The sequence below is a fragment of the Carica papaya genome, chromosome 5, assembly GCF_054855325.1.
Source record: "Carica papaya isolate Zhongbai chromosome 5, ASM5485532v1, whole genome shotgun sequence".
Taxonomy (NCBI): Eukaryota; Viridiplantae; Streptophyta; class Magnoliopsida; order Brassicales; family Caricaceae; genus Carica; species Carica papaya.
The window spans coordinates 18,250,972-18,323,060 of record NC_142313.1 but is presented as its reverse complement, the minus strand read 5'-3'; the positions used below and the strand labels follow the sequence as shown (position 1 = coordinate 18,323,060).

General features: G+C 35.7%; 1 protein-coding gene across 1 annotated transcript; it reads right to left on the bottom strand.

Moving 5' to 3' along the window:
* Positions 1-63,076: 63,076 nt before the first annotated feature.
* On the bottom strand, positions 63,077-64,173 carry LOC148253811 (uncharacterized). The gene is made up of 3 exons (XM_088220503.1): positions 64,097-64,173; positions 63,582-63,930; positions 63,077-63,244 (listed from the first exon to the last, which is right to left on the bottom strand). Exons 1-3 carry the CDS (start codon positions 64,171-64,173, stop codon positions 63,077-63,079), a joined length of 594 nt encoding a protein of 197 aa, XP_088076629.1.
* Between the last annotated feature and the right edge of the window lie 7,916 nt (positions 64,174-72,089).

Sequence of the window (72,089 nt, the reverse complement as noted above, 5' to 3'; positions counted from 1 at the left end):
TTAAATCTAGAAAACAAAAAATGAAACTAAAAGAAAACATGATAAAATAAAATCAAACTCTGAATTGTGTCTTTGTCTTGAGCTTGATCTCATCTCTAATGGAGTTTTGAGTCTTCAATGAAGAAGAAGAAGAACTCTCTAACTTAGAACAATCTCTAAAAAAAAAAATGCCACCCCCTAGAATACTAATAATATATCCTATATATCCTAGGGTAAGTAACAAAATACCTGAAATACAAATTCTAAGTGAAATAGGAAAGAAAACAAGGCATCCTAAGCAATTTCGGAAAAATAAAAATTATACTTTTTCTGTGCAGGACCATGTGCATGACCATGCACCTATTCATGTAGATTGCTACCTTTAAAATTCTCTGTGGAGACTCCAAGACTGATGTGCATCACCACTTGCATGAGCATGCATATGCCAGTGTAGGTTTCTGCCTTTTCGTGCCTTCATTCAAAGCTTTCCAAATTATTCCAAAATACCTAAATTTCATAAAATAAACGAAAATGAATAAATAAACTAAAATCAAATGTAAAACTAATGAAAATTACTCAAAATAAAAACTAAAGCAAAAACAATTCTAATTGTGTGTAAAATACACAATTATCAAACCACCCCACACTTAAGTCTTTGCTCGTCCTCAAGTAAGGTTAAAATTAGACTAAAGTGAAGAACTATCTCAACACAATAATTAAACTCCTAAATTCAATAACATAGGTTATATACTCAATAGTCACTAAAATTCTATAAGAACTCGATTAAATGAAAGCTAGAGGATGAAAAGATTATATTAACATAGAAGAAAAGCCTCATTCATCCATAAGCATATAAAAATTGCAGATCATTAACAATCATGCCCTCTGACCTCCAAAATTGACTCATTTTCTTTATTTTTATGTCATTGTTTATTTATCTTTTTAACACCTTATTGGCTTGCCGAGAGTGTCATTCGACCTTTTGAAATGAGGGCAGACATTTGTGATGCTGACATCCAGTTTCTTAGTTAGTTACAACTCTAGATAGCTATTAGCTTTGCTCATAACCCCATTTTATTTTTCGAGCTAAATTAGTCCACTAAGATGTAAACCCTCCCTACCAAAGGCAGATGCGTTTTGAGGGCTCAAACTTGAGACCTATGGTTAAGCTAGCATAATGCCAAACCGCTAAGATACGCCATTTGGTGGTATAAAATTGAGTGAATATCAGAGTAAAGTTTTTATGGTGCTTCTTTTTTTATTTCTTTTTTTCTTTTTGAGAAAATAGTGACAATTAAGAAAGTATAAGGAGCAAAAAATTTAGTAAAAAATAAAACTAATACTACTCACAGCCTTCACAAGGTTAATCTCTATATCAATATAATACAAGAAATTCTAAAAGTTTCAGAAAGTTTAAGTCACTTGGAATAAAGATGAAATTTGTGGAATGCACTAGACCCACAAGATTGAAATAAAGGATTTTAACTATCACATCAAAATTCTCCAATACTTAAGTTTAACAATTCAACAACAAGCTCGAGCTTGACAAGAAAAGTGCAAAGTATGCATGAATTCACAAAATTTTCAATTACCACACCTCGCACTTTTAGAATAAGTGTTGTCCTCAATGCTAAAAAAATTATCAAAGGAAATAATAAAAATTAAAGCATAAAAGTATAGAATACTCCCCTGAAAATATTTGTGTGGACAAACTGTTTGCAATCACTTCTAGTGTGATGGGAAAAAATGTTCTTGGTTGTCTTCTTCAACGTAATCATCCATTTTTTGCTCAATTCTATCCAAGCAATCAACCTGGCTATGGAGGATATCTCAAAGCTCTTCAAACTTGGCAACTTAAAACAGATGGAAAACGCAACATATAACTTCTTATCAGGAAAAAGTTTAGAAACCTCCTTTTTTGTAGGTGAGGAATTCTCTAGTCTCGTTAAATGGTTAGCCACTAGATTCTCTGCCCCTTTCTTATCTCTAATCTCCACATCAAACTCTTGTAGTAGTAACACAACGAATCAATCTCAATTTGGAGTCCTTTTTAGCAAAACAATTCCTCAAAGCTGCATGGTTAGTGAAAACAATTGTTTTTGAACTATTAAATATGATCTACATTTCTCAAATACAAAAACAATTGCTAGGAGTTCCTTTTCAATTGTGTAGAATTGAGTTATGGGCCTGTGAGAGTATGACTAGCATAATAAATGGTTTTAATAACTTTCTCTCTTTTTCACCCAAGGCCAACTCCTACTACATACTTATTAGCATCACATATAAGGTCGAAATGCTTACTCCAATCCGGTGTTATAATCACAAGGGCTGTCATTAGCTTTCCCTTCAATATGTTAAAGGCCAGCAAACAATCATTACCAAAGTTAAATTTAGCATCCTTCATAAGTAAATTACTTAAATATTTTGTTATTTTAGAAAAATCCTCGATAAATATTCTATGAAAACCTGCATGGCTTAAGAAACTCCGAACAACTCGGGCATATGTTGGTGGTGGCAACTTTGCTATCTCCACTTTTGCTTTATCTACCTCAATTCCTCTTTTAGAAATTTTATGTCCAAGAACTATTCCTTCTATCACCAAGAAGTGGCATTTCTCCCAATTCAGCAACAAGTTTGTCTCCTCACATCTATGTAAAACTAACTCTAAATTATGTAAACAAGAGTAAAATGTTAGTCTATAGAGAGTGAAATCATCCATATCTCCATAAATTTTTCAATCATATCATGAAAAATAGATATCATACACCATTAAAATGTAGCAGGTGGATTGCACAACCCAAAAGGCATACACCTATAAGCAAAAGTTATCAAAAGGAATAAATTTACAAATTTGCAAGGAATAAATTTATAGATTTGCAGCAAGATTTATAGCCAATTACTTTCCAAATTTGTAGCATGTCTCCTAATATTTAGAGATTCTAATTGTATATTTATAATTAAGTTTTCCTTTATTTGCTAGGTTACCGTAATTAGACAAGTTTTTTGTATATATATATATAGCCTTGTACTCTTCGAAGCATATATGGGAAAACCATTACAACTCTTCAAAGTTTATTAGGGTATCAGAGCCGATCCTTTGAGCCTTGCTATCGTAATACACTTTTGATAATTCTTTTGAGAATTTTCTTTTTATCCTTTAGAGGATATGGTGTAGTCTTGAACTTGTTTCTTTTCTTCTCAATTTGTGTTCGATTGAAATTTGGACAATAAGTTCGAATCCATATCTAATCAAATTTAAAGGGAAAAATTATGCTATTTGGGTATTTCACTGTCAGATTTTTTTTGAAGGAAAGAGAACTCTCTACTATTCTTGATGGATCTCAAAGGAAAATTGGTGATGAAGCAGCAAATAATCTATGAAGAACCAAGAATGCTCAAATTGTTACCTGGATATTGAAATCAATTTAACCTAATATTGCATTGAGCCTCAAATCTTTCAAAACTACAGTAGAAATGTGAAAACATCTTTAAAGAATCTGTCTCAAGTTAATCAATCAACACTTTTGAACTTAAATATGAGATTGCAAACATCAACCAAGAGGGAAAAGATATTCGTAGTTTTTATGTTGATATATTGAAATTATGGATTGAATAGGATATTGCGACATCCCAAATGCTAATTAAGGCATAATGGTGTCAAATACAAAAATAGATTACGAGTGCATGATAAATAAATATATACAGCGGAGCAAATTATTACAGATCGTTTACTAAAATATATAAGTTCCAATTACACATATATAACTACGGCCAGAAGTGATAGCAAAATACAAAATATCAAAATACAAAAACGACCATTTCTTTCACTATGTGAATGGACTAATTAGATTGTGGGACAAGTCATGCACTCAAGGTTTGTGGATCAAGGGGATCCTCATAGACTTCAAGGGGTAGGTCAGCAATCGATTCCTCACTATCTTCCTCATTTAGGGGGAGGGGGCATGGAAATGGTGAGTTCTATATACTCAGTAAGAAAAATAGTATTTAAATAACATCGTAAGATTTTAAAAGTGAATAATTATATAATCAACACTTACCATCAGGGGTCACGTCAGGATTCTTTCTTACTTTATAAATACAATTTATTTATTAAAGAAAATATTAAATTCATCATGTCATAGTCACATCAATTAATCAATCATACTGATAATAGAGAAGATCAAATAAATTATGAAATATTCAGATTTTTGTGTCATGCTTCGCGAAGTCATTCCGACTTCCATCTACTGAGGGCAGATACGGATTTTCGACTACCCATATAAAATGACCAGATAAGATATATAACAACAATTTGCTCACAGCGCATTTTTGACTTACCAAACTATGGCACGATATATGACCATGGTCATGCCAACCACAGTGGTCCTATTAGATATTTTATAGTCACTGCAGTACTTAGCCAAAGGTGACCCCTAATAAATAATTTACATCATCACTCTCGTCAAAGGATACGCCGTCATCCACAGGGAGCGGTCCTCTCACATCTTTCCAGATTAGATGGGGGAGAGAGAAACAAAAATCCCTTAGAGATAAAAAGCCTAACGAGATACTTAATGCATTATGCATGTTAATACATATACATGTTTTTCATACCATTTCACGCTCATTCTCTTTTTCATATTCCAAAAATTATCACCAAAATCATGTCATTTAAATCACATGCAAATCACCAAATACCTATATAATCTTATAACTTGCTTTATCAAGTAAAATTTACTTCATTTGAACAATTAAACATAAAACATACAAATCATAAATTTCAAACTTCATAGTTTTAATTTCTAGAAATGCTCCTTAAGATGTCTAAGAAACTACTAAATTCTTTATTGAAACTTTGAAGTTTTTCTACACCTTTGTTCTTCTTCTCCTTTCCTTATCTCTTTAGATCACTCCCTATCTCTCTAAGCTCTTGGAGAATAAAAGAATGAAATGGAAGTGATGAGAAAAATGGAAGAGAGGGGTCCCTATTTATAGAAATTGGGGATCATCAAATTTGTGTTAAGTGGTGAAATCTGGTGAGGAGAGAAAAATTTTAGTGGGAAAAAAGTGATGTGACGTGACACGATGGCGGCACAAAAAATAGAAGAACCTCTTAACCAATGGCGGCATGCCACCCAAGATAGCAGCGACACACTATCCAAGGCGACACACGATGCTGTGGTGACATATTGCCCGAGTTAGCAGCGCATTTCCCTAAGTCGACCCTATGCTGCAGCCCTAGCCTACAGGCCCGCTGGTCTATCTTGCCGCATGCAAGGCCTACAGCACATAGGGTGTTGCGTATAGGCTCATGCGCGTAGGCCTTCCACGCGAACGGTGCACATGTAGGGCGCACGACACCACGCCACTCTGCGCGCGCATCCCATCACATGCGGCTTGTGCGCGTGTGGTGTGTGGTGCTCGCACGGGCATTTTCCCACGAAATTCCACACCTTTTCTTTGTCTTTTCTCCTAAAAATTATTTTTAAATAAAAATAACAAAAATAATAAAATAAAATTGATAAGAATAACAAAATCATAAAATATGATTTTTTTCAAAATAAAATTAAAACTATGAATTTAAATTTACAAAATATGGTATAGAAATTGCGAGGTAATTTAAAGAGTTCAAGCGGTCTTAGGTCCCAAATAAATAGGGGTTTCCAAATACAAATTTAGCGCAAAGGTTAGCGGGGTGTTATAGATGAAATATTATTTCATGGTAGCATATGAGGAGATTAAGAAAGAAAGAGATAGGGGAAGAGTGATACAATTTCTCATAAAGCTTTGACCAGAATTTGAAAATGTAAGGGCCACGCTAATTAATCGAGGAAATCTAATAATGCAGTCTATTATTGGAGATCTGATTTGTGAAGAAACTAGACTAAATACACAGACACAATTGGACACAAAATCCGATATAGTTGATGCAACCTTGAGCACTTTAAGTGGTAAAGTTTAGCCAAAATAAAAGCATAGAGGCATAGAAGATATGTGGCGCAGACATTGCAATGAACTTGGACATGTTTAGTCACATTATAAGAAGTAAAATTTATGTAACTATTGCAAGAAGCCAGGACACATAATTCTAGATTGCAGAATTTTAAAAAATAAACAGAGCCAATTTGCTTTTATCGCTATAAAGTCTGATCAATAACAAGAAAATTCTAATGAGACCCTCCTTACTCCTTAAGTAATCTGAAAGATGATTTAAGAAACAGTGTAGTTAACTCTTCCAAGTGTAATCTCTTCTGCTTTTTTAGTTTCTTGGTTATCAGGTAAAGGAATTAAATATGCTCATTGGTATCTTGACTCTGCTGCCTTTAATCATATGATTGGCTGAAAATACCTGTTTTCTAAAATCAAACCTTATTATTTAAATCAGTCAATTACAACAACTAATGGAAGAAAATTACCAACTAAAGTAGTTACTACTGCATGCTTAATTAATACATACAAACAATCCTTGTATCTACTTGATACATTTTTGTACCATGTCTAGTTGTCGACTGAGTTTCTGTTGGATAATTAATTGACAAGAATTGTTTAGTTAAATTTTTTTCTCTTTGTTATGATGTGCAGGACTTTCAAACCAGCCAAATGATCATGAAGGGGCATAAAAGTGGATGTTTATTTCATCTTAACTTGGATCACATAAAGCAATCCACACTGTCTCTTTCTGTTATAGCATCACCATCCTCATTTGTTTCATGTGCCAATAATAAATGGAGTCTATGTCACCATCATCTTGGTCATCCATATACTAGTAAGAAAACTGAATTTTTAGTCCGTTTTAGTTAAAAATTGTCAAAGTTGTACTCTTGGTAAATTAGCTAATTACTTTTCGCTTATAATAAAACACCTGTTGATGCACCTTTCCATTTAGCTCATTGTGATTTATGGGGTCCCTCATCCGTTTTCTCTAGACTTGGCTGTCGATATTTTGCTTTATTTATCGATCAATTTACACGATTCACTTAGGTACAATTTTTAAGAGTTAAATCTAAATTAGCAAACATAACAAAGACTTTTATCACTAGATTGAGACATAATTTGGTAAACAATCAAAACTTTTCATTCAGATTCTGGTGTAGAATTTTGTGCATATGATCTTATCAAATTTTTTAAGAAAAAAGAATCTTAGCTTAACAATCTTGTTCCAGTACACCAGAACAAAATAGGGTAATAGAGTGAAAAACCCATCATGTTTTAGAAATTGTTAGAACTATTTTACTAGAATCTTTTGTTTTTCCAAAGTTTTGGGTAGAGACAGTCTGTATAGCTGTCTACCTTATTAATTAACAAACTATTTTTATTTTTGATAATCAATTGCCATATTCTTATCTTTATAAAAAATCACTAGACTACTTGTATCTTTGAGTTTTTGGTTATGTTTGCTTTATATTATTACCTCCACATGAGCGAGCTAAGTTATTTGCAAAAGCTACCAAACGTGTTTTTGTCGATTATAGTTATAAACAAAAAGGCTATGTTTACTATGATCCCTACCATCAACATATGCGTGTGTCTCATCATGTCAATATTTTTAAAAATATATATTATTTTGTGTCATATTCTAGTCTAACAGATTCAGGTTCTTTCAAATCATTTTTATATGATTTTTCTAATCCTCAGACCAAGGATAATGAAGCAAGATCTACAATGTCACTTAATGATTCTAATTTTGAAGGTCTTTCCTCCATAATTGTCTTTGATGAACCAACACCAAGTCTACGATCTTTGAAAAGATCCACCCGTGTCAACTTTGGTAAGCCACCTATTTGATGTACCTTATTTACTAATCTCAATTTTAACAAGATTCTTCTACTTTTAACCAGGCAACAGAACAAGCATGTTGGAGAAAAGTAATGGAAGAAGAACTTGAGGCATTGGAGGAAAATCATACTTTGGATTTAGTTCCTTGACCACCTGATACATTGGTAATAGGGAGTAAATGGGTTTATACCATTAAGGTCAAACCTGATGGTACTTTAGATCGATATAAAACTCGTTTGGTTGCACAAGGATATAAGCAATAATATGGGATTGACTATGAAGAAACATTTACTCCAATGGCTAAGATGACAACTATTCACACTCTATTTGCTGTAGCATTATGTAAGAAATGGATACTACATTAATTAGATGTGAAAAATATTTTTCTTCATGGAACTTTGAAAGAAACAATTTATATGGAGTGCCCTTCTAGTTATTCTCATACAGATCCTAATATGGTTTGTTTAATCTGTAAATCTCTTTATAGCTTTAAACAGGCTCCTATAGCATGGTTTGAAGAATTTTAGTCGACTGTTTGTTCAGTTGGATTTCAACAAAGCTCTAATGATCACTCCCTCTTTATTCGACATTCTGATGCTGGTATGGATGTGTTGGTTCTTTATGTGGATAATATGGTTATTACTGGTAGTGATCAATAAGGCATTGAAGAGTTTAAGAAATTTCTCAATGATTCTTTTCACATGAAAGATCTTGGCAATCTCACTTATTTTCTTGGGTTATAAGTTTTATATTCCTCTAATGGCATACTTCTCACCCAATGCAAGTACATCAAAGATTTATTTAAACTGGCCAGTCTTATTGATAATAAAATTTGTGCCACTCTAATGGAACAACATTTGAAACTAAAATGAGATGATGGTGCACTTATCTCAGATCCCACTGTGTACCGATATTTAGTAGGTAGTCTAATTTATTTGACTATTACACGTCTTGATATCTCGTTTGCTATCCAAGTTGTGAGCCAATTTGTTTCTCAACCTAGACAATATCATCTTTCAGCTCTATTGTTTTCTTTATTATTTGAAAGGTACTTGTGATCGTGGGCTATATTTTTCATCTGATACATCACTTGCTCTCACTGCTTATGCAGATGTAGATTAGGCTGGGTTTGTTGATACTCGTCATTCTACTACAAGATGGTATCTTTTCTTGGGTGATTCTCCTATCTCTTGGAAGTTTAAAAAGTAAGATCAGGTCTCAAAATTTCCATAGAGGCTGAATCAGTCCATGTCATCTGCAAGTTCTGAAACTGTATGGCTCCAACACTTTCTCAAAGAGCTTGATGTTAATTGTCCTCAACTTATCACACTCTTTAGAGACAACACTGGTGCAATTAGCATTGTCACTAATCTTGTGCATCATGAATGGATGAAACATATCGAAGTAGACTGCCATTACATCTGCGAACTTATTCATAATAAAATTCTTCATCTTATTCACATCTCCTCTCATGATCAAATTGTTGGTCTATTTATAAAAGCCATGCCTTTTGCACGACATGCATATCTTGTGAGTAAATGGATGCTGGTTGACCAACAACATCAATTTGAGGGGGAATATCAAGAGGAATAAATTTATAGATTTACAAGAAATAAGTTTACATATTTACAACCAGATTTATAGTCAATCACTTCCCAGATTTGTAGTCCTAATATTTAGAGATTGTAATTGTATATTTGTAATTAAGTTTTCCTTTATTCGCTAGGTTATTATATTAAACAAATTTCTTTGTGTATATATATATATATATATAGCCTTGTACTCTTTGAAGCATATATAGAAAAACCATTACAATTCTTCAAAGTTTATTAAAAGTACCATAAGGACAAGTAAATGTTATTTTCTCTTGATCTTATGGGGCAATAAGAATTTGAAAAGACCCAAAATAACCATCTAAAAAGTAATAAAACTTATTATTTGCTATCCTTTCTAGCATTTGATCCATAAATGGTAAAGGAAAGTGGTTTTTTCTAGTGACTGAATTTAATTTTCTATAATCTATACACACTCGCCACCCTGTTATTATCTTAGTAGGGATTAATTTATTATTCTCATTCTTAACTTCGATCTTACCTCCCTTCTTAGGAACTACTTGAATAAGATTAGCCCAAGAACGATCAAAGATAGGATAGATAATCCCTACATCTAGTAACTTTACCACTTCTTTTTTCACTACCTCTTGCATGGCTGGATTTGAACGCCTTTCTAGTTGAATAGTTGGCGTGAAGTCATTCTCTATGAGGATCTTATGCATGAAAATGGTTGGGCTTATTCCTTTAGTATTAGAGGTCGACCACTCAATTGTTTTCTTGTGCCTCCTCAAGATTTCAACCAACATTTTTCCTCTAACTCTGTCAAAGAACTAGATGTTAGACTCCTTCTCAGGAAACACATATTTTAAATGATCAGGTAAAGGCTTAAGCTCCATTTTTGTTGTCTCCACATGTGACTCTCCTTTGCTCTTAGTACAATGTTTGATAGAGATTCACTTTCCAACTCTATCACTTCCTTTATTAAATCAGGATCCTCCTCTTTAGTTGTGTTTGATAGCCTGAGACATCTCTCTAAATTATCCTCCATTAGAATGGCTTGTTGTTGTTCATCTACACACTTATAAATAATATTAATTGCACAAAACATATCATCCAAAATAATAGAAGGATTTTTCATTGCCTTCTTGATATCAAAGACTATCTCTTCCTCATTGAACTGAGGGTTAATTTACCATTCTTTAAATCTATTAATGTTCTAGCTGTGGCTATTAACAAAGTTATCTTGTTCAAGCACATTATTAACAGCAAAGGTATTACCTGCTTGGCACTCTTGATTTGAGTGCCCTTCGCTACAAGAATCATAAACAACTATAGCTGATTTTTACAATTGTAAACCTTGTAGATTCTTATTCAATGCTTCTATTTGATTTATTAATGCTGTAAAAACATCTATATTGTAAATTTCATCTGCTTTCTTTGAAGATTGTCTTTCAGTAGGCCATTCCCTTGAGTTGGCAGCCACCTCCTCTATCAATTCATAAGATTCTTTAGGTGACTTCATATATAGTGAACCTCCACATGAAGTGTCTATCATGCTTCTAACTTGGTTATTAATTCCATTGTAAAAAGTCTGTACTTTTTGCCAATTAAAGAATTGCTCTTGAGGGCATCTTCTTAGCATATCCTTATATCTCTCCCATTCCTCATATAGGGTCTCTGAATCTCCCTGCAAAAATTTATCAACCTCATTAATTAACTGTGCAATTTTGTGTCAATGCATTCCAAGTAGCTATAGAGTTCAATGGTAGTGATTGCAACCAATGTTGTGCTTTATCCCTTAATGAGAAAGGAAAAAGTCTAAGCCTCTTTGCGTCATCAAAAACTCTATTGTACTTGAAAGTATCACAAATTTGGAGGAAATTAGCTATTTGTTAGTATGGATCTTCACTAGACAATCCTCCAAATTGACAAGTTTATTGGATCAGCTGTAGTACTGCTGGCTTGATCTCAAAGTTGTTAGTTTGAACAACAGGTCTCAAAATGCTCGAATTTATGCCTTTCAATGATGGCATGGCATAGTCTCTCATGGTGCGAATAGGTTGAGCACCTCTAGCACCATTATTTTTCTTGCCTCCTTTAAGAAGATTATTTTGATTCTCTGCCATGTTGAGTTGACAGTTTGCTCTTCTTCATGAATGAAAAGTTCATTCAGGTTCCAAATCAAATTCTGCTAGTGGCTCCTCAAAATTTCTGCTCATACACTAGCAAAACCTGAAACAGAAAAGAAATAAATTAAAAATTAAAAATCTAAAATTAATAGCTAATAAAAATATAATAATTTTAAAATAAATCTGTGGTCCTCGGCAATAGCGCAAAAAACATGATGCATCTTAGACACCACTAGCAAGTACACTAGTCGTATTAGTAATACAGATATGTGAATCCGAATATCGTCCTATGAAAATTAAATTTTATAAATTAGTTATTATATTAAAAATTGATATTTAAAAAATAATGAGCGAATGAAAGTAAATTAAAGTATATATAAAACTAAATAAAATCACATAAATTTAAACAACCACAATAAATTGAAGATAAATCAATTAATAAAATAACGTTAGAGTCCACAATTCCCCTAAACTTGCCTAGATATCAATATTGATAATAAAATATGAGTTAAGATTGGCAGGTTAATTCTAAAGCCTGGATAACCTTATTTAAGGACATATCCTTTCATATTTAAATAAAACTCTTATTCAGACACTTTAATAAAAATCTGCATATAATCAAACCCAATTATCCGATCTTATTTAGGAACACGAATAAAAGTCAATTTTAGATTATCTATTCGAATAAATCTTTTATTAAACCTGTTATACAAAACACTAATAATCATGTACTGAAATCCCATTGATTGAAAACCCTAACTTCTCTATTCGACACATGATTAAGGAATTCAATCAATAAAATCTCAATACAAGCATTAAACTAACACAAATATCATTAATCAAAGTTAATACCTATCATAGTTTAGGGTTCAAGTTTTCCCTAACAAAACAAATCTACTCCATAATTAAATCTAGAAAGCAAAAATCGAAACTAAAAGAAAACATGATAAAATAAAATCAAACTCTGAATTGTATCTTTGTCTTGAGCTTGATCTTCTATCCAATGGAGTTTTGAGTCTTCAAGGAAGAAGAAGAAGAACTCTCTAACTTAGAATAATCTCTCAAAAAAAATGTGCCACCCCCTAGAATACTAATAATATGTCCTATAGATCCTATGATAAATAACAAAATACCCGCAATATAAATCCTAAGTGACATAGGAAAGAAAACAAGGCATCCCAAGCAATTTAGGAAAAATAAAAATTCTATTTTTTCTGCACATGACCTTCTGCATGACCATGCACCTGCTCATGCGGATTTGTTGCCCTCAAAATTCTGTGGAGAGACTCCAGGACTGATGTTCATCACCACCTGCATGAGCATGCATCTGCTAGTGCAGGTTCTGCTCTTTTATGTCTTCATTCAAAACTTTCCAAATTCTTCCAAAATCACCTAAAATTCATAAAATAAAATAAAATTAAATGAAATACTAATGAAAAATTACTCAAAACTAACAAAAACTAAAGTAAAAACAATCCTGATTGTGTATAAAATACATAATTATCAACACTCCTAGAATTTAGTTTAAGTTAGATTAAAAGCTAGAAAGACCAAATTCTAACCAATAAACTCAACCACGCAGTCCATTTAAGTTAGATTATATATCCCCTTAGTATGAAACTAATTTACCACTAGCATCAAGACAACCTAAACAATTATGGATTCAGGAATCTTGAATGGTAAAATGTTATCATGCTCTGTGCACAACGTGTTCTATTGAACAGATAATAAATAACAATGTTTGTATGCGTAGCAGGATACACAAATACTAAAGTTAAATAAGAATAAAAGCAAAACAATTCGATCTCACAATCCTAAAACTGAAGTTTTAATTATATCTTCAACTAGAAAGTAGTGTTTAGCTACTCACGTTGAGCATGATACAAAAAAAAAGTGTTTTCAAAGCAACTCAGAGAAAAACATAAAAAGAATGGTGGAGGAAGACAAAATATGCTGCCCTCCTTATTGTGTGTCGTGGCTCTTTTTTTCCATTTCTATTTAAAGAGTGGGATTTTTATGTGGTTAGGGTTTTTCCTCATTTGATCTCAACTTTTTTCTATGTTTAAAAGACTCTTTTTTATTTGTTTTCCTATTTTCTCTCATTTCTTTTCGTTTTGACAGATTTTGGAAAATTTGTATCTAATCTCGCGCTTAGGATGTAAGCCTTACCCAAGGCTTTCTTATGCACGATTTGATGTCAGCTGCTGCTTCTGGATGCAAGCCTTGCCCAAGCTTAGTCACGTATATGTTGCTGCCTCTGTACAAAACCAGTTCTACTACATTTTTTTTTTAATTTTGAATCTCTAGGACTGCATCAAAATTAACAAAATCACCTAAATTAGGCATTAAGTGATTCAAATATGCATTTAATCTAAACAATAAAAGTAATGTTTATGCACACTATCATGACCCAACACAGGATCCAGAACCAAGTTTGGATACAATTCAGAACCAGTATAAGACTCTAGAAAAAATTTTGAAATGCCAAAAATGTATTTTGTAGATTAGCTAGTATGTAGAGCAGTTGTATTAGTTGATCTTAGGGCATCAGTATACTTTCGTATTTTATAAGGGGTGTATTAAATTCTACATTTTATTTTATTTTATTAATCTGAGTGCTTAATTTATAGTTTTGGGATTGACATCTTTGCTTCATGGGCATCCAAACGCCATAGGTGGTATCAAAGCCCAAAATCCTAGGAACAACCCTTATACTGAGGCTTCGGGTTTGGAATAGTGTAATTAGGAGAGAACTATCCTCATCTAGGTTAAAGATCTAAGTAAAATCCTTCAAAGATATTTTCCATCTCTTAGGAAACATTAACCTTCCTAATGATCCATATACCTACTAAAGAGTTTCATTTTTCCTACAAGTAGGCAATCATGACACATAGGAGACCTCTAATAGATAAGCTTGAGGCTTTTGATGCCCTAACTAGAGCTGAGTTTATTGAATTTCGAACCATTTAAGGCTTAATAATAGTTGTTGGCCAACATGCTAACTGTGCTCACACCAAGGATCGTACTCGTCCTATGAAGACCAAGTGAACCGGACTCATGTTATAGCTAAAAATATCTCAAAGTTTTGGAGTTTGAATATTCCCATCTTTGTTGGAGGAGCTGATCCAATGATTACAGAAGATTGGGTCATGTAGATCGAGAAGATCTTCATAGTTCTCGATCTCACATCTGAACAGAAGGTATCTATAGCTGCATTCATGTTCAATTCATGTTCACTGGTGAGGCAGAACACTGATGGTAGCTTAAAAAAGAGACTCTACTTATTCCTACTACTTGGGAGCAATTCCTTAAAGCCTTCAACATAAATTTCTTTCCAAAATTTATCAGGCAAAAGAAAGAGGCAGAGTTCCTAAATCTCTGCCAGGTGGCATGTCTGTGAGCAGCTACGACACCAAGTTTGTCTAGCTATTCTATTTTGCACCAAAATCTATGGCAGATGAAGGCAAGAAGGCCCGAAAATTTCTAAAAGGCCTGAGAGCTAACATTTATGATGGAGTAGCTACAACCAGACTCACTATCTACCCTCTTTCCCCCCAAAACTAACATTTTTACCAGAATTTCCAAACTTGGCAAAATTTCCTTATTTTCCCATTCTTCAAGTCTCTTATTAATTTTTCTTAATACAGAATTTACCAATATCCTTAATTGATTTCCAATTTCCTTAAAATTCATTTCAAATTCTCCTTAGGTTTTTCTTTTGTTCAAAGTACATATTTTATTGCCCCATTTTCCTTTTTAAATTTCTAATTCCCCTTAGGTTTTCCCTTTGTTCAAAATTCATATTTTATTGCCCATTTTTCTTTTTAATTTCCAACTTCTCTTACATTTTTCTTTTGTTCAAAATTCATATCTTATTGCCCATTTTTCTTTTAAGTTTCCAATTTCTTCTTTTTACCAATTTTTATTTTTGAAATCTTAATTTGAAATTTCAAAATTCATTTCTTCGGCATTTTGGGCAATCTGCCCTTAAACATGTGGTAGGGGGATAAAATCTCGTAAGGCTGTACCCGTAGCACAAGGTGCCTTGGCCCATGGCACTCTTGGTGTGTGTATGCCTAGTAGTCCCCTATGCCTCGCATGGCTTGTTGTGCGTAGCAGCTTATCAGCGGGGCACATTCCACGACGCTGTGGGTACTTGGGTGTACATCTCTATACACATGCGTGCACATCACTCGACGCAAGTAGTGCTTTGTGTAGGTCCTCTCAGTGTAGTAGGGGCTTAGTAAGAAATCTTTGTTTGTGTATAGCATGTTGTGCGTACGCAACGAGTTAGGGGACATGTCCCCGTGCTTTTAAGCACCTAGGCAGTGTTCTGCGCACACCATTGCACACGGTCGCCCGTGTCTGCGCCTATAGCTGGTATATTGGTGCCTAGGTAATGTAGACAAGCATTGGGCCTCTATTTACCGATCGATTTCTATTTTTCCTTTCGTTTTAACATCTAAAATCAATTTATGAACATCATACATACATTTAGCAATCATTTCCATCTAAAATCATGAATGGAGACATGTTAGATCAATAAAATCGTGCTTGCAACACACACACACACACTCTCTCTCTACATTAGTTAAAACAGTAAATAAACATGTATTTTTCAAAGATTTAATCACCCTACATGCATCTATAAATCTGAATGCTTGTAAAAACTAATTACCACCAATATTACCTCAAAGGAGAAGGTCTAAATGGTCCAAATGTACGAGTAAATTGACCTAAAAAACATAAAGAATAACTAGCAAATGCTTGAACAATCTAGTTCGGCTCGATTTTTGTTGCAGAAGAAGCTTCAATCAAAGCTAGAGGAAGGATTTCTGAGAAGAGAAGGGACCGTATTCTCCTTCAGACAACACACTCGCACATGTACACACTATGTTTTCTGCACTCTTCTTCTCTTGGCTTTCACTCTCTTTCTCTCACTAGATTCTCTCTCTCTGAGGTTTTCTACTCTCTCAAAAATTGAAGAACTATAGGAGAAAATAAAAAAGAAGCAACATTTTATACCTCTCGATCACTGCATCATTGGCCCTCGGATTACATGCAATGCATCCGGACCATTGGAGGCTTCAAGTGGCTGACAGAACTGAAGAGGAAGATTGATAGTGCCTAAAAACGACATCATTATCACCCACTTTTTGAGTTGTTAAACTTGATGGTATGCTATCTAATCTGAAATATTTTCTATGTTTTGTTCCAGGACATGATATAAGGACCAAACGAGAAAAAAATAGCATAAAAAAAAAGAAGAGTTTGTAAAAATAGTCATCAGCCCATAAACAAGTCTTCGGCAAAGCTTGGGTCTAGCAGACAGACAACTTAGCCTTGGGCAATGCTAAAAGTCGTTCACAATAATAGATTGAAATTTACACGTGCTCTTTTTAGATCTTAAAAAAGATATCATTCTAGCCAAGATCTGAAGCCAAAAATCATGGGAAAAGTCAAGGAAAAGGATCCTAATCAATGAAAGAAAAAAACCTTAGCCCCTCTTCTATAAAATGGGCGGTTGCCAATCAGCTTCATCATCATTCTTCTTCCCGATGCTGCAAAGAGATTTAGCTATAGATTCCACATTCTCTTTTCATTTTTTTGGTAGATTCCACACTGTCTTTTCAACTTTTTCCTTCTCTTTGATCATTAAAGAATTATTTTGTATTGAAATCCATCATGAGTGGCTAGGTTATTTCTTTTTTTCTAGTTTAGATTTGGTGAACTCCAGTGATGTATTTGTGAGATCGAATTGATTTAATATATGTTTTATATAAACTTTGGTATTTATTATTTTTCTGCACGTATACATATTTGCAGTTTTCAACTTATTTGAACAGGGCTCGTTGAACATTAAAGAGGTAGGAAGCAACTAGTCGAACCCCCTCAAATTCGAAATTATTTGAGTGGTTCCCGTACCTAGTAGTGATTAGTATAGTACTAAGGAGGTAAATAATTTGGTTGAAGAGTTCACGTGGATGAATCCAATAACTTGAATCAGAATTTTCTAGTTCTCAAATACGTTGACAAGTTAAATCCTGTGGACATTCCTAGGACTATTTGGTAGTAAAAAACCAATTAATTAATATTTCTTGGTTGGTAAAGAAATAAAGAAGGATTGATTGTCGGAACATTTTCAAAAATTATAACTATTTTACTATAGTTTAAATAAAATAAATTCTTGCATCTACAATGAATTACATTACTAGAGCTAGTTATTTCGTCGACTAAAAATTCTTTTTATAATTGATTTAGTTTCTAATTTGCAGCCAAAAGTTCGTTTAACATTTTTCTACATATTGTTTGTTTTATATTTTGCATATTGGATTCCACAAAACCCCCTTTGTTTACTTTTTCACTCATCGGTCAAGGAAAAAAATTAGTTTCCAATTCTCTATGGATTCGATCCAACTTACCATTATTACAATCTTATTTTATTGGTTAAATAGGAATTTATTTTTGGTTGATTTGACACTCATCAAGTTTTAGCACTATTGTAGGGGAATTGAGATTTGCTGATTTTTTTTTCTTTTTATGACCAGATTAGATCGTGGGGAACCTATTCTTTACGAGCTAGAAATTGAAAAAACTGCCAAGAGCGTGAGGAAACAAACAAAGTTGAAGAGGAAAACGTGTCAACAGAATATAGTTTTTGTAGAAAAGAACACAACCACTAAAACAGAAGTAGAAATAGAGCAGATTGCTAAGGAACACACTTTGAGGGAGCTGGCAGCACCGCCTATCGACCAACAACTCCTTTGCATCATTCGTCAAGTCTTGAAAGCTATATTTGAGCTAAAATCTTGGTTGATTCATTTATTGGCCAAGTTTCAAAGATTGGAAAATGAAGACCTGCACAAGCATCTCAAAGAATTCCATATTGTGTGCTCAAGCATGAAGCCACAAAGAGTCTCTAAAGAACAAATAAAACGGTGAGTGTCCCCCTTTTTTTTAGATGATGTAGCTAAAAATTGATTGTTTTATTTAACTCTTGGTTTGATTAATACTTGGTATGATATGGTAAAAATGTTTATAGACAGATTTTTTTCTGCCTTTAGAGCTGCTGGAATAAGGAGGGAAATATGTGAAATCAAACAAAGAGATTCAGAAAATCTCCATGGTTATTGGGAAAGATTTAAGTGGTTATGCGCAAGTTGCTCACAACATGATATCGTAGAGCAATCTCTTATTCACTATCTTTATAAAGGACTACTGCCCACAGAAAGAAGAATGTTAGATGCAGCAAGTGGTGGTGCCATAGTGAACAAAACAACTCGAAAAACTAGAAAATTAATAACAATCATGACTGCCACTTCACAGCAGTTCAAAAACATACGAGACACCCCAATAAGGGTGAATGAGGTAAGTATTTCTTCCCTTGAATCTCAAATTTTACAACTAATTACTTTGATATAAAACAGGTTAAAGTTTGTGGAATTTATGCACAATTTGGACATCCTACAGACATGTTTCTACACTTCAAGAAAATGACCAACAACATGTCTATGCCCTAGGAGAATTTACTGGTCAAACACAAAGGAGATATTACTAGTTTTCTAACACTTATAACCTAGGATGGAGGGATTATCCTAAATTTGGCTATAGAGTAAGACAACAAAATTTCCAATAAAATCAGTCAAGACCACCTCCACAACAACAGTTAGCACCTCCAAAACAAGGTACGTCTCTTGAAGAAATTATTAAATCACTTGTTACTAACAATCAACAATTTCAACAGGAAACAAGAGCAAGCATTTAAAATTTAAATACCCAAGTGAGCCAATTATCAACATCTATGAGTACACTGGAAACCCAAGGCAAATTACCTTCTCAAACTGAGATCAATCTAAGGCAAAATATAAGTGTTATCACATTGAGAAGTGGTAACGAGCTACTGGAAAATTCCAGCCTTGGGGCAAGGCTTATAGAAAAGCACAAAACCAAAAGTCACAGTTGATGGTGAGACACACAAAATGCACCCAGATTTTGACTAGCTAGCACCATTTAAAATCACTCCACTATTTCTACAAAGATTTGCACGACTAAGGAAGGAAAAAGAAAATGATGAGATTTTAGACACTTTTTGCAAAGTCGAGGTAAACATTCTTTTACTCAATGTAATTAAGTAGGTACCTCGATATGCCAAGTTTTTAAAGGATTTATGCACCAACAAGAAAAGGCTGAGCTGCAATGAAACGGTAAGTGTGGGAGAAAAATATTTCAGCTACAATTTGGAGGAAACTATCCCGAAAATGCAAGGACCAAGATATGTTTGCTATTTCTTATAAAATAGGCACTTTAGGCATAAAAAAAACATGTGTGTTTAGGAGCATCAATACATGTTATGCCATTGTCTACTTACTCAAAATTGAATATTGGTCCATTAAAAGAAGTGGGTGTTATAATTCAACTAGCCAATAGATCAGTTGTTTATCCTAAAGGAGTTCTAGAAGATGTGCGTGTCAAAGTTGATAATCTCATTTTTCTTGTTGATTTTTATATATTAGATATGGAAGATGATAAATTATATAACCCTCTGATATTTTGCTCGAAAGACCTTTTCTTAGCACAACCAAGATGAAGCTAGATGTGCAGGATGGTATACTCACTATGGAATTTGATGGAAAAATTATAAAATTTAATGTTTATTATGATATGAAGTATCCTAGTGATGTGTTTTGTGTGTATGGTGTTGATACTGTAGATCCTTTAAGTCAAAAATATTTTGATTGAAGCCATGATGATAAGCTGAACATTGTGCTTTCTAATAATTTTGATGTGGAGAACTTAAAAATGTTAGAAGAATATATTTTTGCTAAAGAGAATGCACAAGAAATGGTGTTCAAATTGGAGGCACTTAAACCCTAAAGGGGTAATGCATCATGTATGTGACTTTCCTATTTCTGACATAAAATGTCTACTTTCTGTTTTGCAGGCACCAAACCTGGAGCTCAAACTACCGTATGAACATTTGAAATATGTGTTCTTGGAAGGATAGGAGACCCTTTCAGTGATAAGTTCTAATGAGCTAAGCAGGCTATAAGAAGACAAACTGATTTGAGTGCTTAAAAATTAACAATTTCTTGCCTAGGATATTAAACAAGGGCGTTTAATGGGCGGCAACCCATCCATTTTTCTTCATTCTTTTTCAGTTTTATTATTTGCATTAGTGATTTCAATTTATTTAAAATATTTTTCTCATAGTTAACATGATTTCTATGGTAATTAGAGTGTAGGGATAGGGAAATTAGGTGTTAGAGTCGAAAAAAGCCTAACTTTGGAACAACCGAATAAGCCTTGCTCAAGGCTTGTGTCAGGCCCATAAGACATGATCGTGTGCCTGGAGACATGATCGTGTGACATGCCTTGTCGATAAGGCATGATTGTGTGGTATTATCAAAGCATTTCTATGAGGAAAACACAGTCGTGTGCATGGCCGACATGGTCGTGTGTCAATTTACACATAAGCCTTGCCCAAAGCTTGTGCCAGACCTTTAAGGCACAACTATGTATTACCACTAAAGCATTTCTATGAGGGAAACACGATCGTGTGCCTACCCAATGTTGTGTTTACAACAAGGAAATCAACGAAATCCCAAGAAAAACATGGTGATGTGCATGCCCGACAAGGCCATGCGTCATTCCCTACATAAGCCTTTCCCAATGCTTATATCACCTGGCAACACATTTGGTGGTTCTTAAAATGTGATATTTTCCAATGCACCCCACCTCCATGTCTAAGTAATCAGGGGAATTAATCTGCAACTTCATTTTTAATTTTTATTATTTATATTACATTGGGGACAATGTGTAGTTTAAGTGTGGGGTAGAGGCATTCTGTATTCTACATCTCAGGTAACTTGTTTTTTTAGCATCTTATTTTAGGTATTTAGGCCTTACCTAATTTTTGCCACACCACTCATACGCCTCCAACAATGTTTTTACTCCAATCTTCACAACTTAAATAAAATATTTCAAAAATTGAATTGCATTTATCACCATCTCCTAGGAACTGTAGCTTGTTTTTCATGTTTTCAAACTTGGAATAGTTATATTTGATTGTGTATTTTAAGCATGACTTGTGTAGGGATTGCTTATTGAAAATAATTTAATTTTCTTTCATTTTTGAGTGAATGTCAATACTTAGAAAGAACCCTACTACAACTTGTCCAGATTTGTATGCCTAGAATTCTATAGTTCATGTCTAGGATTAAAACATGCAAAAAAAAACTAAAGTTTGGATGAATAGAACAAGTTGGCTAGCTTGTTATGGGTGAGATGGAGCGTAAAACGCACTCACTACCAAAAATATGTTTAGGATGAAAGTGTGAGATTGACCATAAAATGTGCTCACAATACTTAAAATTGATACTAAGTGAGTAACTAGGAGCATTCATTACAAATGTTTGTCCTCTCGTCAAAAGGTTAGTGACATTTTAAGCAAAAAGATTAGCCACTAATAGATTTTCTGTTTTTAGCATGGACCAATTGCATGAAATCTTCATTTTTGGATATGTTTGGTGGATGTTTTATTAGATATTGGTTGTTCCTCTCAATGAAACTTTTTTTGTGATAAAATTTATAATTTTCTCTTATGTCGTGTTTGGATATAAGCTAAATTAGGTTATTCATTGGTGTGGTTCCCTGAAACTCATCCTATAAACTACTAGTTGATGGTTATTTTTACAACTCGATAATTGAGATGTAAGAAGCAAATTGTGATGGATTGATTGGGAATAGATGGGTTGAAAGTGAATGATTGAGAGTTAGAGACTTATATTATGAGGTGCTTGAGGGTAAACACAAGATAAGTGTGGGGGAGTTTGATAATGCCTAAAAACGACATCATTATCACTCATTTTTGGGTCGTTAAACTTGATGGTATGCCATCTAATCTAAGCTATTTATTATGTTTTATTGCAGGACCTATATATGAACCAAACAAAGAAAAACAACGTGAAAAAAGGAAGAGTTCATAAAAAGAGTCATCAGCTCAGAAATAAGCCTTTGGTAAAGCTTGGGTCTAACAGACAGACAACTTAGTCTTGGGCAAGGCTAAGAGTCACGCACAGTAGTAGATTCAAATTAAAATGTGCATTTTTTAGATTTGAAAAAAGATATCATTCCAGCCAAGATTTGGAGTTAAAAATCAAGGAAAAAATATTTTAGAAAGCTTTGGATAAGCCAAAAATTAAGGAAAATGATCTTAATCAACAAAAGAAAAAAAAACCTTGCCCCTCTTCTATAAAGAGGGCGGCTGCCAAACAGGTTTATCATCATTCTTCTTCCCGATGCTACACAAAGCTTTAGCAGTAAAATCCACACTCTATTTTCATTTTATTTTTCTCTTTGATCATTAAAAAACTCTTTTGTATTAAAATCCACCATGAATTGCTAGTTTATTTCCTTTTCCTATTTGAGATTTGGTGAACTTCAATAATGTATTTGTGAGATCGAATTGATTTAATTCATTATTTTATTTAAACCTTGGTATTTATTTATTTTTATGTACTTATAATATTTGCGGTCTTCAACTCATTTGAACAATGCCCATTGAATGTTAGAAAGATAGCAAACAGCTAGTCGAGCCCCTCAAATATATAATTATTTGAGTAGTTTCGATACCTAGTAAAGATCAGTATCACACTGAGAAGGTAAGTACTTTGGTTTACTGGCTCAGGCAGATGAATCCAGCAACTTGAATCAGGTTCTTCTAGTTTTCAAGGCTATTGACAAGTTAAATCCGATTAACATTACCGGGACTGTTTAGCAGCAAAGAACCAACTAATGAATGTTTCTTGGTTGTTTTAAAAATAAGGAGGGATTAGTTGTCGAAATATTTTTGAAAACTATAACTGGTTTGCTATAATTTAAAAAAAAAAATCCTTGCATCTATGATCAATTACGTTACTGGAGCTATCTATTTCGTTAGCTAGGAATTCTCTTTATAATTGCTTTAGTTTCTAACTTGCAGCTAAAAGTTGTTTAATATTTTTCTGCATATTGTTTATTTTATATTTTGCATATTGGATTCTACAAAACCCCCCTTGTTTACTTTTTCACTCATCGATTAATGAAGAAAATTAGTTTCTAATTCCATGTGGATTGGATCTTACTTACTATTACTACAATCTTGTTTTATTGGTTAAATAAGAATCTATTTTTGGTGGATTCGACACCTATCAAACACTGGCTGGCTGACACCTAGCAATAAAAGAAAAGAGCATGCTTACAGGGCTTTGGGTGCCAGTATAAGTGGTGTTTCGTTGGTGAAAAGTTTGTGACAAACGACCTATATGCCCAGGAGGATGCCTGTGAGTAAAAATCCTACGCGGTCGAGGAGCCCATGACTGGGGGTGGGGGGTGGAAATCATGTCCCACGTGCAAGCCTTTTCTGAGGATGGGCATGTGTGGAAATTATTCCCATACACAAGCCTTTCCTGCGGGGTGGGGGCAAGAGAAGAACCCCTGTGTATGTGTGTGTATTTGTTTTATGATTTTTCTTTGAAAATTTGAATTTTAAAATACATATCTGAATGCAAATTACAAGAAAACACTTTCCTAAAATACTTGATACATTATATAATAGAATTCAATTTTATAGAAGGTTCGAATATTACAATCTCCCCTCATTACAAAAATTTGTCCCCATATTTGAAAAGAGCTATCTAAACAAACCTGAGTACAAGTTTCTAATATCACTCTCAATTTCCCAAGTCTCCTCTTAAGGAGAGTGATGCTCAAAAATACCTTGACCATGGGAATCCTTCTGGAGCAGAGTACCCTATTCAAGCAATCGAGGATGCAAATTGAATACTCCTCATAGGTCAAATCAGGTCGCAATATAAGGGACTCGTAGGATATGACATGTGAGAAATCAAGGTAGTACTTCCTTAACATGGAAACATGGAAGACATCATGGGTGCCAGAAAATTGAGCTAGAAGGGTAGGCGATAGGCCACAGTTCCAACCTGTTCCAAAATCTGGAAAGATTCAATGAACTTGGGGCTCAGTTTTCCTTGTCTCCTAAATCTCAAAACTCCCTTGATTGGAGAAACTTTGAGAAACACATGATCACCTATAGTGAACTTAAGATCTCTCCTCCTATTATTAGCATAACTTTTTTATTGGCTCTGAGAAGTGAAAATGTTCCATCAAATGACAGAAATCTTAGTAATAATCTACTAAGCTAGATCGGGTCTGTAACATCCTAGATATCTGGTGGGGTAAAAAAGATCTTAATAATAGAAATAGATACGAGGGCAAGTAATAAAATATATCTACAACGGAAATAAAATCCCTAACAACAAAATCAAAGGTTCATTTTACACCTGAGGCAAAGAAGCTGGCTACCAAAATATGAATATACAAAAGTCACTTCAATCATCACAAATGGTTTCATTAAAGTGAAGACAAAATAAAGCAGACGTAATCATCCTAAGGATCCATGAAGGGATCGAAACAAGCTTCAAGTGGTAGCTCAGCAAGCGAATAATCACTTCTATCATTTAAAGGAGGGCATGAATTGGGGTGAGTTCCATATAACTCAGTAAGAAAAATAGTATTTATACTACACAACTAAGGTTTATAAAAGTGATTAACTTTTAAATAAAATCGTTACTCTCCAAATAGATAACTTACCTTAGAAGTTCGTCACAGGGTGACCTCATTTCAAATGTTTAGAAAAGACCTTTATTTTTCTTAAGAAAATTATATGAATATTATTAACATACCAAATAGTAAAGGTAGAGGAAGTATAGTTAAATCATAATCAGGCATTGCAATAAAAACTAGTTGAGCTAACTAAGAACACAACAAGATCGTGATAAAATAGAAGAAACATAATACAAAATCACTATAAAGTAATGACAACTATCCTATTTATGTTTGTGTTTTATTTAAGTCTTTTATAGACCTCTGCACGAAGCCGTTCTAACATATATCTGCTGAGGATAAAGGGGATTCCCAACTACCACTGTGAATGACCAATCAGTTCCATTTTCATATTAGGTGTAATCTATGACCATGGTCGTACTTTGCTACTGTGGCCCTATATATCACATCGCGAATCCACTCTCGTCAGAAGTAACGCCAATCTCATTTGTAAGGAGAAGTTCACCAGCATTTGGGATTCAGAGTAGAAAGAGACAGAAACCTTTAAGAGATAATATTTAAATAGATTTTCATTCTTCTCTTTCTTATTTTGTGTTTATTTATAACAGTCACGTGTTTAAAACCTGATGGGAGATCTAATAACATATCCAGCCCAAGGCCCATTTTACCTAGACTTGACCTTCGGGTCATCCTCATGAGCTTGGCCCCTTAGAATGACCTTCTTCACTATTATAAAAAGTAAGGCAAAGGGCCAAACCCGCATGCATTTCGAGTCATCATATTTTGTTTCCATCATGCTTAGCATTCCACATTTTTATATTCAAATAAAGCAATAATCATTCACAACAAAAATTCATGCATCAAAATCATTCAGCTTTCCGATTTAACTTTTCTAGAAAAACTCACATAAAAATGTAAGAGAAAATATCACAAGGATCCCTTACCAAAATATTAGTTTGATTTGTCTTTGGGAAATCCTACTCCTTTTTCTTCTTTCATGCTTTTTTCTCTCTCTAAATTTTTTAGAAAATGGAAGAAAAGAGAAAAATGAAAGTGGGGAGAAATGGGGAGAAAAGAGCTCTTTAAATAGATTGGAAGGAGCATTGGATGCTTGCCACATGGCAATCATCCATAGGGGACACATGGCGAGGGTGGGTGGCTGGTGGCAAGTCAAGCGAGGTGATAAGCTGTGTGGTAGATGGCTGACCACAACATGAACATGTGGCAAAGGGTTTTTCGTGCGCTGATGGCGCACAGGACATGCACACACAACATGAAGGTGGGCACTAGTGTTCACTCTAGCATGCAGTACACGGGCACAATGCCTCGCATGCATACACGTAGGCGCACGGGCATGTAGACTGCAGGCTTATGGGCATGCTGCCGTGCGGGCTCGCGGGCATGCAAGCGTATGGGCAGAAGGTTCACGAGCTTCTTTCCAACGGGCTTGGGGGATTTTCCCCCCGTTTTCTACTTTTCGATTTTTCTTCTGATTTTTCTCTTTCTTTTTTCTTGAAAATACTTTTTTTTTTAAAAATTTTGAAATAAATAAAAATAAATAAAATAAAGATAATATAAAATAATAAAAACTAGTGTAAAGCAAAAATACCAAAAAGTCTAAATACGGACAAAAATTTAAATGGCCATGAGACCCAAAATAATAGAGTTTTCACACCACATTTAAGCACAAAGGTTTTTGAGGTGTTACAGGGACCCTAATGCTGTCTGGTCCTAACTTTGTTCCAACAGGAATGAGAACAATAGGGTCCGGTATACAACTCCTCATAGGGTGTCATCCTTATGTTGGAGTGGTAACTGTTGTTATAAACAAACTCCGCCAAAGATAGGTGTTTGTCCCAACTACCTCCGAAATCCATCAGACAAGCTGTAAGCATGTCCTCCTAAGTCTAGATTGTTATCTCAAATTGTCTATCGGTCTATGGGTGAAAGGCAGTACTGAAAGAAAGACAGGAGCCTAAAGTGTCCTAAATATTGGACTAGAATCTGGAGGTGAATCGAGGATCACGGTCTGTAACACCCCGAAAACTTCTGTGTTTAATTTGTAACATAAACCTCTATTTATTTGGGCCCTAAAGTAGCTTAAACTCTTTAATATTTCATAATTTAATTTGTTATATAAATATTGCATTTCATATTTTATTTAATTAAATAATTCTTAAAATTTATTATTTATTTTATCGTAAGAAAAATTATATTATATTTGTTATTTAAAATAAATTTTAGGAAAAATGGAGAAAATGTGAAAAATCTTGCAAGAACGCCCCCAAGCAAAATCCTCCCCGCACGACCAACGCATGACGTGCACACTATGCACATGTCCCGTCCGGGCAGGGCACTAAGCACGGTCTGGGCGCACATCCCATCACGTGTAGACGAGCGCAGTCTGCGATCGCATCCCATTATGCGCAGACAGGCAAGGCTCCGTGCGCCCTGTGTGTTCGACGTCCGCCCGTTAGGCTTGTGCGCAGCACCCTGCGCGCTGTAGGGCCTTTATGCATGACAAGCTAGGCTTGCAATGCGCGGCTGGCTAGGGCAGTGTGCGCTGCCTCAGATAGAGCGTGCTACCCCCTTGGGCACCGTGCACAGTTGGTTGGGCGGTGTGTTGCTGTTGGCTAGGGTAGCATGCCGTCGTCATTTGGACGACATGCCATCGATGTGTGGGTGGTGTGCCTCTAATTTTTGCTCCATTTTCACGTCGCGTCATTCATCCATCGATCGTATTCGTCAGTCATCACATCACTTTTTTCTTATTGACTTTCTCTATCCTCACCAGATTTTGTCACTTAGCACAAATTCGATAGTCCCCATTTTTTATAAATAAGGACCCTCTCTTCACCATTTCCTCATCACTTCCATTTCATTCTTTCATTCTCTAAGAGCTTAGAGAGAGAGGGAGAGGAGAAGAAAAAAAAAGTGTAGGAAACATCAAAATTTCGGTAAGAAATTTAGTATGTATTTTTAAACATCGTAAGGAGTATTTTCAAAGTAAAATTAATGAAATTTGAATTAATGATTTAATGATTAAGTTTATGTCTAGCAAAGTAATTTTACGTGATAATGTATGTTTTATGATCATATATGAACTTATTAATTTGCATGTGAAAGTTAAATGATTTAATGCTCGAAATAAATGTTGATATGTAATGCAATTGACGGTGGAAAAATGATTAAGTATGAAATGATATATAGACATGAGAAATATGTATTGGTATTGGCATGCATAATTCATAAAGTATTTTATTAGGCTTTTTATCTTTAAGGAGTTTCTATTTCTCCTCTATCTGGTCTGAAAAGATGTGAGATGACCACTTCCTGTGGATGACGGCATACCCTCTAACGAGAGTGGTGACAAGATATGATTGTAGGGGTCACCATAGGCGAAGTATGGTTGTGGCCATAATTAACATGTAGGACCACTGTGGTTGGCACGACTGTGGTCATAGTTTGTGTCATGGTTTGGCAAGCCGTAAATATGCTGTTGGTTTGGCAAGTTGCAAATTGCTATTATAAATGAAATGAATTGATCACTCCACAAGGGTAGTCAGGAATTCGTATTGCTCTCAGTAGATGGAAGTCGGAATGACTTCGCGAAGAATCACACGAAAAGAGTGCATATCATGATTTGTTTGATTTTTCTATTTTTAGCATGATATATTTGATTGATGTGATATAATGAATTGATGATTTTTTTAATAAAATAAACTGTTTTCATAGTTAAATAAAGGACCCTAATATGACTCTTGATGGTAACTAATGATAGTACCTGTAATTACCATTAAAATTTTATGATGTTATTTAAATATTGTTTTCCTTACTAAGTATATAAAACATACCTCTTTCCATACCTCCCTTCAGATGAGGAAGATAATGAGGAACCAATCGTTGACCTATCTCTTAAAGTCTTTAAGGATCCCGTAGATCCATAAACCTTTTTTTAGTGCATGACTTCTCTCGCACTCTGATGAGTCCTTTTATATAATGATAGAAGTGACCCTTTTTGTATTTTGATATTTTGTATTTTGTTGCTGCTTCTAGTCTCAATTATATATGTAATTGGGAACTTATATGTTTTGTAATTAATTTGTCATAAATTTCTCCACTACATACATTTAACTATTATGCATTCGTAATCTGTTTCTATATCTGGCACCCTTACGCCTTAATTAACATTTGAGATGTCACATGGTCAGACATAATAGAGACTAGAATGCCATGGAGATAAACAATCTCTTGAATGTACAGCTCGCTAGATGACTAGTAGGATCACTAGTCTTTATAGCCAAAAAATGAGCTGATTTTGTCAACCTATCAACAATAACCCAAACAATATTTTATCCATGACTAATTTGGGGGATGGCTAAAATGAAGTCCATAGTGACGTGTTTCCACTTCCACTATGGAATAGGAAGGGGCTGGAGTAAGCCACTTGGCCTTTGGTGTTTTAACTTTACTTGTTGACAAGTAAGGCAACAACATATGTCGACAAGAATATCCCTTTTCATATCTGGCCACCAGAAATGAGATTTAAGATTATAGTATATTTTGGTGCTATCAAAATGAATAACCAATCTCAAGGAATGAGCTTCCCTAAGGATTTCCTATCTAAGCTCATGATCATCTCGTACCATGATCAGTTCCTAAATTGAAGAAAGTTGTCATCAAAAACCCTAAAATTAGACGGAATATTCAAAGAAAGAGATTTTCTTTGGTTGAGGAAATGGGGATATCTAGATTGAGCATCCTAGATTCTCTAGATGTAAAAGGGTTGAGCCTAAAGGTAAGCAATATAGGCTCCCTCCTCAAAACTTTCTAGCACAAGGTTCTAGAAAGAACTAAGTAAACTCCACTAAGAGACCATCAGTTGGCCAATAAAATAAACACCTTTTTTATTGAAGGCGTCAGCTAAGACATTATCCTTTTTAGGGTGATACGAGATTGTACAGTTATAATCCTTCAGTAGATCCAACCAACGTTATTACGTCATGTTTAGCTCCATCTGGGTGAATAGATATTTCATATTCTTATGGTTTATAAAGATTTTTAAGGTCTCACTGTAAAGATAGTAGGGTGAAGACGATAGAAATAAGCTCTAGGTCGTGGGTTGGACAATTCTACTCATGGGACTTCAATTGTTAGGAACCATAAGGCATAACCCTGTCATGTTGCATCAATACACAACTTAAGCTAAGACGAGAAACATCACAGTAAATAGTGAAACCACAAGAGTCGTCAAGAATACTCAATATAAATGCAATGGCTAACTTATGCTTCAATTCCTAAAAGTTTCCTTCATAACTGGAGTTCCAAAAAACCTTGGTTTGTTTCCAAGTGAGCCTAGTGAATGGGGCAACAATATAAGAAAAGCCTCCACAAACTGACAGTAGTAGCCTGTAAGACCCAGACAGCTTCTAACTTCTAACACATTAGTTGGTCAGTTTCAACTAAGCACTACATTAATCTTGAGGGATCGACAACAATACCATCACCAGATATAACATATCCTAAGAAAACGACTCTGTCAAGCTAAAATTTGCATTTATCAAATTTGGCGTATAGCTAGTGCTACTGAAGAGTTTGAAGGACCTATATCTGATGTGCAATGTTTTGTTAAAAACTTTTATAGTACACAAGTATGGCATCAATGAAGACAATCAAATACTTGTCAAGGGCTGGCTGGGATACCTTGTCTGTAAGATCCATGAAGATTGTAGGGGCATTGGGATCCAGTTTTTCTGCAATAATGGGATTTGGACCACCATTAAAGGATGGAGGGTTTAACCTTTGGAACTCAGAAATGTTGCTAGCTATGGCCCTATTGTGGTTTGCCTGGTCTTCCCTAGGATGAAGATGATCATCACAATGGACATGTTGGGCCACGACATGTGTTAGGCCCTGAATGCTACGAAATAGCTCGGTGAACTTAGCCTTAGTAGGGGCATGATCTTGCCTTTAAGTATATGGTCTTTCTTATGGCATAATGGCCTACACAAAGAAAACAACAATTTAGAGATAGAAAATTTTCCTAAGTAATCTAGGGTTTTTAGATTTAATTAGGAACTAAGTTTCTTTAACCTAATCGAATCTAAACCCTAAGGATCAGTGTAAGGGATGCCCTACGATTTTACTTTGATACCACATGTGGTGTCCCGATGCTAACTGGGCACTGATGTCCAACTAAGCAAATAAAAAATGCATTTAAATAACAAAATGCGGAATATTCATCCCTTATATTAATTACAATAATAGTATACTGAGGCACTAGGCTATCAAATCCTACATACAAATGTTATGGATTTACAAAACTCTAGCCTATCAGAAAACAAAATACAGAAAGGAAAGTCTTCAAATGCTCCCACTAAGCATCCTGGATCGGGTCCAAACAGGCATCATCAAGGATATTTATAAAGTCATCATCTATGGGGTGGTTGGATTGGGGTGAGTTCCAATAAACTCAATAAGATAAGCAGTAATTAAGCCATATAACCACTATTTGAAAATAAATACTTATTCAACAATGAATATTCATAAAACTTACCAAATCAATCTAATTAGTTTCACTTCTCCATATTTCATATTATTAAAGAACCCAAACCAAAACCATTATGCAAAACATACTATATCCCAAAGGCATCATGTGGAACCCCTGAATCTTTAGGTATTAATGTTGTAATTTGCTTGATTTTATTTTAAAATTGGTATTAAAATTATTTTAGATGTATTTTAAATAGCCATTTTTGTCAAAAATTATGTCTAAAAATTTTTAAAATCAAAAACAAAAAAAGAAAAAAAATTTAAAATGGAATAATCAGAACTACGGGCAAGCTATGGGGGGACACCTTTATACCCATGCGCTCACTTGCAGAATAGCTTGCGAGTGCTCATAGTGCACTTGTCCCCTCCCGCATGCACGCACTACGCGCATTGTGTGCACGTCCCGTCCGTGTGCTTGTGCCTCAGTGCAAACATTGCATCACGCTTGCACAATGCATGTGTACATCTCGTCCCACTTGCGCACTGTGCATATGTCGCGTCAGCATATCCCATAGCGCACGTTGCGTGTGCACGTTACTTCACGTGCACATGTGCGTAAGTGGCATTGCACGCCCTCATGCTAGCTACATGCCTACCGTGTCTGCCGCACGCCCGCTAACATGTTGTCCAATCACACACTGCAACCGTCCACACACCACCTATCGCGGACCTACCACACGTGACGTCGCCGCCTGCCACATACCATGTCACATCACCTACCATTGGCTGTCATGTGGTGTACATGTCGGCTGCCACATGGCGCACCTGCATTCCCCCTTTTTTTACTGTTTAAAGCCTTCCCTCTCTTCTTTTTTTCTATTGTCTCCACTTCCCTTATTTTTCTTCATTTGGCCGAGAGGTTAGAGAGAGAAATTAGAGAGAAAGAGCAAGAGAGAAAAAGACAGAACCAAAAGAGACTAAGAAAATTTTTTCTTTCTCATGGTAAGCCATCTTCTTCTTTTCTCAATTTTTAAAAATATAATTTTCTTCACCAAGATTGCTAAGAACTCATTCTTGGAACTCTTCTTCTTTTTAGTTATCAAAAATTACTTCTAAGAACTACGGGTTTCTGAATAACCTTCCTTCTCCTTCAAATCCTTAAGTAACCTCAGTTTTGGAAACCAAAAGCTTGGTGTTTTCACATACTCTCCTATTATTTTTTTAGATATTGAAAATGTTTTAATGATAACAAAAAGTATGATTGCTTGGTTGGTTTTCTTGCGTGAAATGATGTTGTGTGTTAAAGATTGTATATCGCATGATGTTTGATGGGTTTGAAGTTTTTTATTTTCGTAACATATATGGATATGATTTATATATCAAGTCATGGAAAAGAGAGGATTTGTTTTGTATGATATACCATGTGTAGGTGTTGGGCCATAGATCTTGCCCTAAGGGCAATAGCTGAGAGGGTTATTTAATTGGGCTTGGGCCTGAGAAGGTAAACCGATGGTACAACTCGGGTATATGGGCCCTTGTCGAGTCGAGATTAGTTAGTGGACCCTCATAGGTTTTGGATTGTAAAATTGATAATGATTTCAAACTAATAAGAAAAGTGAAAAGACTGAAAATCCATTTGACCGTTATCACTGAGGGATTACCGATTACGATTGCTATTGATTATTGGTGAATTAGTCTATGTAAATGGTACTAGCATTTCCTTTGATAAAAGTGAAATCACGACTTATTGTAGGGGCAACATCGGCAAAGTACAGTCATAGTCATTAGTCTTTAATTATGATTATAGGGGCCACAATGGCGAAGTACAGCCGTGGTAATTAGTTTTTAACTGTTATACTGTATATCGAATTGAATTATTTTCCATTCATAGTGGTAGCTCGGGATCCCTTCTGCCTTCTATTGATGTAAGTTAAAATGACTTTGCGTGAAGATATGTAAAAGCCATAAATGAATCAAACTGTTTGACTGTCTGGCTAGGACTATTGATTTATTTCCATACTTAGATAGTTTCCTTGAATTGAATATGTTGCTGACTATTCTATCATGTCATGCCATACTATTGTTGGTTTAACTAGTTTCTGTTATATTTCTCACTATTCCATTATGTCATGCCCTACTATTGTGGTTTTATTATGTTTCTCACACTTCCGTTTTTACTACTTATGTTTGAGACTGCCATTTAAATGTTCTTTGATTAATTTAAAAGTAAACGTTTTCTTAGTATTTTAAATAAATATGTTCCATGACAAGTCCAAGGGTAAGTCAGTAATTATGAAGGTGACAACACATTTTAAAAATAAATAACTTTTAAAACTTTAGTCGTGTAGTTTAAATACTATTTTCCTTATTGAGTTTTATGGAACTCACCTTAATCCATTTCCTCCCAAATGATGATGATAGTGGGGAATCACTCCTCGAATTGCCCCTTAAAGCTTACTTGGATCTATTCATAGATATATAGGGGACATTTGAGTGCATTTAGATGATTGTATTCTAATGAACAATTCTTTTGTAATGAAAGAAGTGGCTTGAACAACATTGTGTATATATTCTGTCAGCCATCTTCTTGGCCTCAAGTGTATTTGAATATCAAATATTTTGTAAGGGATAATTTTCTTCTGCTATATAGATTATTTTGTACTTATATCTGTTATGTTATCAGACACCTTTACTCATTGAGTATCAGGATATCACTGGTGGTACCAGGGCAAGATTCTCGGACATCCCTTACACTGAGATCTAGGATCTAAGTCTAGAAAACTAGAAATTTCTTATAAGTAGAAATAATCTTTATACCTAAGCAAACAAATTTGTTTCTAAACCTTTGTCTCCCTTTTATATGCAATTATGACTCGAGGGAGACCTTCTGTAAAAAGACTCGATGCCCTGGATGCTCCAACCTGGGTAGATTTTACTGAATTATTTCAAGCAATTCAGTGTTTGACCGCCATTGTGGGCCACAATCTTGCCCATAATGCAGGTAAGTGCCCTCCTACAAATGACCACCGACCCAACAATCGTGTTATTTAGCACAATATCTTAGAATTTAGGACACTGAACCCTCTTCACTTCGATGGTGGACCGGACCAGCATAGATCATGCAGATAGAGAAGAGTTTCTTCGTTCTTGAGTTCAATGATGAGCATAAGGTTTCCCTTGCAGCTTTTATGTTAATGAAGTCCAAGCACCTTCTTTCCAATCTATGTTCGAGAGAAGAAAGAAGAAGAATTTCAGGACCCATATTAAGAAGCATGATGGTGAGCCATTATGCCTCCAAATTCATTCAGCTATCTAGATTTGCCCCAGAGATCATAGCCACAGAGAACGAGAAAGCCCAAAAGTTTCTCAAGGGTCTGAGAGCCGACGTCTTCGATCAAGTGGTCATCATGAGGCAAAATGTTTAATTTTTGAAAACATGCAAGTGAGGCTTTGGGATAACTACTAGAGGTATTTACCCAAATTCTAAATGACTAAAATTTACTTTAATGCTCCACAATGCTTTTCAAATTCCCAATTTCCTACGAAACTATACATAAATTTTAATAATTTTCCTATGACTTAAAATTTAAATTTAATTACTAAGCTACCCATATCTAACTTAGAATAACTAATTTTAGTTGTACTAAATTAACTAATTTAATCTTTTTACCTTGAATAGAAATCAAAGTTCCTAAAGGAAACAATCTCGGTTTATTGCGTAAGACGTTTGGATTGGGTTAATCCTACAAAAGAACTGAAACAATATTTGATTAAATTAGCCAAACCGGTCAAAATAATCGAACCAGTCTAACATAATCGATTTGGGCCGGTTTAGACTGGTCACATTGGTTTGGACCAATCAAATCGCATGAAAGTTTAGAATCCTTACCAAGCAGCGACCGGAGGGGCATAAGAGGTGTCTCCGATAGGTTTCTTTCACAATGGAGCTGAAAGCCGCCGCCCAACCCCCCTTAGAACAAATTCACAGAGGCATTATGTGGTGGCAGGTCACCACACGCGCAAGAATCATCGAGTCCCGTGGATCTAACCTTGGTGTCTGCTGCACCATCATGTACACAACCATCCATTCATGCAAACACAGCTACCCGCACACGAAGCTTGCTGCTCGTAGCCCCCTATTCCTGCTCACCCACAACTGCCCGTGAGCCACCGCACATCACACATATTCCTCTTTTCTCCTTCGCTTCATGGCCTAAGCTGCTCACGGTTCCCCTCTCACTCGCGCATGGCCCCAAGCCACTCCCTTCCTCCCATGCTTATGGCCATGGCCGCTTGTGCATGGGCCCCCGTCCTTTTCTTTCTCTCTTCCCCAGTTCTCGTTCTCTTCTCCCTCACTCTGCTCCCTCTTTTCTTTCCTTCCTCCTGCCCTTCTTCTCTCTTCGCTCGTCGTGGTCCACTGCGTACTCCTCCATCTTCTCTCATCGCTTAGTCCTCTTCTTCCATTATTCTCTTCTTCTTTCTTTTTTTTCTTCCCCGCGCGAGATCCCGATGGGCAATCTCTCTCCTTTTCCTCTTGAGTTCGGAGTTGCCACTATGAACCACCATCTTCTGGTGGAGATTGTATGTAGACAATCTCCCTTCCTCCTCCATGGTAAACTAGCCGCCCAAATAAGAGAAACAATAATCGAGTTTCCCTTAAATATTTAATATACCGGTTGTTAAATCTCTGTCAAGAGATCTAGACCATTCAATCAAGTCAGGGGCAAATATATCTTTTTTCAGTCAAGATTGATCTCGATTGTTGGATCAAAAACCAATAGATTGTGGTCATTCAATCTAAAGTTCCATTAATGGCTTCTTGGTCATTTTACGTGGGTGAGATCTTGACTGTTGGATCAAATCTCACGCGATCTGGGCTATTCATTCAAAATTTGAATGAGATGGAATTTGAACCATTCAATTGGATTGATCGAGAAGTGATGCAGGCTGTTGGATCAGATCCGCGTGAAGCAACCTCCTAGCCGTTAGATCGGCTTGCCAACATGCGATCGCAACCATTGATCATGTGTGTGTATTGTTGATCACATCTAGGCATAAACACCTATCGTTAGTCTGATCTGTGAGTACGCGAATCGCCACAAGGGCGACCTCGCATGCATAGGCACACCCGCAAGTTAGCCCCACGGCATGAGGCTATTGGCTACATGGCCACATCACCTGCTGACGTGGCTAGACTTTTTAAATTATGAAAAGTCTCCATTTTCTAAATTTCCTTTCAAATAGGTCCCCAAACCCCATTTTGGTGTCATACAACCCCCGAATTTTCATGTATAGGTCCCTAAGTTCCTTTTAAATTTATTTTCAGACTTAAATATTATTTTTAAATCATCCTAATATTTATTTTCATTATTTTATTTTATTAATTTACCTAGTTTAATACTCTTTAATTAGTTTTAATTTAATTAATTTTATAATTTTCTTTCTAGTTTAATTAATTAATTAATTAATTTTTGTTTCTCCTAATATTTTTAATTTAATTTATTTCACGAGTCACGAATTTTAATTACTTTTAATTTTTTTAATTTATTTTAAAATTTCGAACGACCTTTTGAGTTTTGTTTACAAAACTCAAAGTTTGATTGGCTGGCCTATTACATATAAGACCAAATAATTCTTCATGGGGTGTTCCAATCTTGTTTGCCAAGAAAACAGTGGAACCCTCAGATTGTGTATTGATTACAGGGAGCTCAACTAGGTGACCATTAAAAACAAGTATCCTTTGTTTTGCATTGATGACCTGTTTGACCAACTACAGGGTGCATCAGTCTTCTTCAAGATTGATCTCAGGGTGGACTATCACCAGTTGAGTGTTAGAGTCGAAGATATTCCTAAGACAGTGTTCCACTGTAGGTATGACAACTTTAAATTTAGGGTCATGCCCTTCATGTTAACCAATGCTCCTGCGGTACTCATGAACATCATGAACTAGATTTTCAAGCCTGCACTAGATCAATCGTTATTATTTTTATTGATGACATCCTAGTATATTTCAAGGACCACCAAGAGCATGTTATCCACCTAACTCAGATTTTGAGAACTCTTAGATGAGACAAGCTTTATGCTAAGTTCAATAAATGCTCCTTCTGGTTGGATCAAATCTCTTTTCTTGGTTATGTTGATTCTGGTGATGGTGTTTTTGTGGATCATTTGAAGGTCGAGGTAGTGATTAATTGGAGTTAACCAACCAATTTCACTGAGGTCCATAACTTTTTGGGCTTGGCAAGAATTATCGTTGCTTTATCAAATGTTTCTCTTGCATTGTGCTCTGTTGACTCGCCTCACCAGGAAGAATGTTGTTTTCTAATGGGACCCTAATTGTAAAGAAAGTTTTTTTGAACTCAAATGCTGACTTACCACTGCCCCAATGTTGATTCTTCTTGATAATACCGGTCGGTTTCAGGTTTATTGTGATGGATACAAGTTGGCTTGAGATGTGTGCTCATACAACATGGTTGGGGAATCATTTATGATTCTAGGCAGTTGAATCCACATGAACGGAACTACCCCACTCATGACCTTGAGCTTGCCACCGTAAGCTTTACCCTCAAGATATGACATCACTATTTGTAAGATCAAACTTTTGAAATCTACACTGATCATAAAAATTTGAAGTACTTATTCTCTCAAAGATTATTGAACATGCGACAAAGATGTTAGATAGACCTCCTAAAGAACTACGAGTGCAAGACCTTATACCACCCAAGTAGGGGTAATATAGTCATAGATGCCCTTAGCAGAAAGAACTCAGCCTTGTTAGCACAGATGATGGTTTCTGGTTGGAGGATGCTTGAGATGATTTAAGGTCTCCGATTTAACCATTACGATGAGGGCACGTACCTTGCCCAAATTTGGATCCAGCCCACTCTCATATAGAGAATTTGAGAAGCTTAGTCTACGGATTCTAAGATTTTGAAAAAAATAGACTAGTTTGCATTGGAGGAACTTTGTGACTTTAGAATGATCGACAATGGAATCTTCATATTCCAAGATCGAATGTGGGTGCCTAATGACCCCAAACTCATGTTGGATATTCTAAAGGAAGCGCATGCATCTAAATTGTCTATCCGCCCAGGAAGCACGAGGATGAATAAGGATTTGGAAAGTCGTTTTGGTGGCCAGGTATGAAGAAGGATATAGTCAAATTTGTCTCCAGATGTCTCATTTGCCAATAGGTCAAGGCAGAACATTAGAGACCTAGTGGTCACCTGCAGTGTCTCCCTATCCTAGAGGGACAATAGGAGCGTGTGACTATGGACTTTGTCATAGGGTTATTCAGAACTACTTCATATCGTAATGCTATTTGGGTCATTATAAACAGACTAACCAAATCAGCTCACTTCCTTGCAGTCAAAACTACTTATTCAACCAATAAGTTGGCTCGTTTGTATCTCGAGGAGATTCTTAAACTCTATGGTGTTCCAATTTGTGGTGTCTTATGGGAATTTTCATTTTACTTTTTAATTTTTAGGAAGCTTCCAAGAAGCCTTTAGCTATATTTGCTTTAACATTGCATACAGTCCACAAACTAATAGCTAGTTTAAACGAACCATTTAGACCCTTGAGAACATGCTATGAGCTTGTGCACTAGATTTTGGCGATAGTTGGGACTAGCATCTACCCTTAACGGAGTTTGCTTGCAACAGTAGCTATCACTCTAGTTGCCACAATCCATAAGAATCTCATCATCGTCCAGAGTTGACAGAAGACCTACGCTGATAATCAGAGGAAGGACTTGGAATTTACTGTAGGTTGTCATGTTTTTCTCAAGGTCTTTTCGTACAAGGGAAGAATGTGGCATAGGAAGAGATGAAAACTAAGTCCTTTATTTATAGGACCTTTCGAGATACTGGAACGTGTTGGCCCTGTAGCTTACCATATTACTTTGCCACCCGACCTTATAGATCTACACGATGTCTTCTATGTCTCTATGCTCCAGAGGTACCACCATGATCCTTTACATCATTTTTTGCCAGTGACTCCCAGTCAATTTTGGCTTGTCCTACATGGAGTATCATGCCGAGATCTTTACTCGAGAGGATAAAGTTATGAGGAATAAAAGAATTCTGATGGTCAAGGTATTATGGCAATACCACACCCCTAATGAAGCCACGTGGGAACTCAAAGAAGAAATGTGGGATAAACATCTCGAATTGTTTTAATTTACAAATTTGGAGGACTAAATATTTTGTACGGAGGGGAGGATGTGACACCCCTAAACCTTTAAGTATTAATGTTGTAATTTGCTCGGTTTTATTTTAAAATTTATTTTAAATTTGGTATTGAAATTATTTTAGACATATTTTAAATAACCATTTTTGCCTAAAAATATGTTTGGAAATATTTAAAATAAAAAACAAAAAAAAAGAAATTTCAAAACAGAAAAATCAGATCCGCGAGCAACAAAAACAAAAAAGAAGAAGAAAAATTTTAACGAAAAAATCGGACATGCGGAGACACCCATGTGCTTGCATACCCGCACACGAAACAGTCTGCGCACATTCATAGTACACACGTTACCTTGCACATACATGCACTTAATGCACATCCCCTCTGCATACTTGCGCGAACATCCCATCCACACACCTGTGTGCACGTTGCATCACACCAGCACGTACTTTACATCACGTTTGCGCGCCACGTGCACATCTCGTCACACTTGCACTGCGTGCACGTCACGCTGGCACTCGCCATCATACGCACTGCACCCGCTCGTCACTTCACACATCATCTCATTGAGACGTATGCAAATGTGATAAGTGCATGATAAATTTTAGTTGTATTTAAGTAATTTACTGAATTAATTATTTTCTAGTCCGTAGTTTTATGCAAACAAAATGGATAACATTTATGATAATATGTCTTATTATATATTTGCAAATATACAACAAGATATACACTGCACATGAATTCCTTAATGTGTAAGGCAATTTAATTTTCTAAAAGATATCAACTTATTTAATACACAGCTAAATTTGAGGGATTTAATGGAATCAAGAGCCCACAACCCCTTTTTCTCGTTAAGATCTATCTATTTTCTAATTAGATAATCTCATTGAGATATATGCACATGATGAATTTTAGTTGTATTTAAGTAATTTATTGAATTAATTATGTTCTAGTCCTTAGTTTTATGCAAAAAAATAGTTAACAATTATGATAATATGCCTTATTATATATTTCCAAATATACAACAAGATATACACGACACATGACTTCCTTAATGTGTAAGGCAATTGAATTTTCTAAAAGATGTCAATTTATTTAATACATAGCCAAATTTGAGGGATTTAATATTATCAAGAGCCCATAACCCCTTTTTCTTATTAAGATCTATCTATTTTCTAATTAGATAATCTCATTGAGACATTGCACATGACAAATTTTAGTTGTATTTAAGTAATTTATTGAATTAATTATTTTCTAGTCCTTAGTTTTATAAGAAAAAATGGATAGCAATTATGAAAATTATGTCTTATTATATATTTCCAAATATACGACAAGATACACACCACACATAAATTCCTTAATGTGTAACATAATTTAATTTTCTAAAAGATGTCAACTTATTTAATACATAGCCAAATTTAGATAATCCTTAGTTTTATATGAAAAAATAGATAACAATTATGAAAATGTACCTTATTATATATTTCCAAATATACAACAAAATATACACCACACATGAATTCCTTAATGTGTAAGACAATTTAATTTTCTAAACTATGTCAATTTATTTAATACATAACCAAATTTTGAGGATTTATTGGAATCAAGAATACATAACTAAATTTGGAGGATTTATTAGAATCAAGAGCTCTCAACACCCTTTTCTCTCCATTATAAAGAGTGTAGAACTCAAGTATGTTCCAAACACCATATCTTGTAAGCTAAATCCCTTGTTTTTTCTCTCTTTCTCTTTATCTCTTTGTGCATTTACCTAAACATGTCCTAAAAAGGTCCTCGCCACTAAAAAAAATCATCACAAAGCCTCATTGTTTCTGTTGATGACCTCACACCACTTCCATCATGTAAAGATGTTGTGACTCAAGTTGTTAAATCAACCAAGAACCACCTGTTGAGACTCCATCGACCCATCAAACAATTTCATCTCAGGCAACACAACCCATGTTTACAACTATTATCCCAAAGGCAAATTCCACTGGTAATGTAGAAAAAGACCATAAGAAGCCATCCAATTGACCATGTCATGGGTTGTTTATGTTGTTTATCCTTACTACAGAGATCATTATCTTTTATGTTCAATAATAATGTAATCTTTTTTTTGAAAAATAATTGTTGTGGCTGCTTTGTTATCTTAATCCCCTCTCTTTCTCTCTTTTTGACTGAAAAACTTTAATTAGTTAACATCATATGGTAATAAAAGTTTATTTACAAAAACTCTTTTATATCGTCAGTGTTCTAAACCTGCCTAATGTTGTAATCAATTATAGTGTGAGGTAAATTAGTAGTTCAATATTATTAAATGATAAAACTAATGGTTTGGCAAGCTGCAAATGTGTTGTTAGTTTGACAAGAGATAAATTGCTGTTATAACTGAACTGGTCATTCCACATGGGTAGTCAGAAAATTCGTACTGCCCTTAGTAGATGAAAGTCGGAATGACTGTGCGAAGAATGATACAAAAAATTATGCATATAATAATTTATTTAATTTTCTCTATTATCACCATGATTGATTTGATTGATATAACTATAGCATGATGGATTTGATATTTTTTTAATAAATAAATTATTTTTATTATTTAAGAAATGACTCTGATGTGACTCTTGATGGTAAGTGTTGATGACATAATTAATCACTTTTAATATCTTATGATGTTATTTAAATACTATTTTTCTTACTGAGTATATGGAACTCACCCATTTTCGTGCCCCCCTCCAGGTGAGGAAGATAGTGAGGAATCGATCACTGACCTACTTCTTGAAGTCTTTGAGGATCCTATGGATCCATAAACTTTGAGTGTATGATTTGTCCCGCACTCTGATGAGTCCTTTTACATAGTGATAGAAGTGGATATTTTTGTATTTTGATATTTTGTATTTTGTTGCCACTTCTGTCCTCAGTTATATATGTAATTAGAACTCATATATTTTGTAAAGAATTTATAATAAATTACTCCACTGCATACAATTAACTACTTTGCACTCGTAAAGTATTTTTGTATCTGGCATCCTTATGCCTAAAGTACATTTGGGATGTCACATTTGTGGTGTTTATCTTGTTGTATATTTAGAAATGTATAATAAGGCATATTATCATAATTGCTATCTATTTTTTTATATAAAAAAAGGACTAGAAAATAATTAATTTAGTAAATTACTTAAATAAAACTAAAATTCATCAAGCACTTGTCACATTCCCTACATCTCAATGAGATGATTTAATTATAAAATAGATACATCATAAACTTTTAAAAGTATAAGGGAAATTAAAATTTGTCGAAGAGATTTATATTGCATCTTTTTTTATTTTAATTCAATTCTTATATCTTTATTATTTATTATAAAGAAAGTTCTCATATGTTATATACTAATATGTAATTAAATTAACTTTACTCATGTATACCTTTAATTCTATTTGTAGTGACACTTATCAATAATAAAATCACAAAAACATTTTAAATTATAGAATTAATTTGAATTAGAATACTACTTTGTGTATTTAAAATTTATAGCATTTTATTATAGTTTTCTTCTTATTTTATAAAATTAAAATTTGGCTAAACTTAACTTTAAACTAATAATTATAATGAGTATTAAACTAACCAATTGTTAAGTTCATAATTATATTATAGTTACTTGACCTTAAGAAAATTAAAACGTTTGCCACACTTATATGTTATTGTGACATCCCAGATCTTAATTAAGACATGTGCGTATCAGATACAGATACAGATTATGAGTGCATGATAAAAGTTATATACAGCGGAGTAAACTAATACAAATCCCTTACAAAACATATGAGTTCCAAATATACATATAATTGAGGTAGAAATGGCTACAAAATACAAACATCAAAATATAAAAAATGCCACTTTTATCATTATGCTATTGGACTCATCAGAGTGCAGAAACAATCATGCACTCAAGGTTTGTGGACCATGGGATCATCATAGACTTCAATGGGTAGGTTAGCTATTGGTCTCTCACTATCTTCCTCATCTTGGGGGGAGGGGAGGGAGGATATGGAAAGTGTGGGTTTCATATGCTCAATAAGGAAAACAATACTTAGATAACATTGTAAGCTTCAAAAAGTGAATAATTATATCATAAACACTTACCATTAGGTCACGTCAGAGTCCTATCCTACCTTATGAAAATAATTTATTTATTAAGAAAACATCATATCATAGTCACAACAATAAAAAACAAACATCATGTTTGCGATAGAGAAAATCAAATAAATCATAAATGCTCAGATTTTCGTGTCATACTCACGAAGTCTTTTTGACTTTCATTTTTGAGGGCAAATACAGATTTTCGACTATCCATGTGGAATGACCAGATCAGATACAGATAACGATAATTTGCTAAGGCACATTTCTGACTTGCCAAACCATGGTATGACCTATGACCACGACTGTACTGACCATAATGGTCCTATTAGATATTCTATAGTCATGACAGTACTTAGCCAAAGGTGATCCCTAATAGAAATTTGGATCATCGTTCTCGTCAGAGGGTACGCCATCATCCATAGGGAGCGGTCGTCTCATGTCTTTTCAGACCAGATAGTGGAGAAAAAAATAGATACCTCTCAGAGATAAAAAGCCTAATGAGACAATTGATGCATTATACATGTCAATACAGATAAATACTTCAGACCTTTCCAGCTTCATTATACTTTTCTTTTCTTTTTTTTGTATATTTATTTTCCAAGTAACCTTACCAGTTTCATATTATTTTCTAAGTACCTATAAATCACATAACATGCTTGAAATCAAGAACAATTCACTTTATTAACAAGTACTAAACATAAAACATGCAAATCACACAAAATCACAGAATCTTTATTTTAATTTTCTAAAAATACTCCTTAAGACATTTAAAGAAATACTAAATTTCTTCTAAAATCTCAAAGTTTTTCCTACACCATTGTTCTCCTCCTCTCATTCTCTCTCTAGATCTCTCTCTCTATAACTCTTGGAAGGTGGAAGAATGAAAGTGATGAGAAAATATGAGGAAGGACCCCTATTTATAGAAAATAGGGGTCGTTAGATTTACGCCAAGTGGCAAAATTTGATGAAGAGAAAGTGCAGAAATGAGAAGATGCTTGATTTGACATGGCACAAAAAATAGAGGAGAAGCTTCCTCCACCGGCGACAGCACACCCTAAGTAGCGGCACGTAGCCCAAGGTGGGTGGCGGCACACTGCCCGAGGTGACAGTATGCCTAACCTGCCTAGCACCGGGATCCCTTGGCGCGCGCAGGCCTGCTGTGCGAACAGCGCGTGCATAGTGTGCGATGCCAACCTGTCCATGCGCAGTGTGACAGGCGCAGACGGGCTTGTGCGCGACAAGATGCCCGCACAGGTCTGACCCCATACCTCACGCAAATGGGATATGTGCACTGTGTGCATGTCCTGCTCCTATTGCGCACAATGCCCGCGCAGGCAATCCCTCTCCTGCGGGTGTTTCCCTACGGGATTTTTTCCCCTTTTTTCGTTTTCTTCTAAAAATTATTTATTTTTTAAAAATAATAAACCAAAACAAAATTAGATAAAATTAAATAAAATAAAATATTAAAATCGGTATAATTTATGAATTATGATATAAAGTTGCGAAATAAAATTAAATGAGTTCAATATGATCTTAAGGCCCGAATAAATAGAGTTTTCCAAATATATTTTATCACGACGGTAAGCAAGGTGTTACAGTTATAGTATTAGTACGCAAATAAATTCTATTTATATCTCTTTGCCTCATTATTCTATTAATAAATTAGCTGCCATTAAAATATTATAATACAATTAGATGAAGTTAGAAATATTATAAACTAGCATTTATGAGAAATTCTTAAGTTGATACCTTGAGAAGGGAACATATTCACAAGTTGGGTGGCTAAGCATTTGCACCCTCCCTATCATTAACTCATTTAATTTATAATATTTATTACTTGTTGTGAATCTTGAATACTTTTGTATTGCGTTTATCTCATATTAGCCTAGAAAATTGTAAAAATTTCAAAAACCTAATCCATCTCATGGGTTGTGCAACATCCCCAAATATCTAGGGGTAAAAAGGAGCCAACTACAAAGTAATTATGAATGCAAAAATAATTTTGATATGGAAGCGAAAATTAGAAACCCCTTACAAGCTATCTAAGATTTTAAAAAAACTACATCAAGGGCCATCATTTGGCATTCTTAAGTATTAAATACAAAGGTGGAATCCTTACATAATTTTTACATCAGAGTATGGAATAACTATTGCACTCAAATTATGTTTTAAAGAAACACCATGGATATATGAGTGGATCTAATCAAGCTTGGAACACAACGCGGAAACAAATCCTTAACTTTTACCATATCTAGGAGGCACGAATTAGGGGTGAGTTCCATGTAAACTCTGTAAAGAAAATAGTATTTAGACTACACAATTAAGTTTTAAAAGTAAATAAATTAAACATTTCTTTATATATCTCTTACCTAGGAGATCCGTCGCGGAATGAAGACATTTATTTATTTAGAAAATTCTTTGTCTTTATTAAGAAAATCTTATGAAACAGACATGCACCAAGTTAAGAGAACCATTTTTTGACATTTAAGAAGATGTTATGTCACATTAAGCATACCCAAACATATCAAATAACCAATGAAAATCAACAAATAGCAATAAAAAACATGCCTAGTAAATAGAAGAACCATCATATAAATCAACATAGAGATAACACTAATTATCTTAATTGCACATATATTTTATTAGTCTTTTATCAACCTCCACATGAAGCCGTTAAAATATATATCGATTGAGGGCAAAAAGGATCCCAGCTACCACTGTGAAACCCTGATCCATTCCCATGCCATTATCATTTCCTTATCTAAATTATGACCATTATCGTACTTCGTCACTGTGGTCCTAAATGTACCTAATGCGCATCCTCTCTCATTAGATGGACCATTGATCATCATAGGGAGTGGTTCACCAATATTTATTTAGAGGAGGGAGAAACAAAAACTTCTCAAAGATAACAGCCAAACTAATTTTTCCATTCTTTACACTTATTTATTTCATGCTCACAAAAAATTCCATTTTCTTTTCACATGCATACTACATGTTTTTTAAATGAAACCATTTCTGAATCCAATAGGGATTCCATAACTTATCTGGCCCGTAGGCCCCTCTTTCATATATTCAGCCCAAAGGCCCATTTCATGTACCTAGCCCAAAGGCTCATTTACCTGTGGTCGGCTTGAGGGCTCTTTTACCTGAACTTGACCTTCGGATCACCCTCTTAAGTCAAGGTCAATTAGAATAACCCTCTTCGCCATTACCAACGGTAAAACGAAGGGTCAAACTGCATGTGATCTACCAAATCATCATACATTCATGCAACATGCTCAATATTTCATGTTTAAACAATGGACAATCACCATAGAGATTTTATGCACCAATCATCATGTTTAATAAAACCATGTTTCACATGTACTCAAACAAACATCAACCCTTAAAGAAATTCATGCATCATTGTCATATGGTATAACTACTATGAATCATGCTTCACAAAATTATCTTTAAGCAACACAAACACTTGAGTTCATACATTAAAATCATAGATATCCAAATCGTCGTCATAACACATTTATCATTAATCAACATAAAAAATTAACCATCAAACAAGCATAGAAATTCAGTTCAAAAAATCTCTAATTTCACTAAATTAGTTTATTAAAAAGATCACTTAAAAGTGTGAATACAAATACTAAAGAATTCCCTTACCATAACTGAAGCCAATTAAGTCTTTAGAGAAGGGAAAAGGACTTTTGGAGACTCGAAAAATTTGTAAGTTTCCAATTTTTTCTTCTTCTTCTAGCCTCTTTTCCTCTTCAAATTCTCTCTTTTTCTCTCTATGTTTTTCTCTCAAGGAAGTTGAGAATGAAAGTAAAAAATAAAGGGCCAAGAGAAGTGAAAAAATGGAAGGGAAGAGGGAGTGTAAAAGGAAGTGGAAAGAGGGGCCTTTAAATAGACAAAAGAGGCGGTTTAGATGTGCGAAAAGTGGGGAAAATCCATGAAGCCAAGTGGGAATATGGGTGGAAGGTGGGGCCCACTTGGCATGGCCAAGCATGGCCGATGGGACAAGGCAACAGCCGTCCCGTTGATGGCCAGCTGTCAGGACAACTAAGCGCTGTGTGCGCAGGTGACCTTGCCATGTACTGTGCGCGTGCAGGCTACCTGCCACATGCAGACGTAGCCATGTTGTGCATTGTGCACAACCATGCTGCGAATTGTGCGCGTTTGTGGGCTCGCCCACGCGAGCTAATCGTGTGCCGAGCCGCGGGTTATGGTTTCCGGGGTTTTTTTTTCTGCTTTGCCAATTTTTTGCCGATTTTCTGTTTTTCCTGAAAATATTATTAATTTGAAAATAATTTAAAAAATAATAATAATAAAAATAAATAAAAATCATTTAAATTATCGGAAAGAAAAATATAAGTAAAATTAAGTACTAACAGTATTTTAAATGACCATGAGCCCCAAAATTATGGAGTTCGACGCACGTTAAATGCAAAGTTTTTTAAGTTGTTAGAGGTTGCCTTAGATACTGTTAGCCAATAGGTTAGAATTAGTTGAAATTAGACTGTGATTTTTGGTTTGGAGGATTTTTGTTTTAGACTAGATTGGTTTATGCTAGATTTTGGAATGAAAAAGATAACCTTGGCTTTTACTTGGGTTGTTTCGGCTTAGGTCAAATTTTAAAAAGAAGGGGTTTTTACTTGAGGATTGGATTTTTGTTATTCGGCTAAAAATTTAAGAATGCTTTGGAAGGAAGATGGGTTTATTGCCAAGGAAAATATAATAATAATAATAATAATTAAATTTCACTTTGATAAGATTTTTGCTTTAAGATTTTTTCGTTTCTTCTTAGTAATTCATTACCTCATGGTTCATATATGAGTTAAATACATTAACTATGTTAAGAACATATTATTGCTAAGCCACTCCAAAATCATATATGTGACCACCAACGCACCAAAAATACAGGAAGGGAACTAATTAAAAATTAATATATTAATTAAAAATAATTTAATTTAAATAAAAAATAAAAGGTAACAAAAAATGCAAGGTCAGGATTTGGCCTATTTGCTTTATGTATGTTAAATTATGTTTTTAATTAATATAATTTATGTTTTCAATTAATACTAACTAATTTTCAATAATTTTAGTTATCTCTTCATGCATTCTCGATAAGCAAGTAGCCACCTGTGAGGTTAGAGAATAGTCATAAAGTAATTTTTTTTAACTATTAACGAAGTTAATGTATTTTACTAGCATGTTAGACATAAGGTGGTGAGTTATAAAAAAAACACACAAAATCTTAAAGTTAAAAATGTCAAATAGAAAGAAATTGGATATTTGTGGTAGTAATAATAATAATAATAATAATAATAATAATAATATGGCATAAAATTTATATAAAAACAATAAAATTATTGAAATAAAATTAGAGAATTACATTATGAACTCGTCTTGATCTTGATGAGTTCTAATTTCTCCCTCCGTGATCTTATTGAGTTCAAATTTCACAAAACTTGAACCATTGACATTCATAATTAAAACTAAATCATTGTTCTTTTATTAATGAATAATCATTACGATCAATCATTATAATGTTTTAAATAAAATGAGTAGTATAATATCCCAATAAATCTCATAAAGTTGGTTCGTTGAACATTTTATAATTACTAATAAGATAAGAGTCAATATTATTCCTATCAATTTACCCCATAAATAATATGCTTATAAATGTACTCATGTAACGTCCCCACTTCTCTTATGGGAAGGAAACGCTACCACACACATAAATTTCACCTAATACTCATCAATATGATAAAACTTAACATTTATTACATCCCTTGTATATGTAAATTATAATTGGATATCAATATATGAGGCAATGCACATAATGCTTCTATTACTAGAATTTAGTAGGTGTGCTAATGAAATTAAACCATCTTGACTTTAGATCTATGCAATTATTCAGACTTCGCTTACTGATCATTCCCTAATGGACTGATACTTCTTGGTAGTTTTCATGATTTGAAAAATTAAAATGGTAAAAATTTGAGTGAGCACACACTTTACTCAATGAGAGTGTAATATGTTATCATTCATAGAACAACATATCAATATCAATAGAAAATAGAAATTTCTGATGGGGCATCACATTGTAAGAAATTAATTATAAAAACTGTTGAAAGATTTCTTAAACAACACAAACATTCACCCTGATTTGATAAGATTTTATTGAAGAAATTGAAAAACAACCATAACCATCAATCTTTTCATTATTCATTCCAAATATCTCTTTCCTTATTACAAATACTAATATCATAAATCCAAATTCCATATACCCTTTCACATGATTAGATTTTCTTTCACATTTGGGAATAGAACATTTGGCGTGACATAAATAATGAATAAATAGGAGCTAATGTCATTCCAATTGCCATTATAAAAGTAATTAGTATTTTAGCCATTAAGAAATATTTCTAACTGGTAATTATTCCAAAAAATATTAATCTTAAAAGAATTAAACTTCCACAATCACTGCAAATACTGCTGATATTATTTAATAATATAAATTATTGTTGTGACAAAAAAATTGTTTTTGGTTCGAATCATTAGTGGAAATAATCAAATGATTCTATTGTGCATTCAAAAATGAAACGTTTCACAATTATAGAACCGTATTTATTGGCTATATTACTTTTCTAATCACAAATATTCCAAACCAAACTCATACAATATTCTTCAAAGTCACAAACATCATTACATAATACTAATAAAAAATCACAACCATAATTACATATGCACAGTTATCACTTTTTAAAATATTTTTCTTTTTATGTCTTTTAATATTTCATTGCGTGATGCCATTTTTACTGCAATCACTAAGGGCCGAAGGATTCCCTCTACATGTGGATACTCAAACGTTACCATATCCACTAACAAACATAGACTATCCCTATACGTCGTTCGATATGAGTGCCACAATCATTAGCCATCCCCATAACCCGTCTGGTATGAGTGCCACTACCATCGATCATCCTCATACCCCATATGATATAAGCATTTGTAACACCTCAAAACCTTTGCACTAGAATGTGGTGTTAAAACTCTAATATTTTGGGTCTTATGACTATTTAATTTCTATCGGTATTTAGATTTATCTATATTTTGCTTTAAACTAATTTTTATTATGTTAAATTATCCTTATTTTATTTTATTTCAAATTAATTTTGTTTAAAAAATATTTTCAGGAGAAAAGAATGAGAGAATATTAGAAGAAAATTGAAAAACAAGAAATAGGGGAAAAATCCCCCAGACCCATAGGAAAACAGCTTGCGTACTTGCGGTCCGCATACCCGTGCGTTTATGTGCATGCACGCGAGGGCACTATGCGCGCAGTTCGCGCATGGTCACGTCACGCAGGCTTTGCGCATGTCAACGCCTGCCTGCGGGTGGCACTGTGAGCGCACACCTACACATTGTGCTCGCTAGCATACATGCAAGTGCCTGTCTTGCGAGCTATTAGCACGCAGACACCCATGCCATGCGGGCTTGTCCCGTCCGACGGTAGCCTTCTTCCACCTATCCGCCACGTGTCCCCCGTGGATAGTTGCCATGTGGCGAACATCCAGAACACCTCTCAGTCCTATTTAAAGAGCTCTTTGCTCTCCATTTTTCCCCCACTTTTATTTCTTCTCCTTTCTTCCACTTTTTAGAGAATTTAGAGAGAGAAAGAAAAGTTTAAAGAGAGAAAAAAGAAAAAAAAGTTTAGATAGAGAAAAAAAGCAAGGAAGAAGAAAAAAGAAGTATGAGTTCCCAACTTTGTTCAAGGATCACTAAAAGCCCTTTTCTTCACCTTCCAAAAAGACAAGTCAAACTAGGGTTTCAGTAAGGGATGCTTTTGGTATTTTCTCTTACATTTCTAAGTGAATTTTTCTAGATAAGTTATATTGAAACACTAAATAATTTTGATGCATAAAATCTATTGATTGCTCGTTAATTTAATTGAACATGAAAATATGAGATGTTATGCATGATGGGTACAAAACATGATGGTCTAAAATACATACAGGTTTAGTCCTTTGCCTTACCTTTGGTAATGTTGAAGAGGGTCATTCTAGTGGGCCTTTGCTCAAGAGGATGGCCAGATAGTCAAGTCTGGGTAGAATGGGGCTTATAATTATCTGAGCCTTCCCATCAGGTTCTAAACGTGTGACCGTTATGAATGAAATATAATAAGAAAAAGAAAAGAATGAAAATCTATTTGACTATTATCTCTGAGGGTTTCTATCTCTTTTTACTCTCTGTCTAAAAATGTTGGTAAATCGCTCCCTATGAATGAGATTGACATTCCCTCTAATGAGAGTGGATTCACAATGCGATGTGTAGGGCCATAGTGGTAAAGTACAGCCATATTCATTAGATTATACCCCAATATGGAAGTTGAAATAGAATTAATTGTCATTCGCAGTTGTAGTTGGGGATCCCCTATGTCGTTAGTAGATATTTGTTGGAACGGTTTTGTGCAGAGGTCAGTAAAAGACGTAAATAAACAGACTAGGATAGTTGTTGATAGTTTATGGTGATTCTGTATGATGATTCTTCTATAACATGATCATGCTATGCTCTTAGTTGGTTTAACTAGTTTCAATTCTAATGTCTAATTTGACTATCGTTATTCTCTGCTTTTACTCTAATTGAATCCACAATCTTAAAAGGAATGCAAAAATAAAGACTACAAACAATAAAAAAGGAAGAAAAAAACGCTACGGACTTATCGATAAGTTGATCTCCACTCCTTGGTTCAACAAGGTTTCTGAAGACTCCTGTTTCCCAAAGAACTTGAAGAAGCTAATTTAACAAAAATACTAGAAGAAGAAAAGCTTAAACTTTCAAGAATTCTCTCAAATTGATTGTAATTAGTGTGTCTACAACCTATGGGCAAAGACCTATTTATAGCATTTTCTCGAGTAACCTAAATGAGTATAAACTCTTGGGATAATTTAATAAAATAATACTCTGGATAAATTTCTATCTAAATCTAGGATAATTACATAATAAAATAATAGTAAAATACCCTAATACTTATCCCATGTGAATTCTATATAAAACACATGTGGAAATTAATTTAGGCATAAGGGATTTTAAATTTAAAACATGGGTAATGTAAAAAGTGGGTCCCAAATCCTTTTAAATACTAATAATAATAATAAAAAAACTAATTAATTAATTGAAATGGGGAAGAGGTGGCTGGGTTTAGGCTACCCAGATGGGCCGAGTTGGTTGATCCATGCAGTTTGCACAAAATAGGCCCACGGGCTGGGCCATAGCCTGCGCACGGGGCTGGATCCTAGCTTGTCCTCGTGAGGCGCTCGTGTTTGGGCCCTTGGGCCTATCTGTGCGCAATTGCTTTGCATGCAGGCCCAGCAGGTTACGAGTATAGACGCTGTCATGCGCTCGTGTGTGCGGTCTGTACGGGCACACGTGGGCGTGCGCAAGCCAGGGGCATGTGGGGTAGGCCGCATGCTTGTGCTCGTGTGAGTCGCCTCGTTCATGCATGGACCTTCGTGTCCATGTGCAAAGAATTTACTTCCCTCTAGTTTTCCTGCGTGTTATAAATTCATTTTGATTGGTTCATCACGAGACATTGGAACACCAGTGGACATGGGGGCCAAGTGTTCTGTATGTGCATTGCAACACATGTGTACTCTACAAGTACCCATACCTAGATTACATTTGGACTTTCTTCTTGAATCAAGATTTTCTGGCCAAGCCGTTTTTTAGCAGTAAGGCCTGTTACTCGTTGGGTTTCTGACACCTTCTGGTGTCATTTTTTTTCTAGGTCGAGATATTTGTTTGTTGGATTTGACCTCACTTTGACCCTAGAGTATTGTCACCTTGCAATTGATTTTTCTCGTTTCCCAGAAGCTCATCGATACTAACCCACTTCTTGCCTTCCATTGGTTTAGGCTTGTCTTCAGCAGGTATCGCGTCAAAAGGACTCTTCTAAACATTTAAAATAAACTCATCATGTGACAAACTTCTAGATAAGTTATTTATTTGAGAGATGACATTTTAATTTAAAAATTAATAACCTGTAAACCTTATTTGTGTAGTTTAAATACTATTTTCCTTATTGAGTTATATGGAACTTACCCCAATCAATGCGCTCCTTCAGATGATAGAAGTAATGATTTGCTCGACGAGTTAACCCTTGAAGCTTGTTTGGATCCTTTCATGGATCCTTAGGATGATTATGAGTGTTATATTTTATCCGCACTCTGATAAAACCTTTTGTAATGATTGAAGTGACTCTTATAATTTTATATATTTATATTTTTTTAACTAACTTCTTGGCCTTAGTTGTAAACATTAAACCTTTGTTTTGTTGTAAAGGATTCTATTTTTTAATGCATAAATATTTTATTACTTGCACTCATATCTGTTTATGTTACTAGGCTCCTTTTTACCCCACCAGGTATCTGGGATGTTATAACATTACTAAACCATTTCCCAACCCCGTCTTGATGTGATCCTTGACACGAAAGAATAAAAAATCTTGAACGGCCGAGAGAAGCACGCCTGCGAGCAAGGAATTGCTCGTGCTCGCAAGCTCACCCAAAAGGGATGTGCAAGCGAAGGTGTTCATGTGTATGAGGACAACATGGGAAGTTATCTATGCACACACAGAGTGCGCATGCATGAAAACTGCACTAATAAGAAAGCCCGTGCCCTATAGGGATTCCCAATCCCGTGAGAACTTGGAGTCTTATTTATCTTTGAATTTTAACAACTTTAACTCCATTATGGGTTGGATTTTTGGTCCAAGTCCCAATGTCCCACCAGCTCAACATCAAAATCAATCCAAAAAACAACAAAAAAGTTAGCCCAAAGTTCAAGAAAGTAAGATTCAAAGTTCTTTAAGTTCCCTTTGTAGCCTTCATGTTCATTGGAGTGGCCGAGCATTGGTGGCATCTCAAAAAAGAAACCATGCCTACTCAACAACTTGGGAGTAGTTTATAGATTTTTCTAGAAGAGTTTCTTCACAATATATGTTCAGAAGAGGAAAGAAGAAGAATTTTAGGACCTGCGATAAGAAAGCATGACAGTGAGATAGTACGTAGCCAAGTTCATTTAGTTGTCCCAGTTTGCCTAAAAATCCATAGTTACAGAAAAAACAAGAAGGCCTGGAAGTTTTTTAATGGTTTAAGAGCTGATAGTTTTGATCGAGTGGCCATGATGAGGCCTAACACATATGTTGAAGCCCTAGAAAATGCCCAATTAGTCAAGGAACTTATTGCTGTTTGTTACCAGCACATTCATAATACTAGGGCACAACACCAACAGAAGAAGAAGCAGATTGACCAGGGTCGTTCTAACAAGACACCCAAAACAGCTCCTACTATAGTTGCTGCCCCACCTCCACCTCTAGGTAATCCTTCTCAGCCTTCTAAAGCATGTCAACACTATGGTCGAAACCATGGTAATCGTCCCTGTTACAAGTTGAACAATGTCTACTACAAGTACGGGAGTACACAATACTTTGCAAAGGACTGTCCTCAAAAGCCTAGAGATGCTACTAGACCTGTTGCTAGATGAAGGGTCTTCCACCTCGACAAGCTTGGTACTGTGGTGACACCGGCTATCATTCAGGGTACACTTTCTATCTGTAACTCTGCAGCTCATGCTTTAATTGATATTGGTGCCATCCATTCATTTGTATCTTGTGATTTTGCCAAGGATTTAGTATTAAGCTTGAACCTTTAGGATAAATGTTAGTCATAGAGACACTGTGCTTTGAGAAGCTCATGTAGTGTATAAGGTCTGAAAGGTGAAAGTTTCGGGCAGAGAGTTGACCATAAACCTTACACCCCTCAATTTTTTAGTTTTGATGTGATTTTGTGTATGGATTGGCTGGAGGCCTACCATGCCATTATTGATTGTTATGATAAAACTATAACCCTTCATCCTCTTGAGAAGAAACATCCTACAAAGGTAAATGGGAAATTTTGTTTTGTACAAACACATGCTTTTTATATAAAATTTTAAATGTTTTAAAATTAATTATGTTTGAAATTTTTTAGATAGAATGCATGATGAAATTTAAAATAAAACTATTTATCTTTTTCTAACCTCTTTAATGCTTAGGTAAATGGACTTTGAGAACTCTATATAAATAATCCTAGTTGTCTATAACTTCTCAGATATTTTTTCTGAGAAGCTTCCATGTTTGCCACTCAGGCAGGAGATCGAGTTCTCCATTGACCTAGTTACAGGCACACAACCCATTTTCAAGGCCATTTATCGGATGGGACAAGCTGAGCTTCGAGAGTTCAATCATTAGATTATAGCACTGCAAGAAAGAAGTTTATCAAACTGAGTAATTCTCTATGAGATCCCCTGGTCTTATTTGCCAAGAAGAAGGACGGAACCCTTCAGTTGTGCATTGACTATAGGGAGCTCAATCAGGTGACAGTCAAGGACAAGTATCCCTTGCCTCCCATCAACAATCTATTTGACCAGTTATAGGGTGCATTAGTCTTTTCTAAGATTGATCTCAGGTCGGGTTGTCACCATTTGAGGGTTAGAGCTAAAGATATACCTAAGATGGCATTTCGCTATAGGTATGTTCATTTCAAATTCAGGGTCATGCCCTTTGGGTTAGCCAATGCTCCTGTGGTATTCATGGATTTTATGAACCAAATTTTCAAGTCTGTATAAGATTAATATGCTATTGTTTTCATTGATGACATTGTACTGTATTCCAAGGACCATCAAGAGCATACTGTCCACTTGACTCAAATTCTAAGAACTCTTAGATGACACAAACTATATGCCAAATTTTGTAAATGCTCCTTTTGGTTAGACTGAATCTCTTTTCTTGGTCATGTTGTTTCTGGTGAAGGTGTTTCTTTAGATCCCTTGAAGGTTGAAGCAATAATTAATTAGAGTCAACTAACTAATGTTAGTGAAGTCTATAGCTTTTTGGGTTTGGCAGGATATTATTGCTACTTTATTGAAGATTTTTCCTACATTGCCACCCCTTTAACCTACCTCACTAGGAAGAATATGGTTTTTTATTGGGACCTCAGATGTGAAGAAAGTTTTATCGAACTCAAGTGTCGACTGACCACTACCCCTAGTAATAGATTCTTCCTAGCAATATCGGTTAGTCTCAGGTTTACTATTATGTATCTCACATTGTTCTAGGATGTGTGCTCATGTAAACGGTCAGGTAGTAGCTTATAGTTCTAGACAGCTGAAGTTGCATGAACAAAACTACCCCACTCATGACCTTGAGCTAGCAACCATAGTTTTCACTCTCAAGATATGGCGTCACTATTTGTATGATAAAACTTTTGAGATCTACATTGATCAAAAAAGTTTGAAGTACCTATTCTCCCAAAATAAACTAAATATGAGATAGAGGAATTGGATGGACCTCTTAAAGGACTAGACTGCAAGATCCTATACCACCCTAGTAAGAATAATGTAGTTGTTAATATTCTTAGCAGGAAGAACTTAGCATTATTAATCCAGATGATTATCTCAAAGTGAAGAATGCTCAAGAAAATCCAGAGTCTTTGGTTGAACCATTATGGTGAAGGTGTTTATCTTGCCCAAATTCAGATTCAACCCACTTTCATTCAGAAAATCAGGGAAGCCTAATCTATGGATCATGAGGTAATGAAGCAGAAGAAGAAGTTAGAATTAGGGGAATTGTGTGACTTTAAATAGAATTAGGGGAATTGTGTGACTTTAAAATGTCTGATGATTGGACCCTTAGGTTTCGAGACTGATTGTGGGTGCCTAGTGATCTCGAACTCAGATTAGATTTTCTAAAGGAAGCCCATATATCTAAGTTTGCTCTCCACCAAGGAAGTACGAAGATTTATCAGGATTTGAAGTGTTGTTTTTAATGGCTGGGTATGAAAAAAGATATAGTCGACTTTGTCTCTAGATGCCTCACTTATCAGCAGGTCAAGGCAGAACATTAGAGACCAATGGTCTTCTATAGTGTCTCTTTGTCTCAGAGTGAAAATAAGAGCATGTGACTATAAACTTTGTCACAAGATCACTAAGGACTAGTTCATATCACAATACTATTTGGGTCATCGTTGATAGATTGACTAAATCAACTCAATTCCTTATAGTTAAGACTACTGATTCTGTTAGCAAGTTGGTTAGGTTTTATGTAGAGGAAATTGTTAGGCTTCATGGTGTTGTAATTTTCGTGGTGTCCGGTAGGGATCCTTATTTTACCTCTAAATTTTGGGGGAGCTTCTAAGAAGCTATTGGTGCTAGTCTTTCCTTCAACACTGTATACTATACACAAATTGATGGCCAGTCAGACGAACCATTCAAACATTAGAGGACATATGAAGGGCATGTGTACTGGATTTTGGTGGTAGATGGGACCAGCATCAACCCTTGGTGGAGTTTGCTTACAATAATAGTTAGCACTCTAATATTGGTATGGCCCCTTACGAGGCACTTTTTGGTTAGTTGTGCCAATTCCCCACTTGTTGGATTGAAGTTGGGAATAGATGTCTCACGGGAATAGATCCCATTCAAGAGACAATAAACAAGGTTGCCATCATCTACAAGAATCTCATCACTACCCAGAGTCGATAGAAGTGCTATGCTGACATTTGGAGGAAAGATTTAGAATTTGCTATGGGTGATCATGTTTTTCTCATGATCTTTCCATACAAATGAAGTATGCAGTATGAGAAGAGAGGAAATTCGAGTCCTTGTTACATGGGATCCTTCGAGATATTAGAGTTGTTGGCCCAGTGGCTTACCATATTGCTTTGACACTGGAATTTTTGGGTCTACATGATGTCTTTCATGTCTCAATGCTCAGGAAGTACCACCATGGCCCCTCCCACACCATCCCGCATCGACGACTCCTAGTTCGTTTGGGCATGTCCTACAAAGAGTATCTTGTTGAGATCCTTGATTGAGAGGAAAAGATCCTAAGGAACAGAAAAATCCCTATGATCAAGGTAATATGGCAGCATCACTCTCCTGAAGAAGCTACTTAGGAACTCAAAGACAAAATGTGGGATAAACATCTCGACTTGTTTTAGAAATTTCAAATTTGGAGGACCAAATTTTCTATAAGGAAGGGAGGATGTGACACCCCTGAACCTGTTTGATGAATGGATGCTTGTGTTTTGAATTTCAAGTTCCATTTTGATAATTAAAGTATTTACATGCGTAATTACAATTTTTATTCATGTTCTAAAAAGGTTATTTAAAAAGGTATAAAAAAAAAAAGAAAGACAAAAAAAGAGGGGAAGGCATCCCATGTGCAAGCCTTGTGGGAAATAGCCAGCAAGTATGCGTGTGGACACGCTCGCACTTACACCTGTAAAATAGTGCCCTTAAACCTTGTTCAAGGCAAGACCTACCCATTATAGTGTCCGTCTGTAACTGTTTTCACTTAATGTGCACACACAACCTCCCTCACTTGCTTTACAGGTTGATCAACTTAGGTTGATCAACGGCCTAAAATCCATCCATGTAATCGACGGATCACATGGTTCCTCCCTTGGTATTCAAACTCTATTTCTCTTTTTTCCTTCATTATTTCTTCTCTTCTCTTCTTCTCCATCACCCGACCAAAAGAAAAAAAAGCTTAAGAGTGAGTGAGAGCCAAACTGAAGACCACTAGAGCCTTCTTCCTCCTCCTTCAAAAACCCGAAAGCTTCACCCTTTCCTTTGGGAACTCAAGCACTAGATAATGAAAGGTAAGGAACCTAATATTTTTTCATACACTTTTGTCTAGTATTTTTAGAGTTTTGAGTTGTTTAAAATTTGAAAAATGCATCGAGATGTGCGATGTGTTCGTGCATGTATGTTTGACATGCAAAAGTCACATTTTATCAAATGTTTGATGGAATATTTGATTTGTTTTGGGTGCTTATGAGTTGATTTATGAATACATGCCAAAAGGGAACTTGAATATTGAAATGTATTGTTAGTGATGGTGATAAAAGATTCAGAACTATTTTCGGCACCAAGGTGCCAAGGAGAAGTGCAGCTCACGGTATTACTACGACTGTGTGTGTGAAAGACATTATCCCAACATGCCCAGGTGTAAGGACAGGGCCCCCCAGACTATTGCATGTGTGCAGTGGCCGTGTGCGGGAGCACAGTGCTCATCAGGTTTGCCAGTACACCGAAGGGACCTGCTGCAAATACGTGTGTGTGCATGTTATCATGCACACACGTGCGCGTGCAGCAAGTCATCATGCACACACGCGCGTGTGGCCTGCTAGGCATGGCCGCACACCGAGAGGCCCTGCTGAGCATGGTGAGGTGTAGGCATGTGCAGCTTGTCGTGTTGTGTTGCCCTACTGAGCACGCACACGTAAGTGTGCGCATTGCACGTGAGGGCATATCCCCATGCACCTAAACACGTGAGGGATAACTTGCTAGGGAACACCACTCGCATGACCTACTGAATTGTGCTGTTGCTTGGCTTGCCCGTGTGCCAAGCAAGTTGTGCGGACTGGGCCCTCTGCTTCATTGTTTTGGTGAAGGTTGAGAGGGTTACCCTAATTAAACCTCAGTCCGATAGGGGAACCTAATGGCTTAATCTAGGTTTATGGGCCATTAATTATGCCAGGTTGGACTTATGGGTCTAGTTGATCTGAGTCAGGTTGGGTCGGGTCAGTTAGTGGACCCCTACTGGGTCTAGGTTAGGCTAATGGGTCCTTATTGGGCCCAGTACATCAACGAATCCTTCTTGCATCTAGGTTCATGTAGTGGGCCTTGTTTAGGTCCAAGTTTGGTCAGTGGACCCCTATTAGATCCTGGTTCAATTATTTGGGCCTTAGTGGGCCCAGACAATTGGGATCAAGGTACTTTAGGAAATTAGAAAGTTGATGGGTTTTAAAAACCAATTTAATGAACCCAATGGGTCGAAATGAATTCTATTACCTGTAATTTAGACCATGATGTTGTAATTGTTAAGGATAACCAAAGGATTGAAATTTGTTTGACCGTTATCATGGAGGGGTGATTGAACATAACTATTATCGACTGTTGGTGAATTGCTCCTTGTGAATGGTATTGGCTTTTCCTCTTACGAGAGCGAATCATGACTGATATAGGGGTTATAGTGGCGAAGTACTACCATATGGTCATAGTCTCTAATTGTATTACCGTATATCAAATTGAACTGTTTTTCATTCACAATGGTAATCGGGGATCTATCCTCTGTTGATATAGGTTAAAATGGATTCACACAAAGATCTATAAACACTAAAATTAAATCAATTAACCTGATTTGGTACAGTTAGGACTATAGTTTGTTACTTTATGCTCTAGACAAGCCTTTATTATTTTGGTTATGTTTCTCACTATTCCATCGTGTCATGTCATGGTTTAGATTGTTTTCCTGTATTAGATATGTTTCTACTGTTTTGTTATATTGCTGATGAGTTGAACCCATATTTCACAATGTATTTCAAGAAATTAAAAATGTAAGGTTTTTAGCAATATTTTAAATAAACTTAAGGATGTGATGGAATCTATAGTGGTCTCTGACAATAAGTAGAATCGACTGTAGAGGTAATGACACTTTTCTTTAGAATAAATATAACTTTTGAAACTTTAGTAGCGTAGTTTAAATACCAGTTTCCTTACTAAATTTTATGGAACTCACCCTAATCACTTACTCCCCAAACAATGTGGAAAGTGAAGAATTGCTTCTCAAGCTACCCCTTAAAGCTTGTTTGGATCCCTTCGTGGACAACTAGTGGGTGTTTGAGTGCATGTCAAAATTTATACTTTGATAAAAAATTATTTTATAATTATAGAGGTGGTTAGAACAATGTCTATACATATTTTTGTTAACTAACTTATTGGCCTCATATGGGTCTAAATGTCATATTTTATAACGGATGAATTTTATTCTACTGTATAATTCTTTTATGCACTCGTATCTTTTCTACTATCAGACACCGTCACCCAACCGGGTACTGGAATCTCACAATAATGGTTCAATCAACGATTTTGGATTGTCTCGAGCATTCTCCATTTAGAGACAATCATCTGGGCTAATAATGTTGAGTTCTTTCTGCTAAGAGCATCGACAACTACATTACTCTTATCAGAATGGTATAGGATCTTGCAGATGTAGTCCTTTGAGAGGCCCATCTAATGTCTCTATCTTATATTTAGTTCCTTAATGGAGAATAGGTACTTTAAACTCTTATGATCGATGGAGATCTCAAAAGTTTGACTGTACAAATAATAGCGCCATATTTTAAGAGCGAAGACTATGGCTGCTAGTTTAAGGTTGTGAGTCGGGTAATTCCATTCATGTGGCTTCAACTGTCTAGAACCATAAGCTACTACCTGATCATGTTGCATGAACACGCATCCCAAACTAATGTGATATGCATCAAGTAAACCTAAAACTGATTAGTATTGTCTTAAAGAATTAGTACCGGAGCAATGGTCAGTCGATGTTTGATAGCAACAAAACTTTCTTCGCAGCTGGGGTCCTAATAGAAGACCACATCCTTCTTGGTGAGGTGGGTCAAAGGGGCGACAACGCAGCAAAAAGTTTCAATGAAGCAGCGATAATATCTTGCCAAACCCAAAAAGCTATGGACCTTAGTGATATTGGTTGGTTAACTTTAATTAATTACTATCTCGATCTTCGAGGGATCCACAAAAATACCTTCATTAGAAATAACATGACCAAAAAAAGAGATCTGGTCCAACCAAAAAGAGCACTTACTGAATTTGACATACAGTTTGTGCCATCTAAGAGTTCTTAGAACTTGAATCAAGTGGACAACATGCTCTTGATGGTCTTTAGTATATACTAGGATGTCTTTAATGAAAACAATGATGTATTGATCCAGTATAGCCTTGAAAATTTGGTTCATAAGTTCTATAAATACCATAGGAGCATTGGTTAACCCATAGGGCATGACCCTAAATTTGAAATGACTATACCTGCAACGGAATGTTGTCTTATGTATATCTTCAGCTCTAACCCTCAACTGGTGATAAACTGACCTGAGATTAATCTTATAAAAGAATGATGCACCTTGTAACTGGTCAAATAGGTCGTCGATTCGAGGTAAGGGATACTTGTTCTTGATTGTCACCTGATTGAGCCTGTAATAAATGCACAACTAAAGGGTCCCATCCTTCTTCTTGGGAAATAAGGCTGGGGCACCCCATGGAGAATTACTAGGTATGATAAACCTCTCCTCTCATAGTGTTATCAACTAATGATTCAATTCCTGGAGCTCTACATAGCCCATACGATAGGTGGCCTTGGAAATGGGTTGTGTTTCTAGAACTAGGTCAATGGAGAATTCGATCTCTTGCTTATGTGGCAGACTTGGAAGCTCCTCCAGAAATACGTTTGGGTAGTTACAAACAATTGGGATTGACTGCATGGCATTCTTAGAGTCCATTTACATAAACATCAAAGAGGTTAGGAAAAAGGACAAATATTATTCAAATTTCAACACATATGTCAAATTTAAAAGATCAAGCATTTTAATTCAAAATATCTAGTTAATTAAAAAATAGAAGTTTATACAAAATAAATTTTTAAATATTTCCCCTAAAATCTTTCTTCTTGGGAGGACGGAGGGTTACAATTTTATCGTAACAATCAATAGTGGCATGATAGGCTTCTAGCTAGTCCATGCCAAAAATCACATCAAAACTTGAAAAGTCTAAAAGTATTAGGTGTATGGTTAATTCTTTACCCAAAATTTTAACCTTACAAGCCTTATACACTACATGAGCCTCTAAGAGTTTGCTAAAAGGTGTTTTTACAATTAGGGTTCGTCCTAAAGGTTTTGATATTACTGCTAGACACTTCGCGAATCTACAAGACACAAAAGAATGGGTGACAACAGTATTAATCAAAGCACGAGCTACAAAATCATGAATAAAAAGTGTACCATAAATGCATGGCACTGGTTCATCGAGATAGAAGACCCTTCCTCTAACAATAGGTCTGCTAGTGTCTCTACGCTTTTGAGGACAGTCCTTCACAAAATGTTGTATACTACCACACTTGTAGCACACGTTCTTAAGCTTGTAGTAAGGCCTATTTCCATTGTTCCTACCACAATGTTAGCATACTTAAATAGGTAGAGAAGGGTTACTTAGAGGTGGAGGCATAGGTGGAGCAACACCCATCGTAGGGGTCATTCTAGGTCACTTGTCAGCACGACCTTGATCAATTTATCTCGTTTTCCACTAGTGTTATCTTGATATCTTGGATATACCGGTAATGGACATTAAGGAGTTCCTCGACCAATTGAGCATTTTTTAAGCCCTTGGTGTAAGTGGTTGGCTTTACCATGGCCACCCGGTTAAAAATGTCAACCCTCAGACCCTTCAAAAAAATTTTAACCTTCTTGGCTTCGGTAGCTATAGTCTCCGGGCAAATCGGGACAATTGAAAGAAGTTGGCAGCATAGTGGCTAACTGACATATTGCCCTCTTATAGGCCTTAAAATTCTTCCTCATTTTTTTCTGAACATGCATCGGGAAGAAATTCTTAAGAAAAGCCTCCAAAAACTGATCCCAAGTGGTTGAGGTAGGCAGAGTCTCCTTCTTGAGATGCCACCAGTGTTTTGCTTCCCAGGTAAACATGAAGGCTACTAGGGGAACCTTATGCTCTTCAGTGAGGTCAAGAATCAAGAAGCACTTCTACATCTACATGATCCATACTTCGGCAACCATAAGGTCTGGTTCACCATCAAAGTGAGGAGGATTCAACTTTTGAAATACCCCAGATATTATGCGAAATGGCACAATCATTATGATGGTGGTCATCTGTAGGATGAGGGTAGCCGACTTTATGAGTAAAGTTGTGGCCCACAGCGGCAGTTAATCCCTAGATAGCCCAAATAATTTAGTGAACTCTACCTGGGTTGGGGTATCCTGGGTATTAGGTCTTTCTACTGACGGTCTTCCTCGAGTCATTTTTGCCGACAAAGGGAGATAAAGGTTTAGAAATGTTGTTGTTCACTAAGTCCAAAGATTATTATTGCTCTAAGAAAATTTCTAGATTACTAAGTTTAAGTCCTAGGCCTCAATGTGAGGGATGTTAAAGAACTTGCCTCTGATATCACCTATGATGTCTTGATACTCGGTTGGGTAACAGTGTCTGATAACATAGTAGATATGAATGCATAAATGAATTATAAAACGGAAGTAAAATTCATCCCTTACAAAAATTTGATGTTCATATACATCTTAAGCAAAAAAGTCAGCTAATAGAAATATTTACAGACATTGTTCAAACCCCTTCTACTATTATAAAATATTGTTCATAAAAGTTCAAATTATTCACATGCACTCAATCATCCACTACTGGTCCGCAAATGGATCTAAACATGCTTCGAGAGGCAACTTAGGAAACAAATCTTCAATTTCCACATTATCTGAAGGAAATGGATTTGAGGTGAGTTTCATAAAACACAATAAAAAAACAACATTTAAACTATACTACTAAAGTTTCAAAAGTTGCATTTATTTTTAAGAAATGTGATGTTATGTCTATAGTCAATAGTACTTACCGTCGAAGATTACTGAAGATTCCATTACACTTTTGTGTTTATTTAAAATACTATTGAAAATTTTATATTTTTATTCAATTGAAATTTATTTTGAAATACATGCCTCAAACCATAAGCAATAAGATAAAACAGAGAGAAACATAGCTAATACAGGGAAAAATATCTAAAGACAAGGCATGACAAGACAGAACAGTGAGAAACATAACCAACACAAGGAAGGCGATCTAAAACATAGAGTAACAAACAATAGTCCTAGGGATTCCAATCAGGTTACTTAGTTTAGTTTAATTGTTTACAGATCTTCACATGAAACCATTTATACCTATATCAATAGAGGGTAGAGAGGATCCCCGACTACTACTATGAATGGGGAAAATATGTCAATCAATAAATACTAGTCTGATAAATACTATGACATTATTTCGCCATTATGATCCCTACAATCAGTCGCGATCCATTCTCATAAGAGGGAACTTTAGTACTACTCATAGAGAGTGATTCACCAGTAGTTGACAACAGTTATTTTCTGTCACGGCCACCCCTCTATTATAGGGTGTGTTTGGAGCACACTACACTTTACACTTTTAAATAAAATAGAAAAAGCTTTCATTAATAGAAATGTGTAAAGTGTTACATCCCTTGATATATGTACATTAGATATATGCAAAACGAGACTCTAAATTTTTTTTTTCTTGCATTACAAAGCAAAAGTACAAAATAGTAACTTGAGTTCTTATAGAGCCTAACTTGCAAAAGACTTCTCTACTATTACCGCTTACTCCTCAGCGGTCTCTACAAGATTTGAAAATGATGAGAGAGTGAGATACACTATCCCAATAAGTAGATATCATGATACACAGTATAATACATACAATATATATAGCTTTCACATACATTAAAACATATATCTTATATATTTGCAGATAATAGATAACTAAATCAGAAAATAGATAACTAAATCATCACATTCACTTGGCTACATTGTACAATGAGCTATGCTACATCATCGTTATAGAGTATCGTTCACATCTTCCTACTATCATCTATGCATAAGTGCACACTTAACATTTAATACATCCCCATGCACCAGAAAATAGAACAGTTATGCATGGGCACACATAAGCCTAACATCATACAGGTGCTTTTAAAATAGTTTACTTCAGTAACGATCAATGCACACTTATTAAAATCACTTTCCAAAATACATGGGCAAAATAACACTTAAAACACAATAGCATTTTCACCAAACACTTGCACTTTATATGTGAAAGTACGTATAAAACACTGATGAAAACACTTGAAAACTATATATGTTATACGATCACAATATCCACTTACCTTGGGTCCTACACAATCTTGATTTTGGCATAGTCCTCTCTTACACAAGCTCTAATCACTCTACTCAATTTAGCAAAGGTTTTCCTTATAAAACCTTTAAATTTCTTGATTGATGCAGGCAAAATCTCCCCTTATGAAAACCTTAATTTCATGTTTTCAAATAGGTAGAGTCTCCCCTTAGTTTACCTCAATTTTCTACCAAACTTTCGGCAAAGTCTCCCCTTAGGAATGCTCATAATTTTTAATCCAAAAATACCCTCTTCATATGGAAATTACATTTCTAAGAAAAAGAGGTTTAAACGTGCTTACCTTATATCACTCGCAACCTTAACTCCAACAGAGTTCCGACTTAATTTGGAGCCTTTTTCTCGCAAATATTCAGTAAAGTTCCAGGATATTTTTTATCTATTTCTAACCTCAAAAATATCCCTCACAACATTTAGAAACTAACCTCAAAATTTCAAGAAAAATAGAATAAAATTGATGGAGAAAACTTACCTTAAGCTCGCAGGTTCCCTTGTGCTGGTTATGAGCTTTCTCCCTCTTTTTACCTCTTTTCTTCTGGTTTCTTCCTTCTCCCCCTTCTCAAAATTTCTGCAGAGTTTCCTCAAGGAAAAACTCCCAAATTTCTTCAAATTCCCTCACTTCTCTTGGGTAGGCACCTTTTTCTCTCTATTTCTATTTTCTCTCTCTCTCTCTTCTTTCTCTTTCTAACTTTGCTCTCCTTCACTGTAGAATGCATTTCCCATCTCCCCACCACTATTCTAAGCGAGAGAAGCCCAAAGGGTTGGCTAAGTGGGGTTTAGGTGGCAAAGGGTGAGGCTGCCACCTATATTCCTCAAGCTTATCCATTTTTCTTTTTTTTTTCCCTTTTCCTTCACCTTTAAGTAATTATAGAGTATTCTATCCTTATCGAAATGCCACACACGTCCTTAACCTCATTCTAGGAGCTTCCATACAATATTTGGGCCCTATTCAAGTTGTTTTGGACTGCCTTAGGCACACCTAAACCCGTAGGCGCAAAACTGCACTTCATGCACATGCCTTCATTTCAAGATTCCATAACTTTCTCAATTATTAATATTTTTTAGCAAACTTATGCTTCATGTGTTCCTCAAGCAGGCAGCTATAAGGTCAAATTTGTTTTCCATGTGCATGCCTCTCAGGTTTGGCCTCATTTTTCCCAAATTTTCTTCAATGAAAATTTTTATTTTTTCACATAATTCTTCCTTAATGTCTTGGATATTTCTTATCAGATTTGGGCCTCAAATTCTGTGTATTTTGGTTTCGGTATACAAATCAACCCAAAAGAATCAATTAGGGCTTCTGAGGGAATTTCCTCCCTCACATGAGGGATTTCTCTCTTGATTCTTCACCCAACTGTTTTATTATGTTCCCAAAGTATTTCCTTGCCTTTTATGATATTTTTATAGCCTCGAGAAGTATTCTAGGGTCTAGACAACTCGATTTCCTCTATTGAGAGAAAAACACTTTTTAAGGGATTTCGGCTCTCTGAATCTCATTATTTTTATTCTGTTTGGCTTGAAACTTGGTATATGAACTTAAAGAGTCGGGTTATTACATTTTTAGTAACCCTTTAGTACGGTCAAACGTGTTTTAATCCTTTCTTTATTTTTAGTAGAACACAAAATAGCAAATCTAAATTTACATTTAGCAGAATTTTCTTTGACCCGTTGGGTCCATCGGGCCTATTTTTAAACCTTCTCAGGTTCCCCATTTCTTAAACTATCCTAGTCCCAAACCAAATTGAGCCCACTAAGGCCCAACAACTGAACTAAGCTCAATAGAGGCCCAACGACCAAACCTGGACCCAAATAAGCCCACTAACCTACCCGGTTAGGGTCCATTAAACTTATCTAGACCCGATGAGGGTCCATTAAACTAACCTCATCAATAAGGGTCTCATTACCCGACTCAGAACCGACGAGGGTCCACTAAATCGATCTGGCCCAATTGGGGGCCCATAACCGAGTTGGGTCATCGAGTTCCCTCTTAGCTCGAGGCCCAATTAGAAACCCTCTTGGCCTTTTCCAAATGGGTGAGGTAGAGGGCCCAACCTGCACGACTTTCTTAGCACATGGGTATGCCAAATAAAATCATACAGCGCAACATACCGCAGGAGCAACATGCCCCAGGTATGCTATCTCAACACCTTAGCATGTTGGGATTTATCCTCATATGCATTTTTTGCAAATGCACGCTTGTGCTCAAAAGGGAAGCACGACACAGCGTGTTGAGCAAGCCTGCTCCTTACCTCGCACGAGCAGGCCTCTTTACGCACGAACACACTTAATAGGCCGTAAATGCATGCACACATGTTGACATGCGCACACACGCACATGTAGCAGGTCCCCTTGGTTTGTTACCACGTTTGACGGGACCTGTGCTCCTATGCATGGCTATTGCACCCATGCAGTAAGCAGGGAGCCCTGTCCAAGCACATGGGCATGCCGGGACAGTGTCCCTCGTGCTCATAGTCACATCACAGCTACGAGTTGTGGTCACTCTCGGCACTTCGATGCCCAAACCTATTCTAAATCTAGTTCCACTATTCTAATCTGTACATTTCAAGCATTCAAGTTCCTTTTTAAGCATGGATGAGCATATTAACACTTAGGCACCCAAAAACATTTATGAAACATTTGAAGAAATGTGAATTTAAGTACTAAACACCTTCATGCCCGAAAAGAATCAACAACCGTGCATGCATTTTGATTTTTAAACAGTTTTAAAACTCAAAGAGCTCATTAGAAGTGTATGAATAAATACCAAGCCCTTACCAAAGATGAGTTAAAGATGTTTTCCAAGAAACAAGAGGCGTTTGGGTTGAAGGAAGAGAATGAGATCTACATTTTTCTGATGGGTGTGAGATATTTTCTAAATTTTAAGAAGAAAGAAGGCTTATAGTTGAGGTGTCTTCGCACCATAAAAGATAAGAACCAAGTGATAAAAGACTTATTGTGGGGGCTAAGGGAAGAAAACACGGTGAAACTTCCATGGTGGAGGAGGAAGAAGGTTTCACTGTTCTTAGGTTGGCCCTCTTTCTCTCACTCAAGTTTTCTTCTCTTTAGTTGAATAAAGAAGGAAGAAAGTGAAGAAGATGAAGAAGTAAGAAGAGAATGTTGTGAAAGCTTTATGGAATTAAAACGTCATCTTACTTCTATTTTGGTGTTGATCCTCCCTAACAACATTAAAAGATTTTAGGTCTACTATGATGCATCTCATATTGGCTTGGGATGTGTTTTAATGCAGCATGGTAGAGTGGTTGCTTATGGATCCCACAGTTGAAACCCCATGAGTGAAACTATCCTACTCATGACTTGGAGTTGACGGCCATTATCTTTGCCTTGTAGATATAGTGTCATTACCTATTTGGTCAAACCTTCGAGATTTACATTGACCACAAAAGTTTAAACTACATTTTCTTGCAGAGGGAGTTGAATATAAGATAAAGACGCTGGATGAACCTCCTGAAAGACTATGACTGCAAGATCATCTACCGCCCCAGTAGAGAAAATGTAGTTACTGATGCCTAAGCCAAAAAGAGTCTGCAGTGTTGGTCCAAACCATGGTCTCTAATTGGAAGTTAATTGATACTATGTAGTCGCTCTGGCTCAACTACTATGGTAAAGGTACCTATCTCTCTCAGATTTGAGCCTTGCCAAATCTCTTTATGAAGATTTGGGAAGCTTAGTCCACATATCAAGGACTCACCAAGAATTTAGGTAAGTTCTCTTATGATGAATTTCTTAATTTCAGGACTCAGATGATGGACTATTTAGATTTTAGAACCAAATTTGGGTCCCTGTCACTATAAGGATGGAAGTTCTCAAGACTGCCCATGCCTCCAAGCTATCCATCCTGGGAGCACCAAGATGTGCCAAGACTGAAACGTTAATACTGGTGGCCGAAAATAAAGAAGGAAATACTCGATTATATCTCTCGAGGCCTTACTTACTAGAGAATTAAAACAAAACATCAAAGACCCTATAGTTTATTACAAGGCCTCACGATTCTAGAATGGAAATGGGAGCATTTAACCATGGATTTTATCACCAAATTTCCTAGGACCTATTCTAGTCGAAATGCTATATGGGTCATCGTTGACAGATTAATCAAGACCGCCCATTTCTTATCCATCAGGACCACTGACTCTACCAGCAAATTAGCCTGCCTTTATGTTGATGAGATTGTTCAACTTCATGGTGTTCCCTCATCTATTGTGTTTGATCGAGATCCTCGTTTTACCTCTTACTTTTGGGACAGCTTTCAGGAAGCTCTAGAGTCTGGATTATACTTCAGCACCACTTATCATCCCTAAACGGATGGTCAGTTAGAACGTACAATTCAAACATTGGACAACATGTTGTGCTCTTGCGTCCTTGACTTTAGTGATAACTAGTATGAGTATCTCCCCTTATGTGAATTTTTTTATAATAACAGTTATCATTCCAACATTGGCATGGCTCCGTATGAAGTCTTGTACTGTAGGCCCTACCGTTCTCCCACTTATTGGAGCGAAGTCGGAAACCAGTATAATTTGGGATCGAACTTCATCCATAAGACTATTGAAAAGGTCGTGATCATCTGTAAGAACTTGGCTACCACCTACAGCCATCAGAAAAGTTACACTGATAATCATAAGCAACCCCTGAAATTCGCCGTTGAAGACCAGGTCTTCCTCAAGGTTTTCTCCTACAAGAGAAAAATGCAGTTTGGGAAAAGAGAGAAGTTAAGCCCTTGGTATGTGGAAACTTTTCGAATCAAAAACCCCTAGGGGAATGGGCTGCCCGCGTAATAAGTGCATGACGTGTGTAAGTCCCATCCGCGTGTCGTGTGCTTTATCGCGCGCAGGTAGGCCTACCTGCGCACGTCACATCTCGCGTGGACAAGTAAACGCCACACACTATACTCATGTCGTCTGTGAAGTAGGCTTGCACAGATAGGCCTACGTACGGCAGGGTAGCCAAACACTTGCAGGTTAGGCCTGTAGCGCGTGCCGGGTGGGTGAGGCCACTATCACCTCAGTTAGTGTGATGTCCCCACCTTGGGTGGCATGCTGCTGCTTGGGTGCAACCATTGGTCGAGGAGATTTTTTCCTCTATTTTTTATGCCGTGTCAAATCAAGCATCTTTCATTTTTAACACTCTCCCTCTTCATCGGATTTTGCCACTTGGCGCAAATACAACGACTCCCCGTTTCTATAAATAGGGGTTATTACTCTCATTTTCTCCTCACCTCCATTCTTCCACCTTTCAAGAGTTAGAGAGAAGAGAGAAAAAACGAGTGATCTAGAGAGAGGAGAGGAGGAAAAGAAGAACGGTGTAGGAGAAATT

What these genes read in the sequence shown, in the direction of transcription:
- LOC148253811 (XM_088220503.1), bottom strand. Translation starts at nt 64,173, where the DNA reads ATGGTAAAGCCAACCACTTACACCAAGGGCTTAAAAAATGCTCAATTG. An exon ending in CTCCTTAATGTCCATTACCG is followed by an intron (nt 63,931 to 64,096) that starts GTATATCCAAGA and finishes ACATTGTGGTAG; the next exon opens with GAACAATGGAAATAGGCCTT. An exon ending in TAGTGTATAAGGCTTGTAAG is followed by an intron (nt 63,245 to 63,581) that starts GTTAAAATTTTG and finishes AATGCCATGCAG; the next exon opens with TCAATCCCAATTGTTTGTAA.